The 67,041-nt window shown below is 38.6% G+C and overlaps 2 protein-coding genes and 1 pseudogene across 3 annotated transcripts in view; 2 read left to right on the top strand and 1 right to left on the bottom strand.

The window, feature by feature from the left end:
• Nucleotides 1-11,259: 11,259 nt before the first annotated feature.
• Nucleotides 11,260-15,605, bottom strand: LOC148843155 (uncharacterized). Its single transcript, XM_088959873.1, has 5 exons — nt 15,152-15,605; nt 13,156-13,206; nt 12,994-13,056; nt 12,820-12,888; nt 11,260-12,061 (listed from the first exon to the last, which is right to left on the bottom strand). The coding sequence occupies exons 1-5, from the start codon at nt 15,488-15,490 to the stop codon at nt 11,774-11,776; spliced, it is 810 nt and encodes a 269-aa protein (XP_088815999.1). The 5' UTR covers nt 15,491-15,605; the 3' UTR covers nt 11,260-11,773.
• Nucleotides 15,606-41,381: 25,776 nt separating this feature from the next.
• Nucleotides 41,382-53,467, top strand: LOC148843156 (uncharacterized). The gene is made up of 8 exons (XM_088959324.1): nt 41,382-41,675; nt 41,765-41,904; nt 42,031-42,958; nt 47,013-47,104; nt 49,321-49,395; nt 50,436-50,497; nt 51,396-51,465; nt 52,550-53,467. Exons 1-8 carry the CDS (start codon nt 41,546-41,548, stop codon nt 53,264-53,266), a joined length of 2,214 nt encoding a protein of 737 aa, XP_088815450.1. The 5' UTR covers nt 41,382-41,545; the 3' UTR covers nt 53,267-53,467.
• Nucleotides 53,468-65,743: 12,276 nt separating this feature from the next.
• Nucleotides 65,744-67,041, top strand: part of LOC148843157 (transmembrane 9 superfamily member 11 pseudogene) — a 3,036-nt pseudogene continuing 1,738 nt past the window's right edge. Inside the window, exons 1-2 of the transcript XR_016103141.1 lie at nt 65,744-65,997; nt 66,254-67,041. The exon at nt 66,254-67,041 is cut by the window's right edge and continues 1,738 nt beyond it. The product of XR_016103141.1 is annotated as a transmembrane 9 superfamily member 11 pseudogene (transcript). The remainder of the gene's footprint in view (nt 65,998-66,253) is intronic.

The raw sequence follows: 67,041 nt of genomic DNA on the forward strand, positions 1-67,041 counted from the left end.
TTCGAAGGGCATGACCTTGTAGCAATATAGGCCGAACTCGGTTATGAAGCTGGTTTTTTCCTCATCAGATGGGTCCATCCGGATTTGGTTGTAGCCCGAGTAGGTGTCCAGGAAGCTTAGCAACTCATTTCCTGAGGTCGCATCCACTAGGCGGTCAATTCTGGAGAGAGGGAAGCAATCTTTCGGACAAGCTCGGTTCAGGTCGGTGTAGTCGACGCACATGCGCCACTTGCCGTTTGCCTTTTTTACCAACACCGGGTTGACCACCCAGCTCGGGTAATGGACTTCCTTTATGAAGTTTGCTGCGAGGAGCTTCTCGACCTCCTCGTCGACCGCCCTCCAGCGTTTTGGGGCTAAGTTGCGTTTCTTCTGTCTAACGGGTCTGACTACAGGGTCAGTATTAAGTTTGTGAGTTATCATGTCGGGGCTAATGCCGGGCATGTCGGCCGCAGACCAGGCGAAAATATCTAAATTTTGAAGTAAAAAACTCACTAGTTCGGTTCGTAGGGGTTCCTCGACGGAAGCTCCGATCTGAAGTGTGCGAGCTGGGTCCATAGCCGAAGTCGGGATTGCGATTGTTTCCTCCGGGGGTGAAGTACGTTCCTCACCTTGCTCCGCAGGCCACTCCAGTTCGAGGTCGTCGGCCGTCTTGGTTTTTCCCTTTAGGGCGGCAACATAACACTTCCGGGACTCGAGCTGGTCGCCCCGCGCTACCCCCACACTGAAGTCCGTAGGGAACTTCATGGCCAAATAGTAGGTGGAGACCACCGCTCGGAGGATATGCGTGATCGGCCGCCCTATTATGGCATTGTATGGAGAGGGGGTCATGACCACTAGGAAATCATGGTTGAGTTTGACCGCACAAGGCCATGTGCCGACTTCCACAGTTATTTTTCCGAGGGACCTGACTTCCTCTCCGCTGAAACCCACCAGGGGAGTGCTCACGAGCTTCTGCTCGCTCCTCTGTAGCTGTAGCTGGTCAAATGCTGATTTAAAGAGGATGTCCGCTGAGCTGCCCGAATCTACGAGTACGCGTCTGACCCCGAAATCGCTGATCCTTAGCTTAATGACAAGCGCGTCATCATGGGGGTAACAGACCCCTCGCGCGTCGTCCTCTGTGAAGAATATTGGTTCTTCGGTCTTTGGTCTCTTTGGGGGGTTCCGTTCTTCGAGGGCCGCTTCGTGAACTGAAGTCCAGGCCGCTGTCGAGGTACTCCCCGCTACCACCGAACCTTCCACAATTACATGGATGGTTCCCCGAACTGGCCTCTCTTCCGGAGGCTATTGCTGCAACGGTTCGGCAAGTCTGTTGCTAGACTCGGGGGCGTCCTTTTCGCGTTCCCCTTGCCGACCTGCCTTATTGTTATTATTGGTGTGTTGTACAAAGTTTCTCAAGTATCCGCGACGGATGAGCCCCTCTATCTCGTCCCGGAGGTTATTACACTACTCGGTACTATGACCATGGTATCTACGGAAACTACAATACAAATTCTCATTTCTCTCGTTCGGATTTCCCTTTAGGCGAGGTGGCCACTTCACGTACGGAGCGTCTTTGATCGTCATTAAGATCTCGGTCCGCCTTGTGTTAAACGGCGTGTAGTCCGTCCGAACTGCTAGGGGGGCTCGGAACGACTGGTTTGGCTTCGACTCTCGGGCTGGTTTTTTTTTGTCGACCGGGTTGGAGAGCTCGCCTTCCCTCTTTCTTTTCTCGTTCCCGCCTTCGGTTCGTTGGTTGATTTCTTCCTCTGTCCTCATGAACTTATCCGCGAGCTTGAGGAATTCGGCCACGGTTGCAGGCTGGTTAGCCACCATGTGCCATTTGAATTCTTTGTGCGTCACCCCTTTTTTGGCCGCCACGAGCTGCATTGCGGGGTCCAACCGCGGTATCTGCAAGCATGCTTCGTTGAATCGCTTGATGTAGCCCCGGATGGATTTTCCTTCTCTTTGGACTACTCCAAAGATGCTTTCCTTTGTTCTGGGGCACCGTTAGCTGGTGACAAAGTGTGCGGTGAAGACCTACACGAACTGGGCCCAGCACTTTATTGACCCGGGGGCCAGGTTCCTGTACCAAGTGCGGGCTACCCCCTGAGGGTGGTGGTAAAGGCCATGCACATGCACGATTCGCTGGCCCTGGCGAGGTGCATTTGGGACTGAAAGGCGTCAACGTGGTCGTTGGGGTCGAAGGACCCGTCGTACTTGTCTAGAGGTGGAAGCTTGAAATTTTTGGGTAAGGGGACCGCCAGGAGTTCTGATGCGAGGGGGGAAGGAACCAAGAGAATCGGGGCAGCTCCTACCTCATCCGAGCTCGCCTCTTTGCTTCTGGGTTTTGACAAGGCACGGGTGGCAGTTCGGCGACTTCGCTGGCGCCTTCGTTGTTGAGTGGGCCTTGTACTGGCGCTGCCGACCTCCGTGTTACCGAGCTCGATGGGCTCGGAATGCTGGTAGTCTGCCGCCAGGGCGCCGAATCGGTTTTCCGTGAGCGGGAACTCGGGCTTGGAGCACTGGGGTGCCGACCTCACGGGCGAGGTTCCTAACCCGCCTGCGGGTTGCGAGGCGGGGATGATATTTTTCTCTCTTCGGCAGGGGGACGAGGCTTGGCTGTTAGGGGGGTTCTGGGGCCGGGAGGCCTTCGCCTGGTGGGGGTGTCCATCCTGCGGGGAGGCCTTGACCGGCCTCGGAGCGGGGTGGCGAGGTGGAAGTACTGGTTGGTTCAGTGGCAGTTGGGGGAACTGCTGTTGATAGTGATACTGGGAGATGTTGTGTAGTACTTGGTGCTGGTGAAGCTGGAACTGTTGCATTTGGGCTTGCATTGCCCGCATGCACTGCATCAGGTCGTTCAACCGGTTTTGGCTGGCTGCCAGGGGGACGGCAGTCGGTTCAGTAAAGGTTGTCTCAATGGGGAGAGGAAAGGGGATGCTTGTAGTAGGAAGGTTTACAGGCGCCACTGATTGTGGCGCGTTCAAGCTGGGGATCCCATCCACCGAAAGGGGGATGGTGAACTGTCCAACGCACACCACGAGGACTTGAAGTTGTTCCCCGGTGGTGTTTGTCTCCATGCCACGTCTGACGTTGCTGGAGGAGGCCATGAGTGTTGGATTTTTTGAAGAAAGGGGGTTATGAAAGTTTGGAGGGAGGCTTTTTGAAGTGTTCCCACAGACGACGCCAATTGATGGAGCGCAATCCGGCCGGTCTTAGCTGTCAACGACCTTGCTTCTGAACGGGGTAGCAGGGAACCTGAAACGGAGGAGATGAGGAAGCTCTGAGGGGAACCCGGTGTAGCGGCTCCGAAGCTCAAGTTAGAATCCTTCAAAAGCAAGATAATACCAAATAGCGCAAAGTTTGCATACCTTCTTTGTTGGGGGGCAGGGGGTTCTTATAATCACTTCGCGCAATCGTTCCGAGGCCCTTGTCAGGTAGGGTATGATTACCCTTGCGCTTGTCAATTCGGCCGTTGTCCTTTCTGCTGGGATAGAACTGTCACTGCCTAACCATATTTCTAACTGGAGATGGCGGTGTCAGTGGCGGTGGCAGGTGGCCGTTTAAAAGTGCGGCCACCAAGCGTCAGATCCCAAGTCAGTCAGGTGTGGCGCCCTCGGGCACGGACTTCCTCAGTGTCAGGCATGGTACGACTTGTTTGCTTTTGGTGCCCAGAAGGTGATGCGGAGTGGTGAGCGAGGCGAAGTCTTGAGTCCGGAGGTATCTATAGGGCAGGTCAGCTCGGCGAGGTGAATCCCGAACTGTTACAAGGTTGGCCAGCTCGGCGAGGTATATCCCGAGCTGTTACAAGGTTGGTTAGTTCGGTGAGGTGAATCCCGGCCAGCTCGGCGAGGTAAATTCCGAACTGTTACAAGGGCAGTTCGGTGAGGTATATCCCGAACTGTTACAAGGTTGGTCAGCTTGGCGAGGTATATCCCGAGCTATTACAAGGTCAGTTCGGCGAGGTATATCCCGAGTTGTTATAAGGTTGGCCAGTTCGGATTACTCTGGTTTTGGGCCAAGGGTGAGTTTGGGCCCCCCGTAGGGAGTTCGGTCCGCTGGTGTCCCTTTGTTCATGCCTAGGCTTGGCCTTTTTGCCGAACTGTCGTTTCTGCCACGTGTCACATAACTGTGAGGTCGGGCCAAATCTTCCTTCATCACCAACCATATATTAGGAATATCTTCCAATGACAAATATGAGAAATGTTTTTGTGATGCCTTGGGTGGGGCACACGTATGAACTCGTTGGAGGAAAATGTATGAATGGAGCTAGTCTCACTGATATCAAATGCATTTTAGGGGTGATGAAATGATGTTAATGCCTCCATTAACGTTATATAATAATAATAATAATAATAATAATAATAATAATAAATGTTATTATTAATGGTAAAACACTTAAAACTTCCCCTAATTTTTATAATAAATACTAAGACCTCCCTGTTGGATGATGTCATGGGACAAGGACCTCCCCTCCCCTAAAAATCCATCAAGATCGTTTGTACTTTGTCTAACTTGTACATGAAATATTTTTAAAATCCCAAATTTGCCCTTTGGCCATGATTCAAAAAAGTATTCCTCTTCTCTGTTCAGGAACCATTTTCTTGCCGCCGGAGATGGGATGCAATTTTATTTCATCAAAAATCCAGGTGGTGGAATCTGTTTTTATTTCCCAAGCCCCATCTTTTTCTGTGTATTTCTGTCAGAATTGGAGGGAAAAAGAAAATAACTTAAGTATAATTGGATTTGCATTGAAAAAACCAAGAGATGGAGCACCAACACCACTACAACAGAAGAACCGAACAGAATGTGATCTCAAAACACTAAATAATACCCCTCCATCGTTCCACAAAATGTCAAACCAGAAATGATCTAAAGTTAACAATGAAGACGACCAATGTTCCGTCAAATTTAAACCCATCAACGATGATGCAAAGCAGAGGAATCGATATTAGAAAACGAAAGGATCTGATCATTATTATTGTCTTGATGTTGTGATGTTGTGGAGTTAGTAGATTTACAAGTACTCCATTTATCAGTAGAACCATCCTTCTTGATTCTTCCGTGTTTTTTTTTTTTTCTAATTTAAAGAAAATGAAAGGCAATGACATTGATTCTGTTAAATATAACAGTACCTTATTATGACAAGAGAGATTTAAGTCCTTTTCAGTAAAACTTAAGGGGAGGTTTAAGTCTTTTACCCTATTATTAAATACTTATTATTAAGAAATTAATAACTAATATTATTATTTAATTAAATAAATAATAATTTATTTATTAAATAGCTTTTAATAATGTTTTATTTAATATTTTTTTAATATTATCAAAATAGTAAAATTCAGTCTCTACCTAAATTCTAAACACTCAACCCTAACCCTAATTCTAACTAAATTCCTTCAACCTTAACCCAACCCATCATTCTTCCCATCCTTTAAAATCTCATAGAATTTCTCCAAATCTTAATTCAATTTCACTACATATGTTAATCCTATGTTTTATTAGTACTCGTTTGTTGATGTTTTTGTTGGTTCTTTTAATACAAATTTCAGAAAAACAAGTCTTTCAAATGACTAGTTTTATTATGACTTGTGATTTATGATAGATCTTTAATGGGCTGCAAGCTATGGGTGGCAATCAGTAGAGAGGAAATGAAAAATAAAATATTTAAAAGGTAAATTACAAAGACCCCCTTGTACTATGGGGTTAGTGACAAAATCCCCCCTGTACTTTTTTTTTGTGACAAAGACCCTCTTGAACTTTAGCTGTTAGACAAAGACCCCCTTCTGTTAATGTTCTGTCAGTTAACTTAAAAAAAAAATTCATCCGACTGTTTAAAAATTTTTTAAATATCTAAACTACCATTTTTATACTGTTCATTGTCTTCTCCATTGAATTTAGGAGTCCGTGCTTATTCAAGAGAGCCCATAGAACCCATCTCAAATATCTGTAGCAGAAGCTCTTATCATGTTTTCTGTGCTTGTTCAAGAGCCTCATCTTGACAAAGAACCCCTTGCTCTTGGTGGATCTTTTGAGCTCCACCATCTCATCGTATGTTTAAAAGAAATAAGAAAAAAAAAAACAAGAACCAGAGATGAATTCAGTTGTTGAGATGGGGCTTTCGTTTTTAGTTGGAAACGAAGTGAGGATGAATACAAACATGGAAGAGATGGGTTGGTGGTGGTTCATTTTTACATCATGGTATGTGAAGTGAAACTCAAAAAGAAGGAAAACAATAGGTTAAATAGGGTTTAAGAGAAAAGGGGCAAGAAAAAGAAAATATAAAAAGTTTAGCAGAGTATTTTGATAATTTAATGCTTTTTGTCATCGGACTTAACAGCTAAGGGGGGTCTTTATCGCAAAAAAAAAAAAATGTATAGGGGAACTTTGTCACTGACCCCATAGTACAAGTGAGGTATTTGTAATTTACCTTATTTAAAAATAAGGTTTTAATCTTTCCAATTAAGATTAAGTATCATGTATCTAAACAAATTAATGCATGATACATCATATATAACATATATTTATATATGACTTGTACTATAGAATTGGGTCCATTCCAAATCAACGTAATGTCAAATTTATGAATTTCAAGTCTAACCCCAACCTAGGCATCAACCCAACACAATTCAGACTTTTTTGGATTGAGTTTGGACCAACCCAACCCAAATTGAGGATAATGGGGGTGTTTTGATTGGTGAAAGCTCTTCTGTCTAAATCGGTTTTCATGTTTCTGAACAATTTGGCAGGATATCATTGGACTATGTACAAGACAAGATCCTGTCCTCAAGGGTGCAAATCCTTTTTAAGTTAAAAATAAATAAATAGTGATTGGCAATTGGTTGTACACTGCCTGTCTTTCTATAAAATGGTCGAAATTGTACCTTTTAATTTATACTAAAATATTTCAACCAATATTCTTTTCCCATTTACAGTGAAAACTGAGAACTTTATTTTTGACCACTTCTAATTTGTTTGTTTTTAGTGAAATTGACAAGGAAACCAAAGTTTTCAGTATAAAATATTTCAGCAAACAGAGACAATGAAATAGTGAACATCTTGCCTCTCTTACAATGCTCAGAAATCAGAACATCCTTCTCAATTCGGAGTTTCTGACCAACAAGATACTGCTAGACCTGAAAACTTAAATGTTATGGCCATTTTCCCCTTTATTCCATTCAGTAAATTATTCACTTCGTAAAACAGAAGAAAAGACATTGATTCCCTTCAACAATGATTTTGGGGAAAAACACCACAGAATCACAATTTTTAGAAAACCAAGGGATTTCTTGGTATTTCAGCCTGGCCCAGCCCAAAAATTTCGGGCTTAGGCCTAGGGTTTGTGTTTAAGCCCAGCTACACACCAAGCCCACAAATTTCAGGGCTGGTCCTAGGCTCAATACTCCAAGACTAGTCCGGGCCAGCATTATGTACAACCCCTGAATTTTGCAAAAAGGCCAATTTTGACCTTAAAAATAAAAAAAGAAGGTCAATTTTTACTACAGATTTTGGTAAAAAAGTCATTCATAGGCAAAAATAGACATTGATGGATTTATTAGACAATGAATAAAATAATAAAAGCATGCTTATGTAACACTGCTAAAGTTTTCCAAAAAACACTTAAAACCCTAAAGTTTGAAAATGGGACACTTTAGATATTAAAAAAATCTATTAATTAAAAAATAAACTTTATTAACCTTGAAATAAATTACTTAAAGGATTTTATCAAATTAGAGTCATTAAAATTAGAATAGTAAATAGTTAACAACATTTAAGAGTAAATTATTACCTAAACACTAATTTAATGAGTGTAACTAATAGTAAATTAACAATCACTTAATTTACTTATTTACCTGAATTACCTTTGATTGTTTAATTACTCTATTTGCTTAGCTTAATTGACAATCAATTCGTTAATTCACTTAGTTGACTTATTAACTTATTTAGTTTATTTAGCTTAATTTCTTTAATAGTACTATTTACTTAGCTTAATTTACTTAATCCATTAGTTAATTCACTTATTTAAATCGATTAACTTTGTTTATTTAATTTGCTTATTCAATTTTTTAATTTACATAGTTGGCTTAAGTTATTTATTTAATTTAATTAGCTTAATTTCTTTAGTTGCCAAATTTACTTGGCCTAATTTACCTAATCAATTAGTTAATTCACTTAATTGCATGGTTTTAAATTTGTCATTGACTCGAGCAGAACTAATTGACCTAGGAACCAATCAATTGTTTTAGTTTGATTTTATTACTTGGCCCAAGATGTTTAAAAAAAATGTTGACTCAAGCCGTTGACTTGGACCATTAAACCACTAAATTGTTTGGCCCGGTAAATGGTTTTTGGGTCAATTTTTTATTTTTCAAAACGTCCTAGTTTGATTTGTTCAAACCGGATTATTGACCTGATTGGTGGCCCAAGTGGTTCAATTATGGGTTGATTTCTAAAACCTTGGTTAATTGGCTTAATTAACTTTGTTAATTTAATTTAATTTAATTAATTAACTTCATTTCCATAATTAATTTAATTGTTTAATCTACTTAACTAACTTAATTAGTGTAAATTTTTTAGTTTAGTTAATTAATTTTATACCATCATAGACCCTGAAGTAATTTACTGAAATAATTTTATTAAGTGGTTCAGACTATTCGACCCGGGAACCGTTTAGGCAATCAGTTCCATTTCTCCTTTAACCCATTCTCTGGCTAAAAACTGTTGACTTGATCAGCAATTCACCGACCCAGGTGGTCGAAACGTCAATCCATTTGACCTAGACAACAGTTTCGGCACTTTTTTTATCTTTTAAGTTGGAATGAATCATCCATTCAAATCGAACGGTTGAACCGCTAACCCAAAAACCGATGGCCAAAGCGGTTGTAGTTTCAGGTCGGTTTTTGAAATCGGAGAAAAGTAATAAGCCCGGCTCATGTAAGCCGGGGCCCTATAGCCCCTGTTGTAGGTGTAAAGCCCGGATCGGCGCCGGCCTCCATCATCACCCTTAAAATGGAGCCCAAATAAAAGGTCCGAATACGAGGAAAATAAAAAAAAAAAAAAAAGATTTCCGTAAGATCACAAAAGCGAAATAAAGGGAAGTGTCGTGTCGCCGTGTCGGCAGTCTGTGGGCCAATCTGTAATCGTCCGACACGGAGATCGATTTGCGACGGTCATGGCGCAATCTCATCTAAATGGAATCCTTTTCTAGCCCACTCCCACCCACGCTCCCATTCACGTGAATTTTTGAAATGTCTTCCCCACCTTTTGCGTTCAAAAGACCAGATGCCCTACTACTACCAACTACTTTCTCCAACCGTTCAAATAATACTTCTTAATTGCATCATGAATTGTATCCACTGGAGCCTCCATGCCATCAAAACCCTCTTTCAGTCTTCAGCTGCTTCTACTTTGCTCTGGCCTCTGGTCCACAAACACAAACGCTATCCACAGCTACAAACAGACGATTAGTTAGCGACTTGCATTCAATGATTCAAATCAGATTCAACCTTTGGTTTTTGCATTAATTCGGAGGCCATGCAATCTCTGTGCAAACAGACAAAACCACTTCTGAAAGTCAAAACCTTCGCTTTGCTAGATTTCAGTATTCGGTAGCTTAATCCCTTGCCTCTAACAACCCCATTGGGTGATTTGGGTCCTCCCACTGTCTCTTTCTTCTGGGGTGGGAATTGGGATTCGGACCATAGTTTTTAGAGTGAAGCAATGTAGGGTCCCACTCCCACCCGACCAAAAAAAGCTCATCGGCCTTATCTGCTTTACACTCTTCCTTATCTCTACAGTCCAGAGGTTCAGATTCGACTCTCCGCCCCGCCACACAAAGGAAAACAAAAAAAAAAAACAAAAACCTTCTGTTTTTCCTTCACCGCCCCAAACACGGAACAATCAAAGCAGCTCCGGCGGTTGATTCAGCTCACAGGCTTCCTTCGAGGGATCGAGAGAACTGATGGGTTTTCACTTTTTCACTTTTCTTCTCCTTTTCTCAACTTTTAGTCTGAAAACTGAGCTGCAAGCCTGGAACAGCGCAGGTAGCTCGACCCCAGTGATCGGCACACACAGAAACATGACTCTCGTCGGCTGAGTTGGGAGAGTCGGAGACGTAAAACGACACTTAGGATGCAGGCGGAGCACAAGTTGTCATCTTATGTTGGATTTGGAATTCCTTCTTATCCACCGGACCACCGTACTACATTAATTAATGCAGTGAAATCAGTTGTCTTCTTCTGCCCATCGTGGGTTTCGGTGCGCTTGGCCTCTCGAAGCAAGTTCGAGACACGTAGCCTTGTATATAATATCCCACGCGTCGCATCTCGCATGGTTTGTAGTATAGCCCAACAGGAAAAATGGAAGGAAGCTCTCGTCCAACTTCCTTGCTCAGAGAGCCAGTAGTCTGTAGCCAGTAGCGACCATAACATATGTGAATTGGCATCTCGTGGCTTGCTCTTGGGCCCATTGATCAATGAATAATTGGGGGACGCGCTTCAATCATTTGGGCTGGTTTTGACTGGTTTCATGGCGGAACAAAGAGTACACGGTTCTGTTATCAACCATGAATTGAAGGCCAAATCAAGGCAGCTCCCACATGACAATGAACCAGAATTTGCAAGCATCGCTCTTGGTCCTGAATGGGTCCATTTCAGGTTGTGATGAGGTGTGCCATGCTCTGGCCAGGCTAGCAATCCAAAAATGAAGCACCAGAGTTGCAGAGTAGAGGAGCAAATTCGAATTTCAAATAACGAGGCAAGTTAGCCTGGTTGAGATTAGTTTATGGCCTCTCTTAACATGGCCTGATTTGTCAGCTTTGATGGATAAATTTGGCAACCTCAACCTGAAGACAACCTGGCTTAGTAGATAAGGTTTGTCAAGAACAGATCAAGTTGGGTTAAGAGACTTTTGCATGGTCAAGTCTGGTTGGAGGTCATGAGATATAAGACAATGTTTTCGATTCCCATGCTCAATCTTCAACTGCAACAAGAATCAATGGTTGAAACATGCAAGCAACAGTGAGGATTGAGAAAGAAAGAACCCCTTAATTAGCATACCGTTTCTTTTGAATATGCAACAGATGGATTCATGGTTTAATTAACCAGAATAATTGTACTGATAAACAAATAAATTAATGAGGTACAGAATCTAGAGAAAAACTAATCCAACTTGTATTCTTTGTCCCCAAATGTAGAGAACAAATTGAGGACAGTCCTACTTGGGATCTTGAAAGCCAGATCAAAGCTTCTCGAGAATGAAATAGAGAAACAAACAGAAAACCAGAAATAAAAGAAATTGGCCAATTAGATTCAAATAGCTCCAAAAGAGGTACTGCCCGTACTGCCCATTACATGAGCCCCCCATAATTTACAATTTCTTGTATGTAACTGTTTCCAGGAAAAAGTATTAGGAAAGAAAAAAAGAAATGGTCGGCACCAAAGAATTTCCGAAAACAGCATAAATCTACAAAAAAAAAAAAAAGAATCTATCAATTTCTAATGGTTAGGATCTCTACAGTCCATACTACCTTCAATACCTTCTTCACGAATCTCCCCCAACAGCTTCTTTCCTTGCAAGAATTGGCAATGCTGGTGGGTGGCATTATTTCTAATGTCGCCTGCTATGGAAGATGGTTTCTTCCTATGTACAGTTATGACAGCTCGCCCAACTGACATGGTTAGCCATGCCGGAAGCTGGATCAGATCAACTTTTATTGAGCGAGAAAGCACTTGTGACTTGTCGATGTTGGATCCAGTTGGTTCATGAAAGAGATGATTAATTAATATCTGATTGATCTTTCTCAACTCATTCCATATAAAGCCTCAGAGCCAGGATTATCATCAAGAGGCAGATTTAGATCAGGCAGAACAAAGGGACTCTCCCTGCCGACAGCATCCTTATTTTCTACTTCATGAGAATCAGAAGGTGGAGACGGTAATACTGCAGCTTGAAGCTCGGTATCTGGGACAGTGGTAGGAGAGACTTTGGGAGTGTGATCAACAGAAACTGCTTCAGCCTGTTGGGGTTCCTCGCAGGTTTCTTTCTTAGGCGTGCTTGGTTTGTTTGCTGATTGGATTTGCAAATCAAGCTGCAAGATTATAAAATGAAATGAAACGTTAGAATTTTGTTCCATTTCTGAACTTTTATGTATTTCACCAGCAAAACAAAGAAAAATAAAAACAAAAATGTCCAATCACATTGTATAGAAGTCAGCAGGTGCTTTGGGACTTTTATTCTTTTCCCTTGAACCATAATGTTTAAATGTAGTCATTCAAGCAACAACTTTCAGGTCTGATAAAGGAGATATTTTAGGTTAAAATTTGAAAACCACCAATTAACCGTGTAAATCTGATCTTGTCTCCTGTGTGACTTAGCAGGTCTTTACTGTCTTGATGAATTGGTCGATCAATTCAGTTGAATTTTTTACCCAAGGAATTCTCATTTGTGAATCTCAATAAAACGGTCTGCTGTAATACAATGCTGCTCTAAATTATCTAACAAAAATATCACAACTGATAAAAATTTCACTGATCAAATATAGTCTCTACATTTTTATGACAGGTTTTCCTCAACATCTTCATGTAGTAAGTCTGTACGTGTGAAATATATAAAATAAACAGAATTCAAAATTTAAAGATGAATATTTAATAGGTTAGATTCAGAAAGAAATATTTTTCGGCAGAATTGAATAACATTTTAACAGGGGTATCGTATGCATGTTTAGGCATTCATAATTTCTTTAATCTATAGTGACATCACATGACATAACACACCAACAGAAACAGGTTTAGATATGGCAACAAGACCAAAAAGAGTGAAACAAAAGAAAGGGAGAGAGCCGTTCACCTTCATTCTCTTCAAGCTCTCATTTCTTGTCCTCTGTTCCTCCAAGGTGATCCTTAGTGCCGCCAACTCCTGTTTGACAAAATGGGTAAGAGGCCATATACAAAACTGAGCATCCCCAAATCACCAAATTCATCAGAAGGAAAACGAAAGCAGGAAAGCAACACAAGAATTCACCTTTTTCAAATGGGTTCTTTCCTTCAACAATAAACTCTCCTCATCTTTAAGTTCAGAAAAAGTCTGTGAATGATCAATAAATAATCTGTTAGTTCAACTTTCAACCAACCTTCCTCCCTCGTAGCCAAGCCCATCACATTCATAAATTTCAGCATAAATTACCTTCTTCTTCCTTGATCTCCTGACTGTTGCGACTTCGCTTGTGTGGGTAGCCTGAAAAACGCCATTATAAAACCATATGAACAAACAAATCCAAAATGGGGATGCAATTAAAAGAGATAAAAAAAAAAAAAAGAAGTCGATTTTGTCATCAGGCATCAGCAGACGCACGAAAGGTCGGGTCTGAGTGAATAACCGCCGAACCAAACAACGGTTTAAAGAGTGGGTCCCACTACTAATAGAATAGCTGATGAGTGATGTGATGACGAGCGTTTTGGTGTCTCGGAACAGAAAAATCTGGAAAGGACAAGTAAGGGATCGGACGGATTCAATCATTTGACGACGGATATAATCCTAGGCGAAGAGAAGGGAGTAGTAATTCCCAAGGCCTCACGCCCCGTAGTGACCGGTGACCGGTCGTCTACCCTAGTCCCCTCCCTTTGAAAGAGAGAGAGGAACGACCAAATCGAAGGGAGCCAGGGAGCCACAGCAACCAACAACACCGGCTCACATCCAGTGGGCGTGTGGGGCGGCGAAAATCTCCCATACTCCGTGAACCATGAGATCACCGAAAATGGGACTTGACTTCAGCCTAAAACAAGGTAGGGCCCACCGGATGATGATTGGCGAATCCCAACCCTAGACCACTACAGAGAACAGAAGTCCGCCGGGCGCCACCTGTCTTCCCATCAGCAACCAGGTGAGGTGAGGTGAGGTGCGTGGAACATGCGAGAGCGAACCGCTCGCGCTCCCGAACCGGAGTCGCCTCGAGATCCGGGGGGCTTGACTTCCCACGGACGGCAGGAGATGGGATTTCAATTTCGTTAACTAATCTTCGTCAACAAGCAACGAAATCATTTCTTTTATCTTTTATAAATATAAGAAAAGAGGCATCAACGAGAGGATAGCAGAAATGATAGATCGATCTGAGCCGCATAAAAGCTCAACACCGGCGCTCACACGTAATAATAATTCCCATAACAACACCTTCAACAGCAGCTCACCACTAACAACACTACACCAAACCAAACGCACACCTAACGTCAACACCTCAACTCTCTCTTTCTCTCTCTCGGGGTCTGCCAACCTGCTTGGTGGGGACCACCACCACAAGACATCACGCCACACACGAAATAATAATAAAATAATAGGCACACCCCTGACGGAGAGCCCCCTATTTATGACTTGTCGAGGATAAAGAGGGTTTTGACTCTGGCCATGGGCGTTTTCGTCATTTAAGAAAAGGTAAATGAGTTATTCAGAACCCTAGACAAAAAGAGAGAGGAAGAAGAGAGTGAATGACCGCGCGACGATGACCTGCCTAGATACTTTCCGAGTTCTCGGTGATGACTGATGACCAAAGCCTTGTTCTCTGCCTGGCTGACGGTGAGGCATTCGCGGAATTCATGAGGGTAAAATGGACAATTTGCACTGAACTGGCTACTCGGTGCTGGAATTCACTGTCTTCACGAGGGTAGTCTAGTCCGCTCAATTACTAAGGGGATGTTTGGAACCGTGGCCGTTTTTCTGAAAATGGACCATGCCACGGCCGGAGATAATGGCCGATCCGTTCCCCAAAATGACCAAATTACCCGGGGATCGACACATGATACATCACTTCGCCAGTTCACCCTACTCGTTTCTTTTGCACAAAGCAAAAAGCTGTCTTCTCCTACCGAAAAGAAGACGAAGGAAAAAGGAATGCGAAAGAAGGGATGTAATAATAATCAAGTAAATCAGCCTAAGAGCCCAACGATTTGATGTAAATACGTCCACTCAACAGGGATTTTATTGTCACACGAAAAAAAAATGAAAGAACTTTGAAGAGAAATCAATCCGACGAGGTCGGCGGACAGAGGACTCCCACGTACTAACTACCAACGAAGCAACGAAGTACACCATCTAAACCCCTAGAAACTCGGACCGAGAAAGATCCGGTACCGGAAAACCGACAACGACGGGAGAGAGAAACGAGGGAAACGAGAACGCAGAAACTAACCTTAGATCTCCCACCGCTCGACCGCTTGACCGGTTTGCTGGACTCGTCGCAGCCGTCACTGGCTCCACCGCCACTAATATAGGTGCCACCGCTCCACGAGAGTGGGGTGGTGGGACTCGCCCGTGCCGACGACTCGCCTTCCTTCTTCGCCTGCATAACATTGCATCTCAGTACCTGCTTCGTCCGTGGCTGTCTTACGCCCCACTCGAGGGGAGCCAGCGCCGCCAGCTTCCTCACCGCCGAGGACACGTGGGCTTTCGACTGGTTCAGCTGCATCAACAACTCGACGATCAAACAGTCGTCCAGCATGGCCGCTTTAACCCACTCGTCTTCCTTCATCTCGTTATCGGTAGCAGAGGAAACAGACAGAATGAGGAGAGAGAAGAGGAACAGAGAAAAGAGGAAAAAGCGAAGTGTGAAGGAGAAAATGGTGGCGAAGAATGCCTGTTGGTTTTAAATAAAGAATTTATATATCCGGTTTTCCGGTTTTATGTGGCGTTGGAGTAGATGCCTTCTCTATAGACATCCAAGGGCCCACCACTGGCACGTGTCCGTGGCTGGCTCGTCCCCTCTCTTATTATTCTAATCTTAATATTCAGATGTGACATCATAATTTTAGGATCCACAGACAATCTACAACTCCAGATTTTGTCGCTTGGATTGGAATATTCTCTTTGCACTGTGATAAACAGCGGAAAATTAAAGATTTTAATCCGAGCGTGAAGGATCGGTGGAGATAGTGGGATTTTTAGTTTCGCGCGCGCGAGTATGTTCCACCCGGCATGATTAAAGCTGACGTGCATGGCAAGCTAGCCTTTCGGTGGGTGTTGGGATTGGGTTGTTGGAGTTGCAGTTAATTTTGTAAAATTTTTGACAATTTGGTACAAAAACTTTAAAACTTAACAATCTATTACTCGAATTTTTAGAGGTGAAAATGGGGTCATCCCGCCTCTGACCGGATACGATATGACGATCTATGGGCTGTGCCAGGTCTAATATGATTATATAGATTGTGTTGGGTTTAGGGTTTTAGGTCTATAGGCCAGACAGACACAGTATGATCGAGTGGGTCGTATTGCCCATGGCCCGCATGCTAATACGGTTCTACCTATGACTCATGGCATGGCCTAGCACAGTCTATATATATTATTTATATATATTATATTAATAAAATAAACAATTATTTTTAATTTTATTATATTAATTTATTTGATTATTATATATATAAACTATCGTATACATCGAAATTCATATAAAATTAAATTTAAAATTTTCTTTTAATTTTTAAATAAATAACTTTGACCCGATCTAAAGCTTGACCCATGATCCAGTCTGACCCATCACACAGCATAGACCCACACGGGCTTGGACCATGGGCCATGCCTGATTCACCCCCCGAGTTATCCCAAAAACGGATGACACAGCTCGGGATGGCCCACACAAACCCACGGGCCGACATGGCATGACCCGTTTTACACTTTTACAAACTTTCGAAATGCGACAATGAAGTTCGGGACCAAATTGTCGCTCGAACCAAATTACAGGATATTCATTGAAAATTTTCCCTTTTTTTTCAACATAGGACTTCGAAGGCACGTAATCAGGTAAGTACGAGTTTTGTAGACCGTCAGATTGGAATACGAGGGAATCAATGCGGTGCGACTCGTCCTTTTGAGAGGGAGTGCTTTCTCTGAGCCATTCTGCCTTTCGGTGTGACAAATACGGATGATGCGAAGTTGCGAAGCATCTGAGGCTGAGTGTTCGATGAACGAACACCAGCCAGATTGCCGATACAATGGAGTGAAGCCGTAAGATTTTCTGAGAGGAGCAAAGCTAAAGCCTAGGCTGCTAGGATCTATTACTCTGTTTAGGGGGGGTGTCAGCGGTACTCGAAAATTTGATTTCGAATTTGATATTCGATATAATCAAATTTAACTAGCATAATTCAAATATTTAATCAATCCAATTTGGATATCTTATTCTTATGGAATAGTTAATCAGATTTGAATTCTGATATCTAATTAGATTTAATAAATATTCAAATTTAACCAATTATTTAATTCTTATATATAATATATAAAATATTTTATAATTTATATATAATAATTAAGTTATATAAATTATTTATATATTTATATACTTTATATCAATAAAATATTTATTTTATATATCTATTAATTATCTAAAATAATTAATTAATCAAATTCGAATTGAATCAAATATTCGAATATTTAATCGGATTCGAATTCGATCCATTTCCACCCCTAACTCTGTTAATGGTATCTAGATGTAGTAGGCACGTTAGATAAGCACAATGAGTGAGCACCTAATAGCTGTGTGACACCTGTCCCAGCTAATATGTTTTTCATCTAAACATTTTTGTTCCATTAGAATTAATAAGTAAAAAACGAAAAAGGGAAAATAGTAGAAGAGAAGAGACATTTCTAAATCAAAATTTTGGCATGAGCAACAATGATGCAAGAGACTTTTAATCCAATCCGATTTAGGATTGTTAGCACTCGAATGGCGATGCTTTTCTTGGATTTCAGTCGGGATAGCCATCAGTTTGAACAACACAGTTCACAAAGCAAGAGCTCGATTGATGATTAGAATGATAGAACAATGGCAATGGGGTGATAAGAAGGAAAACTAGGGAAGTAAACGGGACCGGAAGAGATTGGGTTTCTGTTAAAATCGAATGAAAAAATTGAGAAGGATTGTATCGTAGTAAGTCATCTGTTCTTCTTGATGGGGAACAATGAACATGGAGAAATACGACTGGGTTCGTGGGAGGAGGAGGAAAATGAAGGATAAAAAATAGAAAAGATAAGGGAAGAAAAGAATGAGAGAAAGAGAGGAGAGGATGAGAGAAGAGGGATCACCGGGAGAAGCTTAAGGTAACCGCCCAAGTTCGCCTTTCGAGAGAAAAGATAATGAAGAATAGAAAAAAAATAATAAAATAATAGATAATTCCTATCTAACCAAATAAAAACATTTAGATGAAAAATATATAAGTTGGACAAATATCACACAACTATTAATTAGGTATTCACTCATCGTGGTTACATTACGTGCCCACTACATCCGGACCCCAGGTGAAGGGACGAAACAACGGGAATCTAATGAAGACAGCGAGCAGTAAATGGAGATTGGAGCATTCCTTTGAAGTCAGCACTCAAACGGCTGAAAGTGTTGGATTGGTTGGAGTCGGATTCTGTTTCTGGGGCACTAAAATCCCGATCCGACGGTTTCAGCATAGGGGTTTTGGGTCCACATAACTTGTCAGTTGGCAGCTTTGGATGTTCCAGAAAAATGTTCTCTGTCATGTACCGTCCAATTAAATGCGCTAATATTGTATTTGTGGAGAAAATATATGATGGTCAAAATAAAAGGCTTTGACCAATCACAATTCCTACTGAATTTACATTCGCCATATTGGTTTACTAATATGATGCGGGTTGATTGGATAAAAGCTTTTGGAAACCATGCAAATATGTTGAGTGTACAACGGTTCATATAAATTATAAAATCGGGTTAGTTTTGCATTAATAAATTCATCTTCTTATCAAATAGACTTCGAGCTATAATAGATACAAATATGGATTCCAATTTTATATATATATATATATATATATATATATATTTTATCAAAAGCCCACTTCAATATAAATTTACTTTTTTTTATTAATGTACTTTTACATATTATTATCATAGTAAACATATATTGGTCTGTCATTTGTCAATGCATAAATGTAATATTGTCAAACACAGGCAAAAGTGAACCAGAGTGTAAATTTATCCCGAACTTGGATTTACACTCCATTTGCATTGTTTCCAAATACAATTAGGGATAAGTAAATTGCATGTTGTCCACCTCAGAAATCTAAAATTACAGTCCTCCTAGTCTACTAGTAGCGCTCCCCCCTCCGAACCGTATCCTAGCCATGGATTTGGCATCAATCCACACTAAGTATCCATCCCACCTGTACGGTGGGGCTCATATTCCTGGGATGGACTGAACAATAAAAACCCGTAAAACTTACAAGCATACGAGATGCTCTCAATTATGAAGTGGATCTAATGAGGAATTTGTGAAGAGGAAATTAGAACTTTTTAAAGTCAAAATTACAGTGCATTCATTCAATATTGACCTTAAAAAAAGATTACAACCAATCATGTTAAAAATGCCACATAATATATTTTTCATTAATTCACATTTGATAAACCATTTTTGTCACTAAGGTTTCATTCACTTTTGAGTAACCCATGTTCTTTTATTTCCCAAGTAAATAAAACAATGACTCTTTTAGTCATAGAAAACTAGGGTTGTTCATACGAAGGCCCAACCCGACCAAATCGACCAATCTGGACCAAGCCAACCTGAGTCGTCCGGGTTTTCATCAGCACGGGTCGGTTTCGGGTTGTGCAAATTCCTAAACCGATGATTCGGGTCGGTTTCGGTTTTCACACAAGAAAACCGAACCAACTTAGTTCCTAGTTCAAACATGAAGTTCCAAAGCCCATTAGGGCACCTAGTTTTTAAATGGTTGCAAGAAACTTTGGATTAGTGAATAGTGATTAATGAATAACTTTTGTGATTAAATTTTCATTTAAATTTCACCATAGAAGATGGCTGAAATGATGTTCAATTTATGACTATTTTTAAAATTAGCAAGATTTTATCACAAGGATGAACTTAGAACCGAAACTGACTCAAACCAACCCAACCCGACTCAAACCGATCAGGTCAGTTTTGCTTAATACTAGGTCGATTTCGATTTCTATGTCAGGCAACCTGACCAGGTCAGGTCGGTTGGAAAAACCACAGTAAACCAACCCAACCCAACCCATAAACAGTCCTATATAAAATCATTATTAAAGGGATAATTTTGTTTCATCAAAGTGTTAGGCTGTTAGCAACTTTCCTTTAGGTGAGAATTATTTATCCACTTGGGAGATAAATATCACTTAAACCCAGGTACGTAATATTCAAAAAAAAAGTTTTTCATTACCTCACGTTTTTACTCAGGGTGTAATTCATGCACCATAAATTTTGCCATATTTTTAATGATAAGTTCCAAGTCATGGGTATGCAGCACATTACCACCTGAAGTATGAAAAGTTTTAAATACTCTCTCTTCACATGCTTAAGCGGCCTCCACATTATTTTCATTGATTTGGCGCGTGTGGTTAAATTGCTTTCTCCTTTATTCTATATTTTCACTCAAATAAGTCTTTTTTTCTTGATTTTTAGGTTTGTTAGGTGATACGTCACACGATGAGCAAACATGAGCATTTTCAGTCTATTTTCTGAAGGCAGGCTAATTAATGGGGGGGGAGGTTATTTGATACACCTGCAAATTTTGGGAGGATATTCGAAATTTTTATAACTGAGGTAGTAAAATAATACACCCGCCATCCATCCAGAGGATTTAAAGATCCAGGGGTAGATGGTTATGGGGACCCATAGTCCCATACCTATTTATAGGCCTTCTGTCCCTGACCCAAGATTAATCATATTTGATGAGCAATCTCTTCACAGGATACACGGGTCGGTGGAATTCAGAGTTTTCATCCCTTACGCGTGATGTCACGATGCATTACACAATCCCAACAAGTGAGTTCTCAATATAGAGTTGGGATATCTTGTTGGATGCCGATGGGTACAAATGCAAATTGCCAGGAGAGTATGGGGACTTGGGAGAGTTTGTTGGTAGTAGATCCCTACCTACCAATATTATAGAGGATTCCGACACCTCTCAACTAAATACGTTCCAACTCTCAATCAACTTCTGCACATAGAAATGGCAATGGGGCAGGGCGGGGCTGGGTTTTGCTTGCCCCAAACTCTAATGGGGCTAAAAATTTTAACCCTATCTCTGTCCCCATAGGGAACGAGGATCCTTGACTTTGCTCTCCCTTGATAATTCTTACTTGTATACTTATTAATTTATTTTTTTGAAATTTACCAAAAACTATTTTATACTATGTATATAATATAGTCAGGATAGGGTGGGACAGGTCAAATTGCCATTTCTATCCACACATCTCATGTATTGTGGGTCGTAGTGTCATGGTGAGATATACAGTGTTAGATCAACTTGGTAGAGGGTTGGAACATGTTTTATTGGCAGAAAATCCCAACTCCTAGGGGTGGGTTCAAGCCGAGCTGAGCTAAATAGCTAGTTATTTGAGCTTGGCTAGCCAAGACAATATGAGGCTTGAGCTTGAGTGTGAGTCAAATGCTTTATAAAAGTAAAAAAATTATATATACAAAATTTATTTTTTATTTGATATTTAAAAACTTAATAATTATAATAATTAGTTATTATTATATATAAAAATAAAAACACTATATAAATATGATATATATGTATGTATACATATATGTGGGGGTGCAACTCAGGCAGGTTGGGCTGGGTTTATGGTTAACCCAAGCCCGACCCTAAAATTTTGGCTTAAGGCCCGAGCCCAAGGTCAAGCCCGATTTTCCCAACCCAAGCCTAGCCCGCCCTGTAATTTGATGCACTCGGGTTGGGTTCGAGCCCAGGTTGGGCTCGGGTTGGTCAATGCGCCCACTCTAAAATTACACATATACAAATGTATTTATGCAAATATATATTCATATATTTATGTATCTATTTAAAATATCTATACAAATATGTATGTATATATGTAAATATGTATAAAATGTATATAATTGGACCGGGTTTGGGATACCTAAAGGCTAGGCCCGAGACTATCACAAAAAATAAAAAAATCCAACCTCTTAGGCCCAAGCTCAGCCCGTATAAAATTCTAGGTTGGGCCAATTTAGGCTCAGGATAGGCCTGCCCAAGTTGCACCACTATATATATATATATAGAAGTTAGCCTCACGAATTGAATTTTATTAGGTTTGAGCTTAGCTCGATTAACAAATAAGCCTGTAAATTGGGCTTAAACTCGATTTGAAACGCTGTTTAACTGAATTTAGCGAAGTTCAAATAACTCATGAACGTTGCCACCCCTACCAACTCTGAGGTTGAGCTTTGGGTTATAAAACAAAAAATTGGGGAAAATGCTGTGGATGTGAAGTGTGATGCAATAATTGTTTATTCTATTTTATCATACAAAAGCGCAATTAGGTGCCACATAGGCAATACAAAAATGCAATAAAGAAAATGTCAAAATAATATTTTCTCTAAAAATAAGTTTCATATAGCCTCATATAAAAAAGTATAAAACGTTTGTATCTGATCAGTCTATCAAACAAGATCCAAACATAACCTTAAGCGGTGTGCATCCACCCCACAGCACATCCCAACCCTACATTCGGAACATCTCTCATCTCTCTCTGATACAAATACAAGAAATATTCCCGATGCTGTCAAAGATGTTCTGTGAGGCGTGTGTGGAGTTCGGATAGCATCAATGTCGGGTTCGGAACATGGGGCACCAATTGAAAAGGGCGTACATTCGGAACATCTCTCCACAGCACCACTGTACTAAATAACATGTTTAAAATCAGATGGCTAGAAAAATCCGGTCATGGATCATGATGATCTTCTTTGAAACCAACCCTTTTGAATTGGGGCCCAGAAGATACATGGGACACGTGGCAATTCCCATGATAGCATCAATGTGTTTTGTAGGTTACACTTGAATGACAGTAAAGAAGCAGCGGGCCGGGCCAAGTGTTAGGACTTAGGAGGAACAAAGTATAATGCATTCATAAATAGGATAGGTATTAAGACTCATTTGTGACCATACTGGTTTTGTCTATTAAATGATGGGTCTTTATCTCTTTATCATTTCGAGGATGCAACGAGTGTGTCCATTTGAAGGACCCCACCCTACAATCATGGATCTTGTAGTCCTTTGCCCACAATTGACAAACCAATTTGATGAGGGCGGATTTGGTCATATATTGTAATACATGGTATCTCAGAATAAGTAGATAACACCACTTTGGCAATAACTTGCCTTGGTCAAGTTGATGGTGTCCCACCTAGCGGCTTGGCACAGGCGCGAGCTGGCAACCTGACACAGGTACGAGTTGGCAGCCTGGCCCTGGCGCGACCTGGTAACCTGGCCCATGCGTCGATCTGGCGGCCTGGCCCAGGCGCGAGCTGGCAGCCTGGCACAGGCACCGACCTGGCGACCTGTGAGACGTGCTCACCAACAAATTCGGCATGCATATCCTAACACTTCCACGATCTTGGAAGTTGGCCCACATGCCGAACGATCCGAAGGGTGGTCAACGTGCATGGCGGTTACCTCCAGGAATCTCGAACCACTTAGACGACCTCGTAGAAATCTCGATTATGGTGCGTGAAGCCCATGCCAAACAATGCCTATATAAAGGCACCAACTCCAAAGTAAGTAAGTAAGCAAATTCTAGCTCTCATACTTTGTGATTTTTAGCTCGCAGTCTATTATGAGAGTATTGACTTAAGCATCAGAGCGACCTCGTCGGGTTAGCCACCCCGGGTCTTCTAACATTTGGTTCCTTGCAATTCTCTAAAGAGCAACGAAGCTCATCAATCCAACTCATCACCAGGCAGCTTGACACCTTATAGGCAGCTCGGCACCTCACAAGCAGTTCGGCACCTAAGCAGCTCGGAACTTCACAGGCAGTTCGGCACCTGGTCAACCCGACACCTCACAGGCAGCTCGGCACCTCATAGGCAGCTTGGCACCTCGTCCGCCCGGCATCTCACTAGCAGTTCGGCACCTAGGCAGCTCGGCACCTGGTCCGCCCAGCACCTCACAGGTAGCTCGACACCTGGTCCGCCTAGCACCTCACAGGCAGCTCGACACCTGGTCAGCCCGGCACCTCATAGGCAGCTCGGCACCTCATAGGCAACTTGGCACCTCGTCCGCCCGGCACCTCACAGGCAGTTCGACATCTAGGCAGTTCGACACCTCACAGGCAGCTCGGCACCTGGTCCGCCCAGCACCTCACAGGCAGCTCGACACCTGGTCCACCCGGCACCTCACAGGCAGCTCGACACCTGGTCTGCCCGGCACCTCACAGGCAGCTCGCCTCCTGGTCAACTCGGCACCTCATAGGTAGCTCGACACTATAGTCAGCTCGCCACCTAGCCTGTCCAGCTCGACTCAACTCGGCAGCCAAAGTTCTCCACTTTGGCCTGAGTCATCGACCATTTGGAAGTAGACCAAATGACGAGGTACTTAGCACAAAAAATTAATCCACCACACTCCATGAAATTGTTTTAATCTGATGGTCTGTAAATGAAACGTTAAGGCCAAAAGCTAGATTTGTCGGGGTCCCCGTAACATGCCATTGCCAATCTAAACTATGCGTGGACCATGCAAGGATCACCTTGCTTCCAATGTCCTACACTCCTACCTAATAGATAAGCATGAACTATGCGAAAAATATGCATGGCCCGATTCACAAAACACGGCCTAGGCCTAAAATTTTAAGATATGGTTTTTAACATATGGTTTTTAAAATTGATTTAGAGATCAAACCGGTCAGGGGTTTGGTTATTGGGTCGAATGGTTTGATTGTTCGAACTGAATAGGTAGCTCGTTCTGATAAAAAATTAAGAAATTAAAAAAAATTTAATAAAATTAAAAATGATCAAAACCGTTCGAATAATTAACCACCTAGGTCAGCGGTTTGCTGACCAAAATCAATGATTTTTTTTAAAAAAAAATTAATTTTGAGAAAAACCAAAACCAATCACCTGACTGATTTCCGATTTTTTTGGTCCGACCATTCAGTCTGATCCGATTTTGAAAACTATGGTTTAAGATCAGCCCACACAACATATTATATGACATACCCATGAGCCGGTACTTTTCATTGGGAGATGCTTCCAAGCCCCAATACACGCTTGGGTAATAAAATTTTATTAAATACGTTACTATATCGGATGATTGGTAATGAAATTTTCAGATACTATTTCTGGTATCATACTCGAACCCTTTATAAAATTTCATAGATTCAGAACCGGGTTCGGGCCCAGGCTTATGTTTCAGGCCTAGTATATGGCCCCGGGCCTAGCCTGGCACATGATCACTCTTTACTCAAAATGTTTTTATATGGTTTATTTCCTACTTTGTCTTTTTTGTCTTGTCTTTACAAATCACAAATTTTAAAAATTTATTGGGCTTGTTTTTGCATTTTTTGAGAATATCTTCTGGTAGCTTTGACAGCAAAAGATGTATTGATCTTTTATATGAAGATCTGAGCAACCTGAGCTTAGCAAAATCAGGCTAAAATGGGACACTCCAGCTTTTGACGGCTATATCTTCCATGAACTAATGAGGAATAGACCGAAAATTAATCTGCCCGACTTGTAAACAGCCGAAATACTACACACAACGACACACTAAACGGGCCCTAATATTTTTCACTTTCCACATCTATTCTCTCGTTTTATCTCCAAAGGTTCAAAATAGGATGAACGATGAACACTATGAATGAAGTAGTATTGATACTTTGGACCTTGCTTTTTTTTCCTTTTCAGAAAATAAAAAATCCATTAACCATACCAATGGAGAGCCTACAGTTTATATCATGATTTTGAAAATTGGACCGGATCAGATGGATGGATTGGTTGAGTTAGGAATCAGTCAGACAATTGATTCCATTTCACCCTAAAACCATCCCAGGACCAAAAACCATTGATTTAGTCAGTAATTGCTGACCCAAGTGATGGAACCGTCAAACAGTCAACTCAGACAATGGTTTTTAGCTTTTTTTTTTATTTCAATTATTTTTTAATTTTTTAAATCAGATCAGACCATCTGTTCGAACCACACAATCAGACCGTTTGACCCGAAAACAGGTAGCTAAAACGGTTTGATGTCCAATAATAAGCCAGTGGGTCATTGGCTAAAAAAGGTAGAGAAATTAAAGAAGAAAACCTTTTAAATCATTCAGTTTCTTGCGCAACTCGTAACCAAGTTTCCATGGCCAGATAGAACTAAAAAGGAAGTTCTAAAACCAGCTTCAGATGGATTAAACTTTAGAACACCTTCAAGGAAGATCCTGATTCCTGAGACAGAGGACAAATCATGAAATCAATACCCTGACGCAAGAGGATCTCATTCTCATTCATTAAATAGTACTTTCTGTTTTTGTTAGGGACACAGTTTCTAGTACCGGAAGATGGTGGGAGACGGAAACCCACTTTATAGAAAGAGCTAATTGTAATATTTAATCAATGATCAATCAATGCTTCTCCTCACGGTGGGGTAACCGGTGACTTGGAAAAGAGGTGCAATATATTGTAGGGTAATGGGTATTTTTCCATTTTTTTTGTTGAAGCACCCATAAATATCAATATATGGAGCATGATTTTAGATGATGGATTTATTATATAAATATGAAAAAAAAATGCTAAAGGGTATTTTTATCATTGCACATAATTAACCTTTTTTATTCATAGAGTTACACAAGTGGGGAGGACCAAAGTACCCTCATACCTGACCCGATCGGGTCAGGGGGCCCGGGTATTCATCGTGGATAGGGAAAATTTTCACCCCTAGAACTTCCTCATGTGGGTTTAAAAGTTTTTTTAGATAGTGATGGTAACAGGAGGGTTTAGTAAATTGTAAGCCCTCCCCAAAACTCTAAAACTTCTAAAATATAAAATCCTCCTTAGTCCTATTTTTATGGATTTAGTTTAGATTCATTTCTAATTTCCTATTATATATAAGTAATAAATAATCAAAATGGCATAAATTAATTTCTATGTTTTCAATTAATTGATTGAAATATGTATGAAATACATAAATTATCAATTGTCCTTTGTCTTATATAAAAATTTAATTATAAGTATCAGAGGTATTTTAGTGAATTTAATATACATGTCAGGAGGGTCAGGTTTAGTCTAATACCAATGCCTTATCCATACGTGGATGGGTTGTAAAATGAGAAAACCATCCCTACCCCAAAATCTGTTTATCAAGCAAAATATCCATCCCGTAGCCCAGGGGAGATGCGGTTTGAAGCCCTGCTATCGGCTCTCACCACCTTGAAGAGTTATTAATGTTGCTAATAGAAATGCTGAACTATGCCGAAGAGAATTGAATTACGGCACCTATGGCGGAAATCGCCATCCTTAGTTTTAGGAAAGATTTGAATTTGTTACACAATGCACAATTCCTCTTTCACTAATGTAGATATTAAAATTACCAAAATGTCTTTATTATTGTTAAAACATAAACCACTTAGAGTTTCAACTGTACCTTTCGTTATTTTTGTCTACATGACAACTTTTAAGGGGATGCTTGGAACTGTGCCCGTTTTTCAAAAAAAACGGTGCCACATCAGATCCATATAGGCATTTCAATAAATATCCATATATCTCATTGTTTGGTTCAGTTGATTATTAAAAAACCGGGTATGTCTCGAAAACTAGGACTTCACCAATTTGGTGTTTCATGCATTGGTAAACCGTTTCCCCCAACAGTTGACTTATGTGTATCTTATATGATGCTTACCTGTCAACACATACATGAAAAACGGTGATGAAAGTCACCTTACCAAACAACATAGTGTTGCTAATTGCCTATGTGGTAGAAACGTTTTTTTTTTTCTTTTTTTTTGTAAAAGACGGGTCTTAGAAGCATGGGCATTTTTTCTTGAAAATTGGTCCCTTAAAGCGCTCACGCTTCCAAACACCATGTAAATCTTTCTACTATTCTCCCATGAAATACTATAAAAACACTGAAAGGAAATGAAGAAAATCTAATTTATTCCTTTAGGGGTATTTTTTGTAAATGTAGGTTGGTCAAGGATAAATATAATATTTAAAAAATAATAATAAATTATATTAGCATTTTCCATCTAAAACACAAATTTAACTAAGAGGGTTAAGGGTCAAAACACAGGAGCTGTTTTTGTAAGTGTTTGGAATCAATACCGTTTTCTCAAAAAATGGCACCACATCAGCACCACATCAGAAATCTGTTGTCATTTGGTTGACTGTTTTTCTGGAAAACGTTTTCTCAGACCACACCCACGCCTTGAAAATTAGGAAAGGTGTGGTCTAAGAAAATGCCCTTTTTAGGTTTTCCGTTTTTCTACTGTTGCTATCAATGGTGTGCTGATATGGCATTGACATACGCCTATGTGGCAGCAACAACAATGTTTGCCAATTTTTACAGCCAGTGTGGATCAAAACTTAGCCTTGTAGGTGTTTGGCATCGGTGCTGGGAACATTCTAAGCCCAAAAAAGAATTCAGAAACTTCAAAAAAAATGTAAAATGAAACTCAAGTGTTAGAACAAAGATTGTTTTGGTTTCATAAATGACTGGCTCTCAAAGCTAGAAAAGGAGATCTCGTATTTATAGAAATATGCCAATTAGATCCACAATTAACCCTTTGAAGAGTTGTATAGATTACGAGAGGAGTATGAAAAATGGCCTCAGAGGGATGGTCAGATGTGGAGGTTAAAATCCAGAGAGATTTGGTTGAGAGAAGGGAATAGAAACACAAAAGTTCTTCTATCAAATGACTAACTTCAAAAGTCAAATCAATTACTAAGAGGGGATAAAGGATTTGCGGGGGAAACCATTATCCATTGAAGAAGTCCCTCTAGCTTTCAGAGAATTGGCTGAACGGATTGGAAGTCATAGGCTCCCATTCCCCAATTTGGACCTCTTTGATCTTCAATTGACACACATATCTGAAGAGCAAAGTCAAGATTTTCTAAAAATACCTTCACCGGAGGAAGTTTGGAAAGTGGTCAAAAATATGAAATTTATAAAGCAACAAAATTCCTATGGGAATTGAATTGTACAAATTTGGTCTACATCCCCAAAAAGAAAAATGTTGAGAGTATTAGTGAATTTAGGTCTATTAGCTGCTGCAATGTTTTATATAAGATCATTGCAAAATGTCTAGTTAAGAGTAGACAAAGTATATATTGACAATATAATCATTGCTTGAGAATTCACAGGAAAGATGAAGAAGCACAAGAAGGAAGTAGGGTGGGTAGTTATCAAGTTAGACGTGTCAAATGCCTCTTATAGGTTGAATAAGAAATTCATTGTAAAAGTTTTACAACAGGTGGGATTCCTACCGGGATGGTGCAAGTTTGTTGAGACTTGTATAACAACCCCGAGTTTGGCATTAAAAGTTAGGGCAAATTTTTTAAACTACCCTTTTATTTAATGACTAACTTTACATATTGTCTTAAAGTATTTTTAAGTTTTCTAACAATTGTCTAAAACCTCTTTGCTATTAACATCTGTTAATAGAAAGATGAAAAAGACTATTTTACCCGTTATTTTTCTTCAAATTTTTTAAATCAAACTAGAATAGGGGAAGAAGAGAAAGAGAGAGTACAGGTCCAGACACGGCCTTCTACCACGAGGGATACCCTTTCTTCCTCTAACAATACTGTAATTGGTGATTGGTGGAGTTATCGGACTTATATTTTTCACCCCCTCATCACCTGAACTCATCCTCTTCTTTGCCAAATCCTTTTCCCCGTCAGATGACAACACTGGGTCAATGGAACGGTAGAAAATAGATGTCCTCTTAAGCTTCTTCGGGGTAGACGAATCGTCTGTATTAGAGCTATGGAGCACATCCCAATTGTGTTTCAACCGCAATGTAAATGTCAAATCCGGATCACCACACTTCAAGCCTCCTAGTTGAAGCAGAATGAATGGGAATCCCAAATTTCCAAAATTCCCAGGCATACAAATCACAAATTGCACAGAACAGAACAGGTGCAAACCCAAAAGGAAATATTATGCAAGCAGCATCAAGTAACAGATTGAGGGCTTCTGTACAGAAATTACCTACTTATGAGTTTGTAGATTGGGGAGGAGGGTTGAAAATAAATATGGATGGACCACTTGGGGGCCAACCATTTGGGTGGGGAGTGGGGGAAATACACGTGGGAGGGTGTAATAGATGTGGGGATTTCTATGCCATATGGGAGGCCATGGCTCCCTTGGGTCTCCCTAGCTCCGCTCCTAGTGGTCGAGGTATTGGATCAAGGAGTATATTTGCAATTAGATTGAGAGGAAGCCTTGTCCCACGGGCGGGTCCAGATGTAGTAGGCATGTTTGGTAATCATGAGTGAATATGTAATAGATGTGTGACACATGTTCCATTTAATGTGTCTTTCATTCAAACGTTTTTATTCTGTTAGACAGAAATTATCCATTATTTTATTATCTTTATCAAAATAATTAAAAATAAAAAACAATGAAAAAGGAAAACCTAAACGTGTTGGGAGTCGGGACTCACTTACGTTTTTTCTTTTTTCTTTTTAATTATTTTAACAAAGATAATAAAAAAATAGATAATTTCTGTCTAACGGAACAAAAACATTTGAATGGAAGGTGCATTAGCTGACACATGTGTCACACAACTATTATGTGCTCACTCATTGTGCTTAACTAACGTACCTACTACATCCGGACCCTTGTCCCACACAATCGAGATTCTTTAGTGCCATGCCTATTATAAGGCCAATGAATTTTTGCATGGGTGGGCCTAAGGTTTCAAGCTGTGGGTTGGACTTGGGCCTGAAAACTTGTGCTTGACCTAAACTTGGGTCAACTTGGGTTAGGACCTTAGGTAGCCTAAACCTGATTCAAGCCTAGCCCAACCCAACCTAGGCCCACCTGGTAAAATACATATATATCTTTATTATATTTATATAAAATGATCAATTTTCATTTGCAAATGAAATTTGTACAAGTTTTTAATTAATTATACTCTTAATTTGGGCCATAAAACCCAATAAAAGATGACTATATAAAAATATACACACAAATTCTTCCAAACCTAACCAACCTACTCAAGCTTGACTAACTCAGACAACCCACCTCAAGTTCAAACCCAACCTGAGTTGTGTTGGGTTAAGCTCAGGTCGGGCCTTGGTTAATAAACTTGGGCTTAACCTTGGGATGGGCCAGGTTTGAGGTCAAAGTTGGCACCTTTAAGGTTGGGCCTGGGTTGAACTTGAACAAGACTCAACCTGCCCAATTTGTACCCTACCCTCATCTCTCAAGGCGTTTGCATTGAATCCTTTGATGTATTCCTTTAGTGGTTCTTCACTCGTTTGCCAAACTTCCACAAATGATGCCGAAGTCCTCCTACACTTCTTGCTATTGATGAAGTGGTTAATAGAGATGTTGGTGAACTAGTCACATGATTCAATCAACTTAGGCAATAATCAAAGAACCATTGCCAAGCTGTACCCATGTCTCTTGTGCCATTGTATGCTTGTATGGTTGGAATTTTGAAGTTGGTTGGGGCAGGTTCATGTCAAATGTTCACAATAAAAGGAGTGTTTTTCAATAATTGTTATTTGAGGTTAAGTCGTAACTTCTTCAATCGCTAAGAGCTAGGCCTGTGTTCATATTAGTGGATCTCTCATTTTGTCGGTGCTAAACATTCTTCTATTGCCATTATAGTTGCAGAGGTGGTTGCTTGTTCTACTCGTCGTCTAAGTGATGGGCTTAACTACCTTTGGCGGTAAGAAGGATTGTTCTTGGGAAACCATTGAGTTCAGATATCGAGGTGATTAGGCTAGCTAGGGCTCTACAGTGGCGGATCAATATGGCGTGGAGGTCTTTCATTTGACGTTACAGGTTTTGGAACTACTCCTATGTGATAGGTTGGTTCTCCAATGCTGGGTTGTGGAGGGTTTGGTGATGGTCAATTTTTTGGTTGGTTCATAGCAATCATGGAGATTTATTCAGAGTGGAATTGGTTCATTTTGGCTAAGATAAATCATTGCCTAGGTGATGTCGAAGTGTCATTCAGCTGTTCTGAGATGTCATGTGTCATAATATCAATGGAGGGCAAAATCGGCCATCATCAAGTCATCAAGGAATATCATTGCCACTTAGATCCAAAGCTTTAAGCCCTGGCATTCCTTCGAAGGGGTATCATTTGGGATCGTCATCATCTTTTCTTTCAATCTACAATTGCATTGCAGCAATAAGTTCTGAAGTTGTGTATAACTCAAATGGTTATTAGAAAGATCCAATTAATATATGATTGTACATTAATGAAATGCTTCTTATATATATATATATATATATATATATATATTACATGGGATAGAAGTCTACAGGATCAGGTAAGTTACAAATAAGGGATAAGGGATTATACAAATAAGATAAAACATGATAATAATAGACTTGCGATAGAGTTCATCGCATGGATGGGTCATGCAATGAACTTTTTCTTGATGCGTCATCTCCAATATTATCGCCAATATACCCCCTCAAGCTGAACGGAAAAATGTGAAGCTTGGACCGTAAAAGACCAAAATGTGGCGTAGCAAGGGGCTTCTTGAAGATGTCGGCAACTTGATCTTCAAAACAAATGTACTGTATAGACAATTTTGTTGGCCAAGCAGAGATCTCGGAGGAAGTGAAAATCAACTTCAAGATGCTTGGTGCAGGCATGGAACACTGGGTGTGCAGCAAGATATGTAGCTCCAAGGTTGTCATACCGCATTGCTGGCTTCGAGACAGGGATCCCTAAATCGTCCAAAAGGGACTGAATCCATAAAACTTCTATGACCGTGTTAGCAAGAGACCTGAATTTTGATTCTGTACTGGAGCAAGCAATAGTTTGTTACTTTTTGGAGCTCCAACTGATGAAATGTCTCCCTAATTAAACTGCAAAACCTCTTGTGGATCGACAGTCATCCGGATAACTAGCCCAATCGGCATCTATGAAGGCATTCAGATGAAGAGAAGTAGAGGAGAAAGGGAAATGTAGACTATGATCAAGTGTGCCTTTCAGATAATGCAGGATGTGTTTGACAGCGGGCCAGTGTTCATCGGTTGGTGATTGAAGAAACTGACAAACCTTGTTAACCGAGAAGGAAATATCTAGTATAGTGAGAGTGACATATTGTAGGGCACCAACAACACTTCGAAATTCAGTGGGATCGAGGAGAGGTGTACTAGACACTCGACTTAATGATGTTGATGCCGCCATTGGAGAGCTATAAGGCTTGGCTCCTAATTTGGTGCAATGCAAGAGATCATAAATGTATCGCTTCTAAGACAAATGAAGACCATCAGAATTAAATTGAGCCTCGATCCCAAGGAAATAGTGTAATGGACCAAGATCTTTGACAAGAAAAACTGTAGAGAGCTTCTAAAGCAGAGAAGTAATAGCAGAAGAGGAGTTCCCGATGATGATGATGTCATCAACATACACCAAGATGTACAAGAGTGTGGTATTACTCTTGTAAATAAATAAGGAGGGATCAACCACAGAGTTTCGAAAACCCAACTAAAGAAGAGATGAAGTCAGTCGAGAGTACCAAGCACGAGGGGCTTGTCAAAGACCATATAGAGTTTTTCATAATTTATAGAACATAATCTGGATAATCAGGGTGTTCAAACCCCTTAGGTTGTTGAACATAGATATCTTTAGTGATAAGACCATGGAGAAACACATTATTGATATCTAGTTGCCTAATAGGCCATTGATGAGCTGTTGCAAGATCTAACATGGTACGAACTATGACTGGCTTTACCACCAGACTAAAAGTATCAGAAAAATCTATACCGGGAACTTGATGGAAACCTTGAGCGACAAGTCGGGCCTTATATCGCTCTAGAGAACCATCTGATTTTCTTTTAATTTTATACACCCACTTAGTACCTACCACATTCGTGGAGGAATGGTAGGGCACGAGGTCCCATGTGCCATTATTTAATAAAGCATTGAACTCTAACTGCATGGCTGATCTCCACTGGGGAGATTTTGCTACTTCATCATAAGTTTTGGGTTCGGGTTCTGAAGAAAGAGAACTCAGCAGTGCAGCCAGTATGGGATACCATGTGGTGAGATGAGAATGAACAGGAAGAGTGCCATCCATAGAACATGTAGTCATGGAATGCAGCCTGGTGGGCGGAGGTACTGATGGTGTGTTTGCTAATAGATCATCCATAGTACAAAAATAAGGTTGTCTATGCACCGGTGCTAAGTCCGGTGAAGTAAAAGATTGTTTGGCTGAAACTGGAGATGCTGCCTCTAGGGAGCAACTGCAGGAGGAGGATCACAAACATGTGGAGGAACATACAAGTAGAACCCGGGATTATCAGTAGAGGAGAGTGGTGGAGAAGCAGGAATGTTGGGAAACAAGTCCTCATCAAAAGACCACATGTCACGCAATAAACTCACGTCCTATTGGTGGATGAAGACATTTGTAACCTTTATGAGAGTGACTATACCCAAGAAAGATGCACTGTAATGAATGGAACTGAAACTTATGTTTATTGTACGGTCGCAGTAATGGGTAGCAAGCATGGTCGAAGCTTTTCAACATTTAATAATCCAGGTCCCTATGAAACAGCTTCTAAAACGGTGAAGAACATTGGAAGGTAGGAGAGGGAAGCCAATTGATTAAGTAAATGATTGCCTCAACTGCATCAACCCAGAAGGAGAAGGGGAGCTTGGAGGTAGCTAATAGAGCGAGGGTTGATTCTATAATGTGCCTATACTTTCATTCAACTATACCATTCTGCTCATGTGTGTGCGGGCAAGATAAGTGATGAAAGATGACCTAAGAGTCAAGATAGGAAGAGAGCTTGCGATGCTCTCCTCCCCAATTAGATTGGAAAGAACGAATTTTGGTATCAAATAATAATTAATTCAACATGCCTTTTAAATTTTAAGAAAGTATCAAAGACATCCAATTTTTGTTCCAAAGGATATATCCATGAAATTTTAAAATAATCATCAAGAAAGAACTTGCTGAACAATACGAAGTGCGGCATGATCAAGACATTGATGTCAACCCTGAAGAGACGTTCGTTCACCCACAAGAGCAGATGGTGCAACTATCAAACTTTGTGAAATGGCGGCTGTTGGTGGGAAGCAGTATAACCCTCCTCTATTGACTCCTTGAAGAAGGATGTTCCTCGTATAATCCTTCACAAAACAACAATCTCAGTGAAACTCAAAAAATATATCATTATCTTTTGTAAACTTGCTGACTGACAGCAAATTTTTGTAGATTTCTAGAACATGACATATATCATTTAGAGTAAAAGCATGTTGATTAAAGAGTAGAGAAGAAGAACCAGTATATTTTATTTGCAAACCTTGGCCATTACCCACTCTGACTTGATCCAAGCCCATGTATTTTGACTAGTTTTGAATGTTGTCAACGTCATAAGTCATATGTTGGGTTGCTCCAGAATCTGGATACCACATAGGATCAAACAACGAATTACCATTGTTGATAGAAGGGGTGGAGAGACTATTGTTGTAAGCCACTAGTTCATAAGCTAACTCATTGTTGTTTCTAAATATATATTTTGCTTTTCTGCAGGTTAGTGCACCATGTCCTGGTTTATTGTAAATCTGACAAATAATAGGAGGTGCCTTACCTCGGCCGCCATTAAAAGACTAAGACTGATTGAAGTTTTGTTGAGGAATGAAATTTTGAAAATTTTGTTGTCCTCTTCCTCGGCCTCTGCCACGAGCAGGCATGTTCTGGGTTGAAGTATTCGACTAGTAATGCTGGATTTTGAATTTTTTTTTTTGTTTCATTCCAGCTACATTAGCGACTAGTGCAATAGCTAAATCGGATGAAATACGTCCTTGCTTTTCGAGCCAACTCTGATAGTTGAGAAGAACACCAATTATATCATGAATGCCAAGACTATCTGCATCTGATCTCTTAGTTGTAGAAGTAACTAAAGATTCATATTCACTTCCTAACCTAGATAGGACATATAAAACCAAATCAGATTTACCAACTAGTTCAGAAACAATAGATTGGCTATTTGCTATTGGCTTTGCCTTTTGAAAATACGCAGTAATGGACAAAGATCCATTTTTTAAATTGTGCAATTATTTTCTAAGTTGTAAGATACAGGATCTAGCATGAGTGGAATAAGATTTAGCAAGAGAACACCATGCCTCAGTCGAAGTAAACATTCCCACAACTTGGGTCATAACCCCTTCAGTAAGAGAAGAAATAAGCCAACTTAGTAATAATTGATCAACATCATACCATTTGATATATTCCGAATTTACTATACTGCCTTCGCCTACAGGATTAGGTATGACTTCCGACGGGGACTTCCCTTTTGCCTTCAACTAAATCCAGGAGATGGTGATGCCAAAGAATTGGGAGAAATTGCGCATGCCACAGCAAATAATTATCGCTACCGAACTTGATGGGTAAATAATGTGTCACGTTTTGAAGAAGAAGAACTGAAGAGATTGATCCGAGGTTGTTCGAACCAGAATCTACATTGGTTTGGCTACCATTACTTCCTTGAGAACCTTTGTACTCTATCGGCTCTGATACCAAGTTAAAAAAGAGAGGAGAAACAAGAATAGATGAATAATATAATCTTGGTGGTGATAGAAAGCACAGTCGTATACTATTTATAGAGCAGTATTTACATGGGATAGGAAGTCTACAGGATCAGGTAAGTTACAGATAAGGGATAAGGGATTATAAAGATAAGATAAAACATGATAAGAATAGACTTGCGATAGAGTTCATTGCACAGATGGGTCATGTGATGAAGTTTATCTTGATGGGTCATCTCCAATATTATTGCCAATATGCATGATGCTCCCCAGCAGCTTTTAATTTAGATTGACCAACTCAAATGAAGCAAGGAGGAAAGTAAGTTGGGAGAAAGGATTTGTAGAAGGTATTGGAAGTATTAATGGTAATGTAGTATGTAGAGTTCATTGCCGATTTTGTTATGTCCACCTCAGAATTCATAATGCCATCGTACAATTGGGCTGGGTCAGTATCAAGGGAAAAGATGCCAAATTCACAGGGTGGATGGTGTTTATAGGGGGAGCTAGACATAAATTCATTTGAGAAACTAATTTCTCAATAATGCATTAGTTTTCAAAAGTATCAATTTTACCCTTATAGATGTAAAGTTACTAAAATGCCCCCTAAAATTTTATTTTTCACTTTTAATTAAAAAATAAATCTCTAGGTTAGATTCAAAAGAATAAAGTAATTTTATTCTACACAAACGTCAAGTCTAGTGAAATTTAGAAGGGCAAATCTAGTATTTTGAATTATACTAAAAGATGCGGTAATAATAAGTTGTAAGGGTAATTTCCTAACTTTAAAGTCTTCATAACTGGAAAACAAAGATGGAAGAGAGGTAACTACAAGTTTTTGGTGAACTATAGGGGAGATTTTTATGAAAGTAAAACCTTAGGGGAGGTTTTATAATTGTCAGAAATTTCAAGGGATGTTTTTATATTTTACCAAGAATAAAAATAAAAATCTTGAATTTAATTATTCATGCCCAACATCATCCACTTTAATCGTTTGTTTAAGCTCAATTTGGAAAGAGTACAAATGCAAATATGTAAAGTGCAAATACATACAAAATACAAGGTTTTGCACTCTATATATTTGTATTTGTACTCCTTCCAGATGGAGCCTTAATTCCCACAACCACATTAATTCTACTTTAAGTACATCCCATTTAATCACCTAAATTTTCTTCTTCTATATATATTACTTTCAATTAACTACTCTTTAAATATAAATTTCCCTACACAAAATCCTTCTTCCCCTTTAAGTATTATGTTTATTTTCAATTAACCTACCCTTTAATTCCCATATTCTCTCTTTAACCGGTTTTTTCTCAAATATAAATTTCCTACCTCTTAAAAGAAGTAAATCCTGGTTTGATTTTGTTTTGGGTTTTCATTTTATTTCCAATCTTATTTTACTTTGTCTATACTGCAATTGACAAAATAAGGTTATAAGGGCAATACTAAAAACAATGAGAATGGAATGACTTAGTCCGTGATGAATGGCCTCTTGAATCATTTAAATAGAGAAGTTACAAGAGGATCACTATGTATAGAAGATAACAATTATAGAGTTAGAGTTTATCTAGGGAATTACATGATAATGAGATAAGGTGATTAGTTATTTAGGATAACTATCCTAGATAACCATGATCAATTATCTAGGATATCTACCAGAGATACCCATCCCAGTTACAAGTCTATCATAACTATTGAGATACTCTAACATCCACCCACAAGTTTAGCGGTCACTTGGAGACGGTAAGCTTGGCTGTAAGGTCATGAAATCGTGTTGAAGGCAGCGGTTTAGCAAGAATGTCTGCAATCTAATCATGGCTGAGAATGTGATTGATCAGTAGAAAGTAATGAGCTTCCCAAGATCTCGAAGAGCAAAGGTGGTAGAGGGCTGAGTAAGTGCAGAAGTAGAAGAGCCAGTGATCAATAAGTCATCCACATATACAAGAAGAAAAATGACATCAGTGCTAGTCCACCGCATGAATAAAGAACTATCTACTCGGGATTCCAGAAAACCAAGGTGAACCAAATGATCCCTTAATCGAGTAAACCAGGCCCGCAGGGCTTGTTTCAAACCATAAAGGGAATGTTTAAGACGACATACAAAATGCGGCCATGTTGGATTAGCAAAACCCATAGGCTGTTTCATAAATACTTCTTCACTAAGATAGCCATGAAGGAAGGCATTGCTCACATCAAGTTGTCTAAGATTCCAACCATAGTGAACTGCGAGAGATATTATTAATCGAATAGTGGTTGGTTTAACCACCGAACTAAAAGTCTCAGCAAACTCAATACTGGCTTGTTGAGTAAACCCTTGCATCACCAATCGCGCCTTGTATCTTTCAATGGACCCATCCGGACGTTTCTTAATCTTATAAACCCATCTATTTGCCACAATGTTCTTATGAGGTGGAGGTATAAGATCCTAGGTATGATTGTGCAACAGTGCATTGTACTCATCTTCTATGGCGAGTACTCAACAAGGATTTTTCTTGGCAATAGTGTAGCAAGAGGGTTCAACATCGGGGTCAATAGAGGCTTCCAAGCCATACCAAGGGTTTGGCTTGCAAATGCCACTCTTGTTCCATGTCATCATGGGGTGAGCATTAAGTGGGGTCGCAGTGGAGCAAGAGGGCGTATCTGATGGGGTTGATGATGATGGTAGCAATTTGGCAGAACTAACACTAGTAGATATAATAGGTGGGCTAGGGGAGGTGGAGTCGGTGGGTACGGAAATGGTCTGAGGAGAGGGGCACGGGTATGTAATGATAGGAGGGCCAACCACAGCGTCGGTAGTCGATTTGGGAGGTGGAGTTGGACTGCTAGAAGTGCATGGGAAGGTATGTTCATCAAAAGCCACATTATGAGAAATATATAGATGTCCAGATGTTAAGTCCAAGCATTTGTACCCTTTGTGATGTAAACTATAACCCAAAAATAAACAACGCTTGGATCGATAGTCCAACTTAGAACGATTATAGGGTCTGAGATGCGGATAGCAAGCACATCCAAAAGTGTGCAACATAGTGTAATCAGGTTTAGTGCCAAAGAGTGCTAAGGGAGAATTCATTTCCAGTATTGGAGAAGAGAGCTGATTAATTAAAAAAATTGCAGCCTCAAAGGCATCATACTGGTAATGTTTGGGCATTGAAGCCATAGCCAGGAGGGTGAGACCCATTTCAACAATATGGTGATAGCGTCGTTCTACAACCCCATTTTCTTCATGAATATGAGGACATGAGAGACGATGAGTGATGCCTGAGAGAATAGGGAGAAGTGGTTTGTATTATGTACCTCCATCTGTTTGTAGAGTTTTGATAGAGGTGTTCAATAAATTCTCACATTCTTCTTAAAAACAACAAAAATAGTGACAACCTGAGTTTTAGAGGTCATAGGAAAAATCCATTTATACTTGCTTTAAGCATCAACAAAAATTAAATAATAGCAAAAACCATGTCTTGTAGAGACAGTGACTAGTCCCCAAACATCAGAAAATAAAAATTATAATGGATACTTTGCAACAAAAGTATTACTAAAAAACGATAAGGTTTGACTCTTGCCTAGTGGATAGGATGGACAAAAAGAGATGTACTTATTTGAAACTGGAAGCTAAAATGAAGATAAGATGTGGGCAGCTATTCGCTTCCCGGGATGTCCTAGCCGCTGATGCCATACTAAGAATGATGCTTTCTCACCAATGAACACCGATGGAGCTGTAGATGTGCAATTTGTCTTTAGCTAATAGAACCCTCCCTTATTCGGCCCTTGGAGGAGAGTTTTCCCAGTCGCTTTGTCCTTAACAAAGAAGCCAATAGCATCAAAAATAAAAGTTGCATTATTATCCTTACAAAACTGGCTGACAGAGAGCAAGTTCTTAGATATATTAGGAACTCTGAGAATATTTTTCAAGACAATGGACCCAAAATCAACATTCAAAATAGAAGAGACAATATGAGAAATGTTTAGACCCGTACCATTGCCGACTAGGATATGATCTGTTCCATGATACTCGTCGTGAAGAGAGAGATTCCCAAGATCTGAAGTCATATGATTGGTTGCTCCTGAATCAAGAGGTACAAGATCCTAGGTATCATTGCGCAACAGTGGTTTGTACTCATCTTCCATAGCGAGTACCCAACGGAGATCTTTCTTGGCAATAGTGTAACAAGAGTAGAGGACAAGGAAAAGATCCGTCCACATATCCATATAAACGATGCCCTCTGAGAGCTCCAAAGCAGGAAGTTAGTACGATCCAATTTTACTACATTCATAAAACTAGAAAGGAAGACCAACATAATGGTTCGACCATCTGTCGATCCAGGCTGCATTTGTCTCTGGATGGCATGAGTAGTGGTGCTTGTTTCTGAAGCCATGACGTTTGTCAAAATGGCTCTGATACCATATAAGAGCCATACAAAAAATAGTGAGAATGGAATAGCTCAGTCCGTGATGGCCGGTCTCTTGAATCATTTAAATAGAGAAGTTAGAAGAGGATAATTATGTACAGAAGATAATAATTATAGAGTTAGAGTTTATCTAGTGAATTACATGATAATGAGATAAGGTGATTAGTTATCTAAGATAGCTATCAGAGATATCCATCTCAGTTACAAGTCTATCATAACTATTGAGATACTCTAATAAAAGATAAATTTTAAAATAAAAATTTGCACCTAAATTCATTTACACTACCATAATTTTGCATCAGTACAAAATACCAAACACAGCCTATTCTATACCCGGTCCAATAGTTGGGTCAAACCGTATACAGCTCCCTTGAGGAGCGTTTTGTATGTTTGACAATTTGGAATGGTCAGAGAATTCTGAAACCATGAGCGGAAGCCACTTGGGCGTTGTTCTTCTGCTACGTGTTAAGAAAACAAAGCTTTTGGACAGCGGTTACAGTTATAGCGAGAGTGAGGGATCTGTCTTTGTCTCCGGATGTCTCTCTGACAGTTTTCAGTTATAAGCTCTGCAACTGCAAGATGCAAACGAGTGCGTAGAGTGAGGGATTTGTCTTTGTCTCCTCTTGTCTGTCTTACAGTTTTTACAGTTTTTAGTTATAATCTGTGCGTGGCGTTTGAGGATTCACTAAACTACGCCATGGCTGGAGGCAACGGAAAGTTGAGCAAGAACAACAGTAGAAGAGGAGGCTCTGGTCGAACTCTCTTCGTTGATGGAGGCTTCTTATATAATGGGCAGAAGAATCCTTCGCTCCCACGATCTCCTCGAGGTTTGAAAACTTTGAAAGCCTTCTGGTTCTGGGCTCCATTTTGTGTTAGCCTCTGCTTGGTTTCAATTTCATTCCATGTGGACATGCAGGGAAAATCTCTAGAGAGAATGGGAAATCTGCGTCGAAGTCTAGAAAATCCGACAAGCAGAGGACTTCTGCTTCAAGGGACGGAGCTCGAAAACCGACTGGAAATGCTTTTGGGTATGAATATCCAGTTCTTGACGTTCAGGTATGTTGTTTTGTATCAAAATTCCTTCTTTCTTCAGCTATATATATTTTCTGTTTTCAATCATGAAATGGAGTTAGAGCTCACATCTGGGCTTCGTCTGGGTTGTTTATTTTCGAATTCTTTCAGGAGCTTCTGCGTTCGGAATCGGGTGTTGATGGGAATACTAGGTCGCATCCCATTGTTTTACTTGATTCCATCGAGACCCAGGTTGCTGCTCATGTAGATGAAACACCTTGTGTCAAACCTTTTAATGGAGATACTACTTATGAATATGGTTCGAGTTTCGTTCTGGGGGGGAGCTGTCACAGAGGGCTGGGATTCAATGATGAGCTGGAGAAGACCCAAAATGGAATTTGGGCTTCTTCCGCCGGAGTAAAAGAAAGAGAAGGGTTTGAATTCAATTCATCGTCTGCTGAAAAGGAAAGGAAACAAGGTGAAAAGAATGAAACCTTTGTCATCGAAGGTCCAGCTTCCGAGAAGAATTTGGGTTTCCTGCCTATGGGAGACATGAGATTATACAAGGACGATATGTCTGGTGAGGATGAGGAAAGATATGCGTTTCAGGAAAATGGGAGAGATTCAGTTTACGAAGGAAGCTCGTCTTCTTGTAATCCAAGTGATACGGATGGCTCATCTGAAAGTGATGATTTGGGGGAAATTCTGTCCGATACTGGGTTTGATGAAGAGGTGGCAGAAGATTACTTGGAGAGAGTTGGAAGAAACTGTGGGTTTCTGAATTCCAAGTGGTTAGTTGATCAGGCTCTGGGTGTTTCAGATATTGATAGCTCATTCAGAAGTAACAGTGATGAGAGTTCAGAAATGTTGGAAGGGCGTGCCCTGCAGAATGCGTCTCAGGAATATGGTATGAAGAAGCCAAGATCAAAGGTTTTTCCCAGCAGCCCTGCAGCAGTGAATGATGGGCCACTGGTTCTGGATGATATTTTATTTGTTAAGGAACCAAAGGCAGTTTCAGGTAAGAAGAAGCAAGCTATTTGGCTTCCTCGGTCTTGGCTTTCTGAGGGCCAGAAGAATAGAAATTTCAGAAATGGTCCAGGTAAGCAAGTTCCCTTGCCTCTCACCATCTCAGGCTCTCACTTTTTCACGTTCTTCTTTGGATTGTGTTGCTTTTTATGAAGAAATCAGGAAATATATTTTAACTCTAGAAGGCTTAATAAGAAAATTTTCTTTTAATTTTTAGTTCATGTAAGCTGTTGCCAAACACAAATTGTACACAATGCAGTAATGCTAATAATCTATGGAAAAGGCACAAAATGTTTACAACATAACAAGTTTGCTGACAATCTTTACAAAATGATGTAAATGATATTGACAGTGAAAGAAACAACAGAGTATATTGTAATTGCAGATGGGGTTACTAAATTGGGGATCCAATAGGAGTTTTTTGTATAGTGACTGAAGGACAGTGCATTGTCTCCCTCATGTTTGAATGGATAGAGGGTTGTCTTCTGTCTTTTTCTCTAGCCTTGTACATCTGCGCTTGTACCCCTTTTGTTTAGCTTAATACATCTGATACAACTCTTTCTCAATAAGCAGCCAAACTAACAGCCAATTACCCATTCTTTTCAATTTTAATTCATTTAAATCATTAACGTTAATTAACAGAAATCTATACAATGTAGTGAGTAATGCAGACAATATTTCAAAAAGAAAGCTGCTAATATAAGGGCCTGTTTGGGAGGGTTAAAGCTATGGTTGAATCACTTTCATTGAGCTGCTTTGCAAAAGCCACTAAAAGAAGCTTCATGGGAAAGCCCTTTTTTTGTTGAAATACAGCTAATCTGGGCTTTCAGTGTTTTTCACCAAACATTGCTTATAAGCTGTCCAGGTAGGATCCACCTCACAAAGCCAAAGCCACTTTGTGGAAGCCTTCCCAAAGAGGCACTAAGGTTGAGGCTGGTTTTAGGGAGCCATGCAATATTGGCCCAACAAAGGCTTTTGTTCCAAAAAGTAAATGAAATGTTGTCCCAAGTAGAAGCTATTGGGGTGCAACTTTATCATGGGAAAATCTTTAAGAGAATTTTATGGGAAAATATTGAGAAGACTTTTAGTGGAAGAAGGGGACAGTGGAGTTCTATAGGTGAAATTTAAATTTTTCATAGAGAGGAAGAGGCAATGGATCTTTATTTAACACAAAAAGTGGTAGACTACTATGCGACTGGATAATAGTGGTGTTTCTATGGAGTGATTGGGGTGAAGGGAGTTCCAGAATTTTTGACAAGATTCAAGACATAGGTGTAATCATAGAGGAGGTTGGGTCGAACTGTTAATTGTAAGATTATTTCTGCTTTTTTGAAATCTATTAATAATTAAAAGGATAAATCTATGATGCCAGAAATGTATGACACCATAAGAGCTTTGATTAATCACCCCTTGAATTTTGATGAATACCACCTGATTGTTTGCCACTTTTGTGATACCGGTTGATTGGTTATAAGTTTTTCCGGTATCATAGTCAAACCCTAATTAAAAACATATATGCTTAAAATTTATGAATGCATGCATACATACATACATACACATAAGTAATTTTATCCCGTTTTAATCCATATCTACCATATATGTAAGATTATTTCTGCATTTTTGAATCTATCAATAATTAAAAGGATAAATCTATGATGCCAGAAATGTATAACACCATAAGATCTTTGATAAATCACCCCCTGAATTTTGATGAATACATCATTGGTGCCACTTTTGTGATACCAATTGATTGGTTATAAGTTTTGCCAGTATCATAGTCGAACCCTAATTAAAAATGTATGTGCTAGAAACTTATGCATGCATTGCATATGCATACATATAAGTAATTTTATCCCATTTTAATCCATATCTACCATATATGTACATAATATAGTAGGGTTTACCACTTATACACTAGAAGTAAGATGATATAATTATGTTTAACTTAAGGCCCTATTCGCTTTTCGGTAAGTTACTTACCCAGGTAAAAGCATTTTACCCATGTTCTTTTTTTTCACATAAATAAAATAATGACCATTTTAGCCATAAAAATTCTATTATCAAAAGGGGCATTTTTGTCCCATCCAAATCTTGGCAACTTTCCCCCCTATGGGAAAGATAATTTACCCACTTGGGAGATGGGTGTCACTTAAGTAATACCCAGGAAAATAAACTTTCCCTAGTCCCCACATAAGTCTAAAAAAAGAACATGGGTTTCTTGTCAATGGGATTGTGACCGACTTCCCCCCTCTCAAAATCCCAAAAATGAACGCCCCTAAAAGTCAATTGACCCACATAAAATGGTTCTTTAGTCTACATATAAGTGTTTTCTAACTGTCGTTGACTTGGATAGTTAGATCGTTCGGCCCAAGAACCGTCCAGGCAACCAGTTTCGTTTCACCCTTAACTTGGTCTTTTGCCAAAAATCATTGATTTGGTACGACCTACTGACCCGAGGGGTTGAACCACCAACCCATTTGACCCTTTCAACAGTTTTTGACTGCTTTTTATTTTAATCATTATTATTATTATTTTTTTTAAGTTGAAAACTTCAAATGGGTCATCCGTTCAAACAAGATGGCCGAACCATTGACTTGGAAACCGGTGTCCAGAACGGTTCCGGTTCCAGGTGGTTTTTAAAACCTTGCTACATATGATAGAAAAAAAATAAGGTTTATAGAGAGCCTTAAATAACCTAAACAATTTTTATTTTAGTTAGAGTTCTAAACAAGTGCCTCTTGAAGAAAAAAAAATTAAAAAATGAAGGAATGGCAAAGTAGAGAATCTCAATTTAATTTATTCATAACTCACGGATCCCATAAATCACAAGATTCAAATAGTAATAATAAGTTTTTAAGCAAAAGGTTCAGGTGTAAGATTTGAGTCAAAACCCTTGAGATTCATGATTTGAATAGTAAATCATTTTGTAAGTTGTATTTTTTATCTCACAAGAGAGCTGGGAGTAGTTTGGTCATGGAAACATTGGGCAGTAAACAGTGTGGCTGACTCATTGGCTAGACAAGGAGTAAAAAGGGTACATATTTTTTGGGGGCCTACTCTGTAATGAGAAGTTTGCTTCTAAAGGGAAACAGGCTGGGTAGCTATGGTGCTAGCCTAATTCTTTGTAAAATTTGTAAATGTTTTTACAGATAATATATATGTTACCTTTCAAACAAATCTTAAGTCCAAAGGTTTTGACAACTATGGCCCAGAGAGAAACTAGTTTGGGGGGCTCCTGGCCCAGGGTGAATTTATAGTATTTTAGCCTTTGGCTGTTATCCTTGTATTGATTCTCTACTCTTTTTCCATAGATTGTGTGAATTACTTATTGATTAATAAACTCTGTTGTTTGGCCAATAAAAAACTCTTTGTGGTTTCTTGCTGTTAAATTAATAGAGAAAACAAGCAAAAATGAACATGGTTCAAGAAGATTAATAATGCCTTGAAAAGAATGAAACAGATTTTTAAGGGGAATATGAGTAAAAGGGATAGAAATGATATACGGCCAGATGGCTACAGATCTTTTTGTTGAGTTGATGTGGAAATTAATAAGAGAATGGATTTTGAATCTGTTTGGATGCTGCAAATGTATGAATTCCCTTTCTTCTTCTGGGCTTATTGATGCTTTTCGTATCAACCCTTACTGGGAGTAAATGCTATAGAAGGGAGAAGGGGAAAATAACCAAAACTTTTTAAATGAAATTTCTTCTTCCAACTTTATTTGAGTTTTGGGCAAGCAAGGTGCACTCCTCAACTCAAGCACCAAAACATGAAAAGAACACTCATCTTTTTTATGGTAGTGGCCATCATAACTTTCCCATACAGTGTGTGAGATACTTGGTGAAGGGTTTAGCAAATAGCAGTATTAGTAGATTGGGCCAACCAATTTCCCTGATACTGTCCAGTTGTCCAAGGTCTGGGACCCATATGGGGAGGTCCATATCTTATTATATCAGAACTTCAAAACTTGATCTGATTATGAGATGACATGGCACATCCAATGTTTGAATATTATGCTTCTCAATTACTAGTTATTACAATGTCATTTGGGAGAATTTCTTGCTAGCATATTTATTGTCATTGCCTAGTCTGAGACTCTAATATATAATTTTAACATTTTTATCCAGGTGCAAAAAAGAAACATAGAAAGGAAACAATTTCTTTAAAGCGTCGGGCAAGAATGATGCACCGTGGTGTTGATCTTGAGCAAATAAATTCAGTAAGACAATATCTTAGCTTTATGATTTTTTCCCTCAGTGCAGAATGAATGTTGGCTTTGGATTTATCAGTCATCTCTGTTAGGACCAGCATAAAGTAATGTTTGCTTATTAGTTTTGATTGGTCTAGAGCCTGACTAAAAATTTAGTTTATAGCTTAAAAGTGTGGCTTGATTTTTCATCTCATTACAGTTCTATACTTATATTTTTCATTTTGCAATCCAAAAAAACTCAGACCAAACAAGCAGCCTTAAGTCTTACGATTTTCTACTATACAGAAATGCAGTGATTATTCTAACCTTTTCTTTTAATAGTAAAGTGCGATTCTTTTTAAAATGAGAAAGAGTTATTCAAGAAAGAGTGCTACTTTTTCCAAATGTGACTCATTTGAAAATCCTCAAGGTTAATGAGCTAAAATCCATTCCAAGAGAAAATATCCAATGTCTTACACATCCTTTCTTATTTCATGTTTTATCTTAAAAAATACATCTATTCCTCTCTTTCTATATGTCCCAGCATTCTGCAAACTGGACAACACTCTAAAATATTTTTGTTTAACAACCCAATGTTTAAAATGTCAATATCAGTGGAAATGATGGTCATCCAAATATGGGAAACATGTTGGAAATGTTGTATGGAATTATTGTAAAAATTATGTACATGGTGGAAACATTGTGAATATGAAATGATAATAGAAGCAAAGACACGTCCTTTTAAATCAGTATGATGTTCCAAACTATCAAACAAAGACAATAAACTAAAGTTAAAAGGAAAATAACATGTTGCTAAGTTGTCCTATAGGCAAGGTTCAAAAAATCGTTACGTATCGGCCTGTATCGGGCCCTTCCCAATATGCCCCTACAGGGGTTGTATCGGGTCAGGGCCTAGTTCAGAGGGTAGGCAGGACTTAAACCGACCCCTCTGAACCAAAATCGAAAAAAATAAGTAAAAGTAAAAAAAAAGGACCAATACTGGACGATACGCCGATAGGGCGTATCGGCCAGTATCGTTACTTTGAACCTTGCCTATAGGCTATAGACTTTAAGTGTTAAACCTACATAATAAAGTTCAAGTGAAATATAAATTCACAGAATGTACAAATGATTCCAATAGATCAACCGATTAATCTACTACACAAACAGAAACTAAGGTAGAATGTCACATCCAAAAAGAAATTTGAGCAGGTTCAACATGGTTATCGTCTCTGTTAGGCTGGCGATAATACTGTTGCTCCACATTTCTGCAATATAGTTGCCCACTCATGATGTTATAATACCATCTCATATACTCACATAGCACTGATAGTCTTCACTAGGTAATGATGGCTCAAGTAATATTTCATGTTAGTACCCATGAAAATGGAAATATGAACAATACGTCATAAAAATATTAGGAAACATGTTGACATTTTAATCCATATTAATACAACCATCATCTTATCATACTAAAGAGTAATTGCCTCAGGGTATTCAGCAAGAACTGATGAGCTTTTGTTTGTGATGGACGATCTTAGGCTATTAGCATCTATGGTAGTATTCCTAGAGCCTAAGGTGCAAGACAAGGGCTTCTGGGGGGAAAAGATAAAACATATTAAGAATGTACAATTTAAATTTTTGAAAGAAATAAATTTTCAAAAGGCCTATTAGCTTAATTGATTAGAGCATAGTTGTTTACTATCACAAGGTTGCAACCCTGTATGTTCAAGTATTAGATAGGCTAACTGTTTAAACTCCGAACATCATAGCTACACCCCACAATAAGGTAATTAATTATTTAAATACCAAATTCAAGATTAATTCGTGAAAACATAGGAATAAGCAAGGCGATGCAGACATGGGTTAAGGTAAGTCTTATCCCACAAAAAAGTCTTGCCTGTGTCCCTAATCCCTAGGTGGCCGTCTATTAGAGGATTATTATTAAGGTGGACTCACATGTTGTAATAAGATAGCTCAGGAACAGTAGCACAGATTCATAAGCCCTTGGAGGCTATACTTTTAAATATTATGATACTAATACATGGATGATCCCTAATAAGGTTTGTCTTATTCCAGGACTTAATTGTTGTATGTAAATTAACTGCATCTCTTTCATCCTATGCCAGAAACTGGTAATTGTTTGTTTTCTCAGTATTATTTTTTTTATAGGACATTATAACATGCAATTTTTGGTGGATGAATATTCCTGGAAACTAACTTGTCATGTGGTTTTTAACTTGTAGAAACTAGAACAGATGGTTCTGAATGAGGTAGATGTTTTATCATTCCAACCCATGAATTCCCATGATTGTTCTCGGGTATGTCTTCCATTCATCTCTTTGTTTTTGGAGTTACTTGTTACTTCTCTTAGTTTGGAGTGCTTTTGTAGTGTCCTTGGTTTACTCTGTAAATATATATTTTTTTTAATGCAGATTGTGCATGATATAATCCAAAAGGACTGTGGTTAATGCTTTTACTTGGTTATTGGACCTTTTATGATTAGGAAATAGGTCAAGGCATCATTTACTTTTAGTCAACAAGGACCCCTAGACCTTGTTGAAGTATTGATTAGGAAAGCAAGATCAGAAAATCCATAAGAATGTCCAGATCACACCTTATTTCGCATAATCAGCTATTGGTCTTTTAATTTTAGTTTTCTTATAACCAAGACAAAAAACTGCTGTTGGCATTAATTTGACAGCATTTTCACCTGGGAAAACTTCATTATGGATTGGGTGGGTAAAATGCTCTTTATGAGTAGGTGTGTTCATTATGGTTCAGACCACCAAATCATAAATTGTAAATCAAAATATTATATACAATATATTTTATATAAATAATTAAATATAGAATATAATATATAATATATAATATACAGCATATAAATTACCATTTATGCATTCATAATTCCATATATGTTGTTGGGGCTTTCTAATTGGGTTAAGCCCAATAGAATGGGCCAAACTGTATTAGAAACCGCATCAAATCATAATAAAACGATTAAGTTTGGTTTGGTTTCCATATAAAAATGGTTGGGTTTGGTTTGAGAAATTCTTAGACCATATTTTACTGGTCTGGTCAGAGATCTTCTCCAAACTGCACCGAAACAGACCCTGAGAGCCCCTATTATAGTTCCCTTTGCCTGCATCCCTGTTCTAGGGTTGGGGTGCTGTGTGCTTTCTCTTTTATCATGAAGTACTAAATTTGTTGTTTCTGTTAGAAAGATGCAGTGTCCCCCCTTCTAATTTTGGTTTAAGGATCATATATAGGATTCCATTTTTTGTATTTTTTTTTGTGTCTATTAAAAATGTGTTCAGAACTTATAGATTAGTGTATAACTGGTACTGAATATATTTAGGTACAACGGCTGGCATCAATTTACCACTTACAAAGTGGTTGCCAAGGTTCTGGAAAGAAGAGGTATTAAACTACTTTGTTTCTTTTTCCTTATTCTCTTTTCCTTTTTTTCCCAATTCTTTTCCTGGTTGCATAGATGATTACTGTAGTTATTGTGTTGTTACACAGCACAGTATGTTAGATCAATTAATTGATCAAAGGTTTATTCCACCTAATTTCGTTACTCCAATGTATTGGAAGCGGATATATCCCATGTTATGGTAGAACAAATGCAAGACTGAAATTGATTGGTAAAGAATAGAGAAAACAAGACGAAAAAACGAAAGCAGAGGAACTCAAGTTAAATGTACAGATTTACATGGTTTGTCTTATAGCCTACGTTTATGGGAAAAGGAGCTGAAATATGTAAACGTCAATGGAGAAATACAAAGTTGTGCAAACACTCTCACTCTCTTAGAAACCCTAAACCCCAATACACCCAAGCTCACTTTCTCAACTTGCTCTCAATCTTCTCTCACATGTCAAAGATAAATAAAAGAAAATACCCCAAACGACATAACTTAAAGCATTCAGGTTGGACCTGTAAGCTGAAATGGATCAGGTCCATACTGCCACAGGGGGCTACCCTTCCACAACAAACCAGTATGAAATTTGGCCTTCAGGTTTTTCTCCACAAATGCGAGTTGGGACATGGAGTGGGATGCAACAAGAATTCATGGATAGCTATCATTAAAAGAAAAGGAAAAGGAGTAGAATTAACATAGACAACTATTGATTGAAGTGTTTTCCATATGGGCACTCTCAGCCTGGTACATAAAATTCTTTAACTGATAGAATTTTGCAATCAAGTGAATAAAGAGGAAATCTACTTCATCACCCATGCCTTGTGAATAACATGAGGGCATGAAGAAAAAATATGATTGGTGCTCAATGTTAGTTCTGACAGTTCTTGCTCTCTCAGATTTGTCACGGTGACACGAACTGGACATACCTGCTTGCCTTCTTCAGCTGATAAACCCTGCTTAGAGAAGGTATGTTTCTTTTTTCATATATCCTGTGAGTTGCTTTCTTTGGGTTGTTGCCCAGTTCTAGTTGTCTGGCTTGTTATATAACAAGCATATGGACATGTTCCAGTGTTCAACACTGATACAAGGAGGCACAGAGTTGCTTTGAGCTCTAATTACTCCACCTTTATTTATGGTATCTTACACTTTTCTTGAATTACGGTGGACATTCGCCTATTCAGATTTCCAGTGCTCCTTAGCAAGGTCAATTTAACCTTTTTCCTTTTTATCAGAAAACCAAAAAATATCATTAATGTATATTATCATAGATAATATGATATGAACCTACAAAGGAGGCGTTTATTTTGTCATTTAAGACTATGAATTTCCTAGATTTTCTGTTGATGGTAACTTATGCAATCCTGTTGATGCAGGACAATCCTCAATAGGAGGGAAGTAGTGTACTCCTCCAAATTTGCAAATTCTTTCAAATGGTGGTTTAGATAAAAGAAAATTGAGGGGAAAGGACAAATAAGAAAGAGAGAAAATGAAAGAGTAATAGGAATAACAAGAATGGACAAGTCACACTTTAATCCCAAATATTGGATTAGTCTCACCAAGATGGAACCCGCCACCTAGGAATAGAATATCAGTTCTAAAGATGCAAATATAATTGCAACTTTGCAAAATTACATTGCTGTGTCACTATTTATCATCATCATCATCAAAGCCTTGTCCCAATTATCCTGTTCCACCATTCTGTTATTCAATGCTATATCGGTATATCCATTGTTAAAGTAGCATGTGTGATATCACTCTTCGAGGCAGATGAGGGGTGCAACTTGGATGGGCTTGGGTCGGTCTTTTGTCAAATTTTGAATAGGCCCAACCTGAAAGCCCGAGCCCGAAGCAGTGTAAAATGCCAACCCAGGCCAACCTAAGTTGCACCCCTGACCTGTTTGACTGGGCCTTATTCATGAACACACACAAACCCAATCATTCACACACTCTTATTTGTAAAGTTAATCATAACATCAGAAGTTCTTAAAATTCTATTTCATATTTCAGATGTTAATATCTTAAGACACCTATTGTCTATCATGAATTTCAGCTACTTACAGCCGGGAATGAGCATGGTAATTCTGCAGTCAAAACTAAGACGAAATCTCTATCTGAAGAGAGAAGCAGAACTAAAAAAGTCAAGAAGCTGAGTGGGTTGAATCCACCAGGATCAGACCAGTCTGTTCCAAGGAAGTCATCAAAGAACTCGGCCAATCACCGGTGCAACAGTAAATCGGGTGGGAGGAAGCATTCTGGCAAGCAGAGCCCCATGTATGCCAATCAGCCAGTGTTGTTCGTCTCAAGTGGCATTATGCATGCTGATGTCCAGGAGGACATGAGAACCCCTGATTCAAATAAGAACTGCAGCACTGATCCTGAAAACAGAGTGATCTCAAGCTCCTCCAAATTGGGTGCATTTGAGATGCATACAAAGGGATTTGGATCAAAGATGATGGCCAAGATGGGGTTTGTGGAAGGGGGAGGGCTAGGAAGAGATGGCCAAGGGATGGTGGAACCCCTTGAAGCTATTAAATGGCCCAAGTCACTTGGATTGGGTGTTAAATTCTCCAAAGCCATTGGAACTGCTAGATCCCAACCTGAAAGAATTGGTGCTTTTGAGAAGCACACAAAAGGGTCTGGATCAAGAATGATGGAAAGGATGGGTTTTGTGGAGGGAATGGGCTTGGGCAGAGATTCACAAGGTATTGTCACTCCATTAGTTGCAGTCAGGCTTCCAAAATCACGAGGACTGGGTGCAAATGCATAGATGTTACTTCTGAATAATCTCATTGTTTATGACTGGAATAATTCTTTAGTTCTTTGCAGTCTACATTATTTGTACATGAATATCGGCAATCCCACTATCATAATGGCAATTTACTTACCTAGCACCAGATCTTTTCATTTATCAATTAATGAGTTGCACCACAAAGGCGGGTGATGAATGCAATGGTTGTTTTGATTTGCAGGCTTGGTTCCGTAATTTCTTAACCTCTGCAACATTTGCAGGATTAGAACAGAAAATCTTAATACATACATGGCGGCATGGTTTTAGAACCACTGTTGACTCGGACGGTGGACCGTTCGGCCTGGGAACTGTCCAGGCAATCAGTTCCATTTTACTCCAAACTCAGTTCTTGGCCAAAAACTGTTGAATTGGTTAATGATCCATTGACCCGGGCAGTTGAACTGTTGAGCCATTCAATGGTTTTTTAGCTGTTTTTATTTTTAATTTTTTTTGTCAGAATGGGTCATCTGTTTGAATCAGACGGTCGAATCATTGACCTGAAAATCGGTGGGCAGAATGGTTTCATTTCTGGGTCATTTTTTAAAACTTTGCATGGCAGTATACAGTCTGTCTTGTGGGTAGGAATGTGGAAAGAGTTTGTAGGTAAGAGATGTGAACTGCACAAAATATCACTTCATCCAATTCAAGATGGGGTAATACTGTAATAGCAACAAAGGTGGATGGGAGCATAGCAATACTGCCAATAGGCCCAATACATCGTTTCATTGTTTTAGCATGGCACTACAACATTGTCATAGCAAAAGTGGTCAGGCTTGTGGGGAGAGGCCCAATGAAATGATGCCATGCGAGATTGTCATAGCACAATTGGTCAGGTTAGTGAGGAGAGGCCCAATGATACCATACCAAATTACTAATTCATTTAATTGCGATTTGGCATTTATGCCTGACTCTCCTTTCGGAAAGTGCATTTTGTAATATTTATCTAGGTAAGTGCATTTATTCATATTCTTTTATTTCCTAGGTAAAGAAGACAAATGACTGTTTAGCCATAAAAATCCATTATTAAAAGGGGTAATTTTGTCCCATCAAAGTGTTGGCAAACTTCTCCAAGTGGAAAAGTTATTCACATGCCAGATGAGTATCTTAAAGGGAAAATAAAATTTTCATGAACTCCACATAAATCTGAAAAGAAATAGCATCGATATCTTGGTTAATGAGAATCAAAATCTCATCGACCAACTTTCCCCCTTTCAAAATCTAATAAAAAACGGGCCCTTAGTAGATAAATAAATTACCCATGGAGCAGAAGACCTTTGATCAATCAAAACCCTCTTTTAATTTTGATAAATGCCACTGAGAAAACCTTGGACATTAGGTATATGTTTGGCATCGATGCTGCAGATGGGTTAGAAGCATGGTTTTCTGAAAAACGATATCTTTTTATATTTTGGTTGGAAACATTGCTGCCAGGTAGGATGTTTTCTGGAGCAACAACAACGTTTTTTGTTTGGTACCAATGCTCCAAGAAACGTTTTTAGCACTGGTACCTATTATCCAGTGCCACATCATGTCCTTATCACTGCCGCCTCATGTTCCTGTTGGTAGTAATGAGCTGTAGCTCTAGGAAATGTCAAATTCGGCATTGCTCCAAGTCACGCCTTTCCGATTTCTAAGGTATGGGTTGGAGCACCATTTTCTCATACAGATATTTCCTAAAGCACCATTTTTTCTGATGTGACGCTGATGTATCCCTGTTTTTTGGAGCAACAACATCGATGCCAAACAGACGCTAGGGGTCAACTACTTGAGCTGTTGAGGGCATTTTCTGCATGATATTCAATCTATTTAGTCCTTTGTTTAAAAGAATATTGAGGCAATTACTCTTTTACCCCACACCCATGTAACCTATCACACGGAAGAAGTTCCAATAGTCAGTGGACTTTATGTCCCCATCCTTGAGGTCCCCGTAATGTGAATTATATAATACAAAAAAATAATAATAATAAATAAATAAATAAAAAGACTGCACCTTAAGCGGTTTCAGATCTGCTACTCACAAGATTATTACCCACACCTATCCACTAGACACTACTGCTGCACACCAGGAACATCTCCCCATAAATGACAACATGGAAGTGTGTCCTATGAGCAGGTGCGGATAGTATTCTTGTGGGTAGCAAATCCAAGTGCCCTTAAGTGATGTTGACACTCTGGGCTGTAACCGGATTGGATTTAGATCAGACCCAACTACATCCGCATCCATATTCCATTATGAAATCTCTAGATATGCATCATATTTTATTACTATATTAGATTTTAGATCAAATTCAGATTTAATCTATAACCATCTTATTGTGTTTAAACTGACTAAATTTAGAAAAAAGTTTTTAAAAAAATAATTATTTTTAAAATATATATGTATAATAAATATAATTAAATTTATCAATTATAATATATATATATATATATATATATATATATATATATATATATATATATATATATATATATATATATATATAATTTTTATTGGACTCGAATATTAATCAGATTCGATGGAGTTAAATTCACTTCTGATCCAATCCAGTTATTACTGGAATGCAAGTTCTAACACCCAAATCCAAAATAATCAGATTTGGAGTTGAACTGGGTATAAAACTTAGATTCAATTTGAACTTCAGTATTCTGTTTTTTATTAAAAAAAAAAAAAAGACTTCATACCCTTCTTTTGGAATATAAGGTTCGGATTCAGTAATCAGGTAAAGTGAAGGAAGAATTGGGGTCAATTTTAGGTGTATTGGTTTTAAGGTGGGAATGCTAGTGACGCAGTGGTTTAGGTTGTGTTTGGATAAGTTTTCTTGAACTATTTTTGTGCTTTTATAGTAAAAAAAACATATTTGAAATTTGGTTAAGAATGCTTTTGAAAATAGATTCCTTAAAAGCAAAAGAAAATTTACTTAAAAAGACAATTATTTTGATTCAAATATGCTTTTTACAAAACATAGTTATGCATACATGGCAAAATTTATGATGCATGGCAAAATATATGCCACTTTACTAATATTGTGAATGTGAAAATTATGATTATATGACACATGAAACAAAATATGCCATGTGGCAAAATTTGTAATACATGGCAAAATATATGTCACATGACAAAATTTGTAACATGAAAAAACAGGGCATGTAGCAAAAAGTTTGTGACATATGGCCAAATATATGCTACATGGCAAAATATACGGGGCAAAATATGTGACATATGGCAAAGAGACATGGCAAAATATGTCATGTTTGATTTTCATAAATATGGCAAAATAGATTTATCAAATATTAATTTAGACTTTTTTTTTTTACTTTTAAAAACTTGTTTTGAAAACAATATTTACCAAACTACAAAAACACATGTAACCAAAGAGTCTCAGATAAATAAAAAAAAAAAAACAAAAAAACACATGGTGGTCATGGAAGGTATTAAAAGAGTGATGTGAACATCAGATAATATTAGACTTCACTTGGCCTTGAAGTGTGAACTCCCTCTCACTAATTGGTTTCCCTTATTTTACGGACTCACTTGTTAGAATTCCTTCTTTTGTCAAGCAGATCTCTGTTTTCTGTTTCTGTAATTTTTCTTTCATTATCTCTTGTTTTTGCTGGGTTTTTGGTTCTTATAAGCCAGTGTGAACCTGTAACAAAATGCCTAGACTCAAAACAAAATTAGATGGTTTCTATCAGTTATTTCTTCACAGAATAAGCTGGATTTAGTTAAAGGTTGAGACTGCAAAATGAGGAATACCTAATGGTAATATGTTTTGGGTGGCCCCTCATTTCAGTAAGCAAATTCAAAACAGTGTTTTTGAACTGCTGGTGACCCGGATGATTGGACCAATTCGGCCTGAGAATCATTTAGGCAACCAATTTTATTTTACTTCAAATACAGTCCTTGATCAAAAACCGTTGAATTGATCAATAATCTACTGATCTGTGCAGTTGAATCATAAATTCATTCAATGATTTTAGCCATTTTTTGTTTTAATTATTATATTTTTTAGTTAGAATAAATCCGTTCAAACCTAACAGTTGATCTGTCAACCCAAAAACCGGTGGTCATAACGGTTTTAATTCCAAATCGATTCTTAAAACCTTGATTTCAAAGTGTTACACAATACTTGACCAAACACCCCCTCCACCCTTACGCATCTAGAGATTTTGTCGGTGAGGAAGGGAATAATTGAAAGCAAAAGCACTGAAATGGACACGTTAGCAACATCGATCAATCACTTCTTTTATTGTCTGTATATAACTTTCTATTAACAAGTTGTAGAATAAACGAACAAAAACTGAGAACATTTTTGTCTGTTCCCGGGTTGAATGGTTCAACGATTTGATCTTTGTATCAGTGATTCATTGACCAAATCAACAGTTTTTGACCAAAAAACGGTTTTAAGATAAAACGGAAACAATCAAGTAACCACTTTCTAATTTTTTGGTCTGACCGTCTGATCCAAAAAAAATTGGTAAAACGCATAATATGTGAAAAACAATTCATCAGATTAGGACCGGACTAAACACCAGAATGTTCAATGGATCACAGTTTTGCCAGTTAATATATCGGGCAGTTAGCCTATTCAACTTGTGAAAATTGCAGCATCCGGAAAGTTCACTGATTCCTGATTTTCTTGGTCCAACCATACAATCTGGTCCGTGGTGTGAATCTTGCAACACAGGTCAAGAAATGTCCCATACATTAGTAAAAAATTCTTGAATCTTTTTTCTGAAATTTATTGTATTTGGTTTGAAGGAAAAGGTAGGGAAAAGTTGGAAAACCTTACAAACCCATTCCCTGTTCCTGATCATTTGGGACTTGTTCTCATCACCTTCTACTGGAAATTTTGAAGTTGAAACCCAAGTTATTTAGCCAGTGGATGACCTTATTTTGTAGGAATGGAACTCGGGTTGAACTGAATTACCGTTTTACACCATTTCAAATTCAGGTCATTCATTCAAATTTTGGTAAAAGCCTAACCCAAGCCAGTTTGATTCCTAGCATTTATATCTTTAAAAGTATAATTGGTAAATTACACCGACACCCTTTTCCCTATGTTTTTTCTTGACTCTCTTAAAAGATTTCAAAAACCCTTTAGGCTCATTTTTCGAGGAATACGAATAGGGCTGTTCATAAGAAGGCCCAATCTGACCAAACTGACCAACTCGGACTGACTCAACCTGAGTCAGCTGGGTTATCTTCAGCATCGGTCGGTTTCGGGTTGTAAAACATCATAAACCGATGGTTCGGATCGGTTTTGGTTTTCTTGTGTGAAAACCGAAACCGACCCGAATCAAACCGACTAATTGTCCCTTTATGAAGTTTAAATTAATTAAGCCCCTATAACTAATTGTCCCTCTTCAAATCTATTACATTGGCTAGACTAATGATTGTAATTAAATGTCCTGAAGTCTCCCTACAGAATTCACCCAAATCCCAATTAAGACAATTAAACTTCAAAATGAATATATAATCAAAGGGATAGGTTGGTGGTTTTGGAGATAAAACTTAATTACTGAAAAGATATATAACATATATACTTCTATAATAGGCATTATTATTATATATGAGTTTTGCTCTTCTTTTCCTCTTCAAAATCTAAACTGTAGACTAGAGGTATATCCTATTTATCAAAAACAAGGCTTTTCCTGCATGTACTACCTCACATACTGTGGTGCCACAGTCCCCACATATATATTGCAGTTGAGTTTCTGTCAAGCATGGTTGAACTTAGAGCCGAAACCAACCCAAACAGACCCAACCTGACTCAAACCGATTAGGTCGGTTTTGCTTAACACTGGATCGGTTTCAGTTTCAAGTTCAGATAACCCAATCAGGTCGGGTCGGTTAGAAAAATCTCAGTAAATTGACCCAACCCGACCCGTGAACAGCCCTAAATACGAATATAAATACATAGATTGCAAAACCTTATAATTTGTATTATTTTATATATATTTATACTATACATATTTGTATTTAGAATGGTATTCTTCTAAATGAGCCTAAATTATAAATTTACAATGGTATTGAATTTGAGGCTGATCATTGGTATTCAAGGGATCATAAAGTCATATACAATTTCTCACGAAGTGCCCGTTTGGGAGGGCTGAAGTGCAGCGGTTCTAGCTTCCCGAGGTAGGCCCCACATAGAGAGCCTCTATTATAATATAAGCTGCTCACATCAGCCTCTTTGCACTTTCAACGTAGCTGAACCTTCAAATCAGCCCCTCCCAAACGGATCCTAATTCTTCTGGTAAACTTGACCGAGAGAAAAGTCAATTGCCCGCGTTAACTCATTCTGTCATCACAACACAAACATATATAATATCATTTCAAATTTCCTACTGTCGAGGTAACGGGCCCAAGGCAACAAAGACAGGTCAAAAGCCGCCAGTTTTGAAAGTGCAGAAGATCAGTGAGCTTCTCAAACAAAACTGGGGGTGTGCCTGTAATTTACGTGAATAAAATATTACAAACTTAATTGGAGAGCTGGATTACTCTGGTCAAGCTCCAATTACATTGTGGTTTGCTTATATTGCCGATGTAGCCTGAAAATGATTTGAAGGACAGAAAGACTTATCTGTGGGATCTTAATTGGATATGGACCAACGTGCACTTGGATTGGAGCTGAGCATAGAAGAGATCTACCCTTTGAGATCCATATCCAGTTTAATTGGGCCAGTGCTGGATAATCAGTAATCAGTTTAATTGGGCCAGATCTTTACTTCCTCAAAAGTTTTTGTAGGTATCCAACTGGTTGCTGGATAAGGTCTCTAATTGATTGTACTACTGCACTAGGATTGGGGGTTTAATGGGTTTGGGGATGGGCTACCTCTCATTCAATAGCCCATGAAATCTAAAGAAAAAGAAGAAAAAAAAATAAAAAGAAGAAATAAATAAATGAATGGATCCCGACCTGATAAATAAAATGTGCAGTCAATGAAGGATTTGTAATGGGGACCGTTTGTAATCTGATTCAATGTTTTAAAAACCAATATAGAGGCTAAACCGTTTTTTCTTCTAAGTTGGGGGTCAGCAGTTCATATCATATATGTTTTATTTTAGGTTTATTTATATTTCTATTTTTGGTTTTTAAATTTTCATAAATAAAAAGGCCAAAAATTGAAATTTGAGCAAAAATGGTAAAAAATAGTGGATCAACGCATAAATTGTAAAAAATTACCCAAAATAAATAAAAGAACATCACCACCTAAAATTCAACTACTGAACGCAAATTTATGACCTTTCATATACATTGTAATTTGTAACTCGTGAGCTAATGACCCGGTTAAGCAGGTCAATAATTCAACCACTCGAATCAAGCTGATTTTGACCAAGTCAACAGTTTTCTGATTAAATCCTAGGTTTGGGATTCATCCAGACTAGAATTGACACCGGTTGATGGTCCAACCACCCACGTCAACAGAAAGTTGAAAACACTGGTTTAACCAGATAAAATATAATTATAATTTTTCTTCCACAAGATAAAATCTAATTATAATTGACAGCTGTATTTTAATACATAATTTGACAAAAACAAATAAAACGATCATTTTATAAGTAAAAAATTGATATTTTTTTTTTATGATGAATGAAAAAAATAAGCATCGGATGAGGTTACATATTTTATAATATGCCAATATAAATATACATGATTACAATTATATAGATAGCTGGTCCTGGTGGTAATTAATTTGAAACAATGAAAACCAAGCCCAAACCATATAATAATTTAATCGTTCTGCCCACTGGTTTTTAAGTATTGGTTTGACTGTTCGGTTTGAATGGATGGTGCTTCTGACAATAAAAGTTAAAAATGGTTAAAAAGCATTGAACAGATTGATGGATCGACGGTTCAACTGCTCCAATCAATGAGTAGTTAATCAATTCAACGATTTTTTACCAAAGACCAAATTTGAAATAAAACAGAAATAATTGCCTAAACGATTCCTGCACCAAACAGTTCAAGCATCCGAATCAACGACAATTTAAAAACATACCCTTATAATTGGGTCAGTTCAATTCACGTCTATTGGCGAAAAACATGGCCATTGTACAACTATGCAACACTATGATTCCAAACACTGTCCTAATTGCATTGGGTATGTCCCAACTTTCATAAAAGCGGAGCCTAACCCAATTAGACTCACATTGCACTTTTGTGGTTTAGTGGCAAAACTATTGAAAGAGACATGTCATGACATTGTTTTCATAGGTGAAGACTCTTTGAAAATTAAAATAATAGCTGCAAAAGGGGTACAACAAAACAGAATATGAATGATATTTACCCTATTTGGCTGCTTTTGCCATTTGGTAAGAGCACAAAAAGTACATCTATCAATATAAATGCAAATTTAATTAAAACGTGAGAATGCAAATTTAGTTCCATTTTGCATTTTGCTTGATGGTGATGGGTGCAAAAACAAATTTCAAGAATGGAATCTGGTAATTTATATCGACTAACTTTCAACTTTGAGTGTAAAAGTCTTTTCCATTGCTTTTTGGAAATAAAATTTTCTCATTTTGAATGCAGAAGTGTGAAAAAGGAAACACAAATTTACTTTCAAAATCAGACAATAATCAATTTAGCCATGTGGCAAGGGATTTAAACAGAAGTATGTGGGTGTGGGTCCTCCAAAGGGCCTTTATATTGTGCCATGTGGTCAGAGCTTTGAACTGAAGCTAGAACCGGGTGTGCAAGGGTAAAGTCTGTTTGCAAGTAGGGCTGTATGAATATCAAATTGTCCAAATTTAAATTTGAATTTAATTCCGTTAGGTGAAGGAGTAAAAATGTAAATATGTACCATGCAAATACACACAAAATATATGTCTAATTTGATCCATTTATTATTAAATAAAATATGGATCCACCCTGTCTGATCCAATATGATCATCCCATTTGATTTGTTTAAATATTCTCAAAGTTGGTTTAAACTTTGTATTTTTACAAAATTATCATATGTTAAAATTAAATACAAGTAATTTGCAATTCATTTTGTTAATTATATATAATATTGCAATCGTTTTAGTGTTTTTTTATTAATACTATTTAATATTCAATTTCAACTTGAACTCAATTCGAATCTGATATAAATCCATCGATAAGATTCAGTTCGAATTCAAATATAAACTTTTACAAGTATACATTCTCACGAGTTAATTTTCACACACATGACTTCAATATACAATCATCTATTGAATGGAAGTACAAAAGGTAATAGGCTTAAACATTGAGTTTTTGGAAATTAACCTAAATATACCCTAAGGTTTAAAAATAGTCCTAAATATACTTTATGGGTTCACCCCAATGGACTTAAACATACCCCTTTTATCACTAAAATATCACTTGCAAAATTATAAAAAATCTCTAAAATCCTATTTTACCCTCCTATAGTTTTTCATGTTGTAGGTACATGTTGATCACTACAATTGCAATAGTGTAGAAGGTGTTAAATCGATAATAACTTGGCACATATCTGCGATGAGTTCAAAACCTGTATAGACTTGCGATGAACTCAAAACCTGTATAGAATTGCAATGAGCTTAAAGCCCAAAACAATCTTGTGATAAACTCACAAACAACACAAACTTACAATAGACTCACAAATGTGATAATAATGCCACTCTCGAAATTGCCATGGAGCTGTGATGAGTGCAAAGCCATCATAAGCCTATGACTAACGAGCTCACAACCATCGCATATCAACGATGAGCGAATAAACATGATGACTGATCAATGCCAATCATGATAGGATGCCCTGGCATATTAAGAGAGACACACAAGATTAGCAATGACATCACCCATGCCACGTCAGTATAGGAGATTCGTAAAAGAAAGTAGCGTATGATGTATTATGAAAATCCTCAAATGAAAGAAAACCTCGTTCTTCAGAGATCTTATAAGACATGTGGCGAACCTTTAGCGGTGTCTTTCTAGTGATTGACATTGGATCTAAGATTTCCTTTCCAAATGGGAATCAATCACTTTTATCTCATTTCTTTCAGTATCTCCGGATCTCTCCTTATAAAAAGAGGACCAATTTATAACAAAATACAACATTCTGTCAATCAGAGCCTTTAGCCTATCCTTTACTCTCAGCCTTCCTTCGTTTTTCAAGAAAACCCCGTACATAGCCATACCACCCCACTCACACATGTGATTCTTGCTATGACATTATTCATCCTCTTTGTTCCTATAAGAGAAGAGAAAAAGAAAGTAAGACAGAGATAGAGATAGAAGATAAAAAGGGAAAAAAGCAATAATTTAATTAGCTGAGACACTTGTAACTATCCGCCCGTGAGTTCTTGTTCAAGGCTATTGAGACAAGGAAAAAAAATGATTATTTGTGTTTGTGGTCAACATTAGAAAATGATAAACGACTGCCGATCCAAACAATATATCATCTAGAACCTTAGTTAATGTTGAATATAGCATGGTTTTCAAAATCAGATCGGATCAGACTGGATGCTTGAACCGGAAAAATGGGAACCAATTAGGTGACCAGTTTCGGATTTTCCTAAAACTGGATTTTCTTCAAAAATAGTTGATTTTGGTCAGCAAACCGCTGATCCGGACAGTTAATCATTTGAATATTAAATTTTTTATTTTTTTTATCAAAACAGTCAGACCGTTCGACCCAATAACCGGACCCCTGACCGGTTCAGTCTCCGAATCAGTTTTAAAATCCATGGAATATAGTGCTGAAAACAACAAAGGTTGGTCCGCTCTGAACAACTTAAGCAAAATCAATTTCTTTATGTGTGTCTTATGACACCTCTTACAGCCATAATAATGGCCAAGCATTTTGAGTCAGGTTTTGGATCATCCGCAGGTAAGTCGCTCATTGCCTAATATGATAAAATTAATGGCCTGATAACTAATCAAAACATCTCACATTTTTTTGCTCTTAGATATGAACTCCTGTTTGCATTTCTTTCGTTGGATGTGGATTAGGGTATCCAGCGAGGTAAAGCCAAGAAAAGCATTGAAGACCTTTTTACTTTTTATTTTATTTTATTTTTTCTTCTTGGGGCTCAGCATGGCCAAAGCTGCAGGCTGATATGCCCTCCACCCAGTAATAGATTGAGTAGTTGGACAATCAGTAAGCATGATTCTCTTAGGTTCTTTTTGGAAATTTAAAAGAAAATAAAGGGTAAAAATGTCACAAGATATGTTTAAATCCATATTTTAAGTCAATTTCTAAAAATTCAGGTATATTTAAGTTTTTTACCCGAAAATGGAAAATAATACTGCAAATAAATTGGATATGATCCAATTTGAATCTAAAATTGATTTACATGGTGTTTGGAAGCGTAGGCGTTTTTTGGGACCGATTTTCAAGAAAGAACGCCCATGCTTCCAAGACCCATTTTTCACAAAAAAAAAAAAAAACGCTTCTGCCACGTTAGCAGTAAGCAACAGTATGTTATTTGGTAAGGTGATTCGTATTATCGTTTTTCATGTATGTGCTGACAGGTAAGCACTATATAGGATACACATCAGTTAACCGTTGGGGGAAATGGTTCATCCATGCATGAAATGCCACATTCAGTGGGGTCCCAATTTTTGAGGTATGCCTGATTTTTAAACAATGAGATACATGGGCATTTATTGAAACACTTATGTAAATCTGGCATGACACTGTTTTCTTTTTGGAAAACAGCCACGATTCCAAACATCCCCTAGTAAGAGTTGGAATTGAATATCCCTTCTATTTCTAATAAATTGAATCGAATCAGGAAATCGGATCAAATTTCGGATATACCCCCAATTCAATCTGATCGATTATTTATTATTTATATAATATAGCATCAAGTTTTTTTACTATAATCCAAATCGAATAATTCTTATCGAATTCAGATTGGATGAATTCTTTATGAAATCGGATATGTCTTACCAAATTCGATTCTACCCTTTCTTTGCAAATCTAGAGAAAAAATTGTAAGATTAACGACTGCTATATCACTTATGACATAATAATGCTTTTTTGAAAAATTTAGGGGTGTTCAGCAAGACAGCAAACACTAGGTTTTGTACAAGGTGCCAATAATAGATCTGATTTGATTAGAAATCAAGGGAGTTTTGGATTATACTTCCTCTCAGAAATCTTTTTTGCAGCCCTTTCTTAATTTACTAGTAGTTCCCCTATAAATCACATTCTATCTGTGAATTTTACATCAATCCATCGGCAGAATTCAATCCAGCCCTAAAAAATCCTAGCTAAGAGTGGACTAAATCATAAAAACCCCTAGAATCAAATGTTTTGGGATGGACTGCCCGTTACCCTCATTGTTTCCCATGAAAAAAAATTAAAAAACACGATAGTTGTTTTGTTTTGAAAAGTAAAATCATCTGGCACCGATTAACTTTTTTTCCCACTCACCGACAGGTCCGACACAAGGATCGTGCATAAGACCATAACTCACCGTTGTCCGCAACAGGTAATCATTTTGTCGTAAATTGTCATTTGGAAAATTAGGCTGGTGCATTGTGGTCATTTCGTGACAAGTCAAGCGTGTACAATGGTTTACTCGCTAAGCTGGACCTGGACGAAGAAATAAATCCAGTCTATGGGCCTCTTCCCTCCTCCGTTCCAAACCCCATAAGCCTCGTGCCCTCGGGGGTTTCGTTGTTGCAGAAACCAGAAATCTCTCACAGAGAGATTCGTCCCTCTTTATCTCTCTTTATATGTATCTGCTTTAACAGGTCTGGTCGGTTATTCTTTTACAGCTGAAACGGTTCTCTCTTAAGCTTTTTTCTTTTCATATTCCTTGCATTCTTATTGTTATTATTGCTAGTCTAGAGAATTGCCTCTCATTAGTCATTTTAACTGTTAGATCCGTAGGCAACTTCTAAGATTCAACTTATATATCTGCTCTGAAATCCAATGTCCACTTGAAAGATCCCAAAGATTTGGCTTTCATAACCTATTTTCAGATCTGGGTGACTGGATTCCTTGCAGATCTGAGAGATATTCAGCAGAAACTGTTAAAGATGAGATTTTCCCATCAATTTGCGATCTGGGTCTTGTTTTCGCTCTTACTTCTTCAATCTGGAGATGGGTTTTATCTTCCGGGTAGTTACCCTCACAAATACCAGGTCGGCGACCAGTTGTCGGTAAAGGTGAATTCTCTCACCTCCATCGATACTGAGATGCCATTCAGCTATTACAGTCTTCCCTTCTGTAAGCCTTTCGAGGGTGTTAAGGACAGTGCCGAGAACCTGGGTGAGCTCCTCATGGGAGATAGGATCGAGAATTCTCCTTACAGGTTTAGGATGTACACTAACGAAACCGACATCTTCCTCTGCCGAACCGACCCCTTATCAGCTGATAACTTCAAGATTTTGAAGAAGAGGATCGAGGAGATGTATCAGGTCAATCTGATACTCGACAACCTTCCCACCATTCGGTACACCAAGAAGGACGGCTATCTACTCCGGTGGACTGGTTACCCGGTCGGGATCAAGGTTCAGGACTTGTATTATGTCTTCAACCATTTGAAGTTCAAGGTTCTGGTTCACAAGTACGAGGAGACCAATGTGGCTCGGGTGATGGGCACTGGAGATGCGGTTGAGGTAATTCCCACAATCGAGAAGACTGGATCGGGTACACCAGGTTACATGGTTGTTGGGTTTGAGGTTACCCCTTGCAGCTACCAACACGACCCAGAGGCGGTAAAGAAGGCGAAGATGTACCAGAAGTACCCATCACCGATCAACTGTGATCCCTCAACTGTAGCAATGACTGTT

Source organism: Nelumbo lutea, chromosome 8, assembly GCF_056320005.1.
Source record: "Nelumbo lutea isolate HS-2025 chromosome 8, American lotus-T2T, whole genome shotgun sequence".
Taxonomy (NCBI): Eukaryota; Viridiplantae; Streptophyta; class Magnoliopsida; order Proteales; family Nelumbonaceae; genus Nelumbo; species Nelumbo lutea.

What these genes read in the sequence shown, in the direction of transcription:
- LOC148843155 (XM_088959873.1), bottom strand. Translation starts at nt 15,490, where the DNA reads ATGAAGGAAGACGAGTGGGTTAAAGCGGCCATGCTGGACGACTGTTTG. An exon ending in AAAGAACCCATTTGAAAAAG is followed by an intron (nt 12,889 to 12,993) that starts GTGAATTCTTGT and finishes TTTGTCAAACAG; the next exon opens with GAGTTGGCGGCACTAAGGAT. An exon ending in AGAGCTTGAAGAGAATGAAG is followed by an intron (nt 12,062 to 12,819) that starts GTGAACGGCTCT and finishes ATAATCTTGCAG; the next exon opens with CTTGATTTGCAAATCCAATC.
- LOC148843156 (XM_088959324.1), top strand. Translation starts at nt 41,546, where the DNA reads ATGGCTGGAGGCAACGGAAAGTTGAGCAAGAACAACAGTAGAAGAGGA. An exon ending in ATCCAGTTCTTGACGTTCAG is followed by an intron (nt 41,905 to 42,030) that starts GTATGTTGTTTT and finishes GAATTCTTTCAG; the next exon opens with GAGCTTCTGCGTTCGGAATC. An exon ending in AAATTTCAGAAATGGTCCAG is followed by an intron (nt 42,959 to 47,012) that starts GTAAGCAAGTTC and finishes ATTTTTATCCAG; the next exon opens with GTGCAAAAAAGAAACATAGA.